Source organism: Mauremys reevesii, linkage group 2 (assembly GCF_016161935.1).
Source record: "Mauremys reevesii isolate NIE-2019 linkage group 2, ASM1616193v1, whole genome shotgun sequence".
Lineage (NCBI taxonomy): Eukaryota > Metazoa > Chordata > Testudines > Geoemydidae > Mauremys > Mauremys reevesii.
Window position 1 is genome coordinate 6,693,129 of NC_052624.1, and position 67,599 is coordinate 6,760,727.

Genomic DNA, 67,599 nt, shown 5'->3' on the forward strand with positions numbered 1-67,599 from the left:
AGTTTTCAAGCACATAAAAGGTTGTTACAAAGAGGAGGGAGAAAAATTGTTCTCCTTAACCTCTAGGTATAGGACAAGAAGCAATGGGCTTAAATTGCAGCCAGGGCAATTTAGGTTGGACATTAGGAAAATCTTCCTAACTGTGAGGGTGGTTAAGCACTGGAATAAATTGCCTAAGGACATTATGGAATTTCCATCATTGGAGATTTTTAAGAGCCGGTTAGACGAACACCTGGCAGGGATGGTCTAGATAATACTTAGTCCTGCCATGAGTGCAGGGGACCGGACTAGATGACCTCTTGATGTCCCTTCCAGTCCTACTATTCTATGATTAGCAATAATCCCCATGACTCTAATTTTGACCTTGCTGTATTCATTATGCATCCCATGTATTTTGATATATTCACAGTAACTTGGCTTGATATGAGCTGGAAGATACCACTGAACCAGAATGTTGCAATTATCCTTGTGGTTTCAAACTGGTTGTTTTAATGTTGCAACTGAAGGCATAGTGTGGAATCCATTGAAAAGCCTATAATAATGTTGGCGCTAACCTGATGAGAGTGTCATTTATTTTTAGGAATTAAAAAACAGGTTTAAATATCGGGGACCCAGTTCTGCGTGGAGTAAGCAGAGGCCAGCCTCCTGGAGGTCACTAGTCCAAATTCAGCAGTGCTGTAAATTATACCTTGGGTGTAAGTTGATCAGAAGGTGGGTGCAAGTGGGCCAGTAGCCAAGTAGTGTAACATGCTCTGATTTGGCATTTTGTGGGTATGCAAAACCAGTGTGACTTACACAGAAAGGGGTTTGGCAGTGGGACTGGACAAAGGAAAGCAACAATCACATGGGTATAAAATGAAGTAGGCTACCCCTTTACTTTAAGTTACACACACTTCATGCCTCGTGTCTCCAGGAGTCCCCTGCAGCTCACCCCTCACAGCAGCTGTGGCTCCCAGGCACTACATGCTGCAGGTAGTAATGCTGAGGATTCGATAGGGGGTTCCGATCTCTCCCTGCTGGGTTGGTACTTTGTTTTTTCTCCCAGGCCATCCCTTACACCAGGGAAGAGTGCCCTGTAAAAATCCACCAGGTCTCTGCATTATCTTCCATCAAATCTCTCCTTGAAACTCACCGCTCCCACGATGCCCACAAAATACCTAACACTTTTTAAGCAGCTGATTCGCCTTGCTTATCACACGGATTAAAACCGTTTCACTGTCGCCTTGCACTCCCCCAATCCGCCTGTATCTCTCTGTTGTCTTTCATCTTATACTTAGATCATAAGCCCCTTGGGGCGGGAACTGCCTTTTTGTTATATGCATGTACAGCACCTAGCGTAGTGGTGCCCTGAGCCCTGATTGGGGGCCCCCAGGTGTTACCATGATGAGACCCCAGCTCCACCTTCAATGTGTAGGATCCATTGCTAGTATGCAGTGGGCTCTGAAAGCTGGAAGGATACTGTGGCTTTGCAGCATGCTCTGAAGCTGTTCCCTATCTATTGGTAGGGCTCAACGTGGCAGTGTCTTAATCCTACCTGTGCACAGGAACGATGGACTAGACCCCATCTTGAGCTCTCTTCTAGTCATACAATTCTATAATAATTAACAACGTAATAGCTCTTTTCCATCTCACCCATCTAATGCTAAATGTTCTAACGCATTCTGGGATATCCCTAAGGAATTCAGTGGGAGGTTTCTCTAAGCCAAACCTACAGACAAAGACCAATTGGAAGCTCCCCATAGCTGCAGCAAGACAATATGTTGTGGTGCCCGTCAAACTGATTTGCTGCAGTGCAATAGAACGCACAGTGCGACAGGGACCTTTGCACACCAGCTCTGATTCATGTTTACGGCTAAACAGGAGCCGGCTTCATACAGGGAGATGTCAGCAAACCAGTAAAGTGCCTGGAGCCACTATTGCTTATTGCTAAAAGCAGCCAAGTCAGCAGGCCGTAAAGTGGCCATGCAGCAAGCTCAGCTTAACCAAGGCAGGAGGGGGGGGAGGGGGCCTTGGGTGCCACAGAAAGGGCAGCTTGACCCTGCATCCTTCCTGATAAGAATTGTGTTGAAGTTGCTGATACAGGCATTTTAAAGGAGCAGGATGTGCCCTCAGGAATGTGTCTAACAGGGTCTCAAGGCTGCAAACTCTGGAAAAACCCACACCTGGTTAATCAATAATCAGAAGGAACCTCTTGCTTGACATTGAAACTACTTGCTTAACAAGTTTTCTTTAAGGGACATGGCATTCAATTACTAATGTATAAATAAGGGGGGAAAGTTTGAGGTAGGGGGACTCTTCGGGACTAGATGACCTCCTGAGGTCCCTTCCAACCCTGATATTCTATGACTCTCCCCCTGGATGCATCTTGTGTTCGCCACCAGCAGATGGGCTGCCGCTGTGCCACTCGAGAGCCACACTCAGCTTCAGTAATTAACAGCTCTACTTCCCTAAATACCATCAGAGTGACTGTCTTAGGGTATGTCTACACTACCGGCCGGATCGGCGGGCAGCAATCGATCCAGCGGGGGTTGATTTATCGCGTCTACTCTAGACGCGATAAATCAATCCCCCGAGTGCTCTCTTGTTGACTGCTGTACTCCAGTGTTACGAGAGGCGCAGGCGGAGTTGATGGGGGAACGGCCGCAGTCGACTCACCGCAGTGAAGCCACCATGGGAAGTCAATCTAAGTATCTCGACTTCAGCTACATTATTCACGTAGCTGAAGTTGCGTAACTTAGATCGATCCCCCCACCCTAGTGTAGACCAGGCCTTAGAGCAGTGGCGTAGGGGGGAGCAGCTGCTCCCCCACCAAGCACAAGTGGCACCTTTTTAATTTTACTCACCCGGGAGCGGAAAAAAGTCAGCGCTTTTACTGATGGGGCGGTGCTCCGCGTCTTTGGCGGCACTTCGGCAGCGGGACCCTCACTCATATGTCTTCGGTGACACTGAAGCTTCATCGCCACCGAAGACCTGCGGAGCAAGTGAAGGTCCCGCCACCGAAGATTCAGAGCGCTGCCCCGTCAGTAAAAGTGCCGCAGCGGGTGGCGCCTTTTTTTCCCCTGCTCCTCCTCTTCCCTCCACCTGGCTACGCCACTGCCTTAGAGCTGTGTAGGGAAGAAGATGCAGCAAGGGTGGAAGGATAGGTTGCCACCGGAGTGAACCAAGAAGGAGCAATGTGAGAAACAGGGGAGTGAATAGGCATCAAGCCCGTCAAGGCTAGCTGGTTCAAATACAGGTCAGGTCAGCCATGGCCACAAGCCTTCCCCATGGGTCTCACTTCAGGGCAGACAGTTCAATAATGGTGAACTTAACCCAGTGCCCGCTGTGGATCCTTAGACACACCAGCTAACTGCTCTGCTAATTAGCCCCATAGGTCGGTCCTCTTTAGATCTCTCTTTTTCCCAATAAGGCAATGCTCAGTCCGATCCTGTATTAAATGTATGTAGGCTTTGTTAATTAAATGAAAATGAAATGAGATATTTGCACAATGCTAAGGATACTATTGAGAAGTTTCCTCTGGACATGTGCTTCTTGCATCTGAAGAAGTGGGTATTCACCCACGAAAGCTCATGCTGCAGAACGTCTGTTAGTCTATAAGGTGCCACAGGATTCTTTGTTGCTTTTAAGGATACTAAAGACACAGATGGACAAAGACAAACTTAGGTTATTATCTTATACAACTTTTGTTTAACATAATCAAGTCTTATAGGTTCAGCTTCTGAGGCTTATCCCAGCTGCGGCAGCTAGGAGGTCCTTTACCAGGTGGACAAAGTCCTTGCTTCAGGCACAAGTCTGTTAAAAGAACCCTGTTTCCTTCCACCAGACAGGTTTTATCTGAAAACGCTGCCATGTAACTCTTCTGACACCAAGTCTCACAGATGCAAAAGGGGGAGTGATCCATGAGGTAAGTCTTCGGTGAAGTCATCTTGTGCGACTCATCCCTGGGTGGGAGTTTCCATTTCTCCATTGTCCAGCAAACTGGTTTGTTCCTGCTCTATTGAGAAGTTTCCTCTGGACATGTGCTTTTTAATGGGTATTATCTGACCTTTCTTTCCCCTGAGATGTGTAACCCTTTTTATGCAGGAATCTCAGCAATGATTAATTAATCACGCAGGATAGGTCCATCAGTGGCAATTACACCATCAGATGCAACTGGGTGTCCCTAAAACTCTGATTGCCAGAAGCTGGGAGTGGGATCACTTAATAATTGCCTTGTTCTGTTCATTCCTTCTGAAGCATCTGGCATTGGCTACTGTTGGCTGACAGCACACTGAGCTAGATGGACCATTGGTTTGACCCAGTATGGCCGTACTTTTGTGTCTTGTTATCATGGGATCTGACCCAGCCAAGTGAGAGTTAAGTAACACAAATGTAGAGATATTACTCTTAACAGGAGAAATGCAGAGATCAGCACATGAGTATTAGTCATCTGTTTACCAGCATTTAGGAAAGTCCAAACATGACATATTTAAATTTTATTACTTACACAATATTAATTTTAACAGATTATTAACAACATTCTACCAGCATGAAGCCTGCCAGACTCTTCTTTGATACATAGGTCTAGAATTTTACCCAAGTCCCCAGCACCACATCCAGCTCATAGGTACCATCACTGTGACTAATGCATTTATTTCTGATGTGGCCCTCCCATCACTAACATCTGAGTACAATACAAACATTAGAATCATAGGACTGGAAGGGACCTCAATAGGTAATCTAGTCCAGTCCCCTGCATTCATGGCAGTAACTATTATCTAGATCGGGGTGGGCAGACTATGGTCCGGCTCATCAGACCTTTTCATCTGACCCTTGAGCTCCAGCCAGGGAGCGGAGTCGAGGGCTTTCTCTGCTCTGCACATTCCGTGTGGCTCCATGCGGCTCCTGGAAGCAGCAGTATGTCCCGTCTCCGGCTCCTATGCATAGGGGCAGCCAGGGGGCTCTGCACACTGCCCCAAGCGCCAACTCTGCAGCTCCCAATGGCCAGAAACTGTGGCCAATGGGAGCTGCAGGGGTGGCACCTGTGGACAGGACAGTGTGTAGAGGTGTGTGTCCGTGCTGCCACATAGGAGCTGGAAGGGGGACATTCTGCTACTACCGGGAGCTGCTTGAGGTAACCGCCACCCAGAATCTGCACCCCTGAACTCCTCCCATGCCCCCAGCCTCCCCCAGCCCATATCTCCCTCCTGCCCTCCAAACCCCTTGGTCCCAGCCCAGAGCACCCTCCTGCACCCCAACCCCCTCATCCCCAGCTCCACCCAGAGCCCTCACCCCCTCCCGCACCCCCATCCCCTGCTTTGTGAGCGTTCATGGCCTGCCATACAAATTTCCAGACCCAGATGTGGCCCTCAGGCCAAAAAGTTTGCCCACCCCTGATCTAGATCATCCCTGACAGGTGGCTGTCTAACCGGTTCTTAAAAGCCTCCAGCGACAGATTCCACAACCTTGATAATTTGTTCCAGTGCTTAACTACTCATACAGTTAGGAAGTTTTTCCTAATGTCTAACCTAAATCTCTCTTGCTGCAATTTAAACCCATTGCTTCTTGTCCTGTCCTCAGTGGATAAGGAGAACGATTTATCACCCTCCTGTTTAGAACAAATTCTTACATACTTGAAGACTGTTATGTCCCTCCCTCAGTCTTCTGTTCTCCAATTTTTCAATATTTTCTCATAGTTCATGTTTTTCAGACCTTTAATCACTTTTGTTGTCCTCTGGACTTTCTCCAATTTGTCCACATCTTTTCCCAAGTATGGTGCCCAGAACTGGACACAATACCCAACTGAGCCCTTATCAGTGCTGAGTAGAGTGAAAGAATTACTTCTTGTGTCTTGCTTACAACACTCCTGCTAATACATCCCAGAATGATGTGCACTTTTTTTTTTTTTGCATCCGTACAGATAGGCACTATATTTGTCCTCTGGGATCTCTGCTGTCCTCCCCGAGTTCTCAAATTGCATCGCTAATGGCTCAGAGATCTCTTCAGCCAGTTCTTTAAATATTCTAGGATGTGTTTTGTGCAGCCCTGCCAACTTGAAGACATCTAACTTGTCCAAGTAATTCTTGATTTGCTATTTAAATATTTTAGCCTCAGCTGCTACCCCATTTACACAGATGTTCACTATGTTAGTCATCTGATCACTGCTAACCTTTTTGATGAAAACTGAAACAAAAAAAGGCATTTAACATTTCAGCCACTGCTGCGTTTTCTGTTATCGGCTTTCCCTCCTCAGAGAGAGGTGGGCCCACCCTGGCCTTGGGCTTCCTCTCGCTTCTAATGCGTTTGTAAAATGTTGTCTCGTTACCTTTCTGTTCCTAGCTGGCTTAATCTTGTTTTGTGCCTTGGCCCTTCTAATTTTGCCCCTACATTCATGGCTTTATCCTCCCAACACTCCTGTGGAGCAGAGAAGCATTGGACAGATGAGGCATAAAAGGACTTGGCCAATATTCTGTAGTAAAGCTGGAGATAGAAACTGTATCTCCAGAGTTCCAGTCGTACGCTTAAGTACAAGATCACCCTTTCCCCATCACCATGGGAGAGGCCAAGGATAGACTGAGCCATGGAGACTGTATTATCCTCCCATTTCTAGAGTTGGACCCTCTAGGTCATGGCACATATGTGGTGTTTTGGAGTGGGGGGGGGATCTAGTGAAATCCACTGGTCAGGGAGTGTTATGGGTCCCTCTCTGCATGGGATTCGCAGAGGAGAGGAGTCTGTGCTAGCCACACAACAGGGCTCTTTAGCTTCAAGCTGTAAAGACTCATCCTTCTCGCTCTGGATGTCCCCTGTGTAAGCCAAGGTGGCGGGCATCACACATGCCTTGATGCACTCTTTGCTGATACTTGTCTCTGGCTGATTCGAGGACTTAATTCACTTACTCCTAGCACCTTTCAGCAGTGGGGAGAGAGAGGCACAACTATCAGTAAGTAAATATATGGAATTCAACTGAAAATTAAAAGCATGAAAGAAAAAGTCTTTCCTGTGTTGATTCTTGGATATTTGAAGCGGCCTTAAAAAAAAAACATATGTAGGCTGATTGTGTGCTTAACGTGAGGACAGCAGTTGATGGTCTGGACTTTTATTTGTGTCTTTTCCATAGACTTCTTGGCTAACACTGGGAGTAGGACTGGACTCTAAACTCCACTGGGCTCGTTTCCTCATCCTCAAAAATGGGGATAATACTACTTCCCTACCTCAGTGGGTTCTTGCAACTCAATCCATTAACATCTGGAAATCACTTTGAAATGTATGCTGGAAAATGCTATCATTTTAGATATGATATGGTTATGTTATTCAACCACTAGGTATATTATTCAGCCTGTCTGTGGTATGTAGAGTTGAAGAAAGGGTGTGACTCCTGGTAAACGAGAGAGACAAAGCTGGAGCTTAAGCACAGTGGAAACCTGATTGCTTGGGTCTGTAGTTGTAGCTGTTCTCTTTAATAAGTGCCTCCTGTTTAAGAACATCTTTGATTCCATATATCATAGAATCATAGGACTGGAAGAGACCTTGAGAGGTCATCTAGTCCAGTCCCCTGCACTCGTGGCGGGACTAAGTATTATCTAGACCATTCCTGACAGGTGTTTGTCTAACCTATCATGACAGCACAGGGTGAAACAGCCTTTGCTAGTGTTTTCATGTTGATGGCTTCTATAAATTTAAATAAAGTCAGAGTTGGTTGGTTGATAAGTATATTTCATGAAAACACTGAAAGAAATGGAAGTTTTTCATTTCATTCCATTCTTCATTTTCCATGAACTCTTGTTTTTTCAATGGAAAAAATCTCATAGTTTAAAAAATTTTTAAATTAACTTTTTTAGTTTTTTTTTATATTAGTTTTTTTTTTTCTTCAGTTTTCAGAGTTTTTTTGAAGACAAGTGTTTTTTTTTGAAAAAAATTTTTTTTTTTGAAAAAGTAAAAAAAAAAAAAAAAAAAAAAATTTAAAATAAAAAAAAAAAAAAAAAAAATATAAAAAAAATAAAAAAATAAAAATAAAAATAATTTACTCTTTTCCTTTACTTATTGAAAAATGATTGATTAAATCACCTCAATTGATGATGATGATATTAAAATGATCCATTTCATTTGAATAATAATGAATTCGTCAGCTGAATCTTTTTTCTTCATTATTCATCCAATAATATGAAGTTCTTTAATGAAAAAAGGAGGACTTGATAATCCAGTGTGTCTAATAATGCATGCTTATATGAATTGCTTATTTTCTTTTACATATTATTTTTTTTTTTTTTATTTTATATACTAGAGAGAAAAAAAAGTTTAGAGAGAAAAAGAAAAAAAGAGACAAATGAGATCTCTACTGCCTCCTAGTGCTGAGATGGATAAAAGCTGTAGGATAAAGATGGCTAACATGGATACATAAAGTAACTACTCATGAAGCAAAATATGGGATGAAAAAATGAATAAAGCAAATGAAAAAATAAAAAAAAAGTCAAAAAGTGATTTGATCAATCTAGTCCCATTTTCATCAATCAAATAAATCTAGTCAATAATATTCATATATATAAATCATAGATATGATCTCTCTCTCTCTCTCTCTACTAGCTCTCTTCTCTTCTCTGATTTTTATTTAATCTCTCGATTCTCATCTCTCTCCTCTCCATGCCCCATGCCATGCTGGCACCTGGGTGCCCATGGGGGGGGGTCTTGGGCTGGGGTTGGTCCCACGGCTGGGATGACCACCCATTGGCTTGGGGCCCATTGGGGGGTGGCCTAGTGGCAGTGTGCTAGTCTCTCTCTCCAGTGGCTCTGGCAGTGGTGTGGCAGGCAGTCCAGTGGCAGTGACAGTGCCTCAGTGAGGGGGACCTGACTATGACCCAAGTCAATATGGCTACCTGGTCCAGCTGGGGTGGTCAGTGGTCAGGTCAGGTGCAGTGTGCAGGCAGAGCAGTAATTTTTGTGCAGGGGGGGAACCACCCCAGTGTCCCACCCTCCACACCCTCCTCATAAGCCACCATATATATAAAAAAAAAAAATAAAAAAATGTGGGGTGGGCTGGGTGATGATGATGGGGGTGGTGAGGGGGGGGGGGGGGGCAGTGCAGGGACAGAGGGGACACACAGACAGAGAGAACAGACAGAAAAAAAAGAAAAAAAAAAAGTGAGAGTAGGAGACATCATCCTCTCTCTACACTACACCACCAGCACTGCAGAGCTCTCTTCCCCTTCCCACTCCTCCCTCCACCTCTGTTCTGTGGGGGTGTTTGTTTTTAATTTACTAGCTGGCACATGGGTTACAGCCCAGGCTGGCACTCCCGCTTTGGCAGTGAGGACACAGGCTAAATCATTCGAGAGCTGATAGTCTTCCAAAGCCTTCCCATCAACATGCCCTGAAAGGACATTCCTCTCTCCGCGCACTGGGGAAGGATCACGGGTGCAACAACACACACAAAGAACTATGGGTACCCCCCCAACAACAACACTGGGAGAGCAGAGCAGCATCAGTGAGTACTCGGGAACTTGGATAGGGCCATGCAGTGTGGCTAACGTGTGTTTAATTGGCTGGGCTGACTCTTCAGTGAACGCATACCCCGATGTGATAGTAAGCCTGTGCTCCACTCACATAAGAACATAAAAATGGCCATACTGGGTCAGACCAAAGGTCCATCCCGCCCAGTATCCTGTCTTCCAACAGTGGCCAATGCCAGGTGTCCCAGAGGGAGTGAACCTAACAGGTAATCAAGTGATCTCTCTCCTGCCGTCCATCTCCACCCTCTGACAAACAGAGGCTAGGGACACCATTCCTTACCCATCCTGGCTAATAGCCATTAATGGACTTAATCTCCATGAATTTATCCAGTTCTCTTTTAAACCCTTTTATAGTCCTGGCCTTCATAACCTCCTCAGGCAAGGAGTTCCACAGGTTGACTGTGTGCTGTGTGAAGAACTTCCTTTTATTTGTTTTAAACCTGTTGCCCATTAATTTCATTTGGTGGCCCCTAGATCTTATATTATGGGAACAAGTAAATAACTTTTCCTTATTCACTTTCTCCACACCACTCATGATTTTATAGACCTCTATCATATCCCCCCTTAGTCTCCTCTTTTCCAAGCTGAAGAGTCCTAGCCTCTTTAATCTCTCCTCCTATGGGACCCGTTCCAAACCCCTAATCACTTTAGTTGCCCTTCTCTGAACCTTTTCTAGTGCCAGGATATCTTTGTTGAGATGAGGAGACCACATCTGTATGCAGTATTCAAGATGTGGGCGTACCATGGATTCATAAAAAGGCAATAAGATATTCTCCGTCTGTTTCCACTTGTGCTATTTATCTTTTCTGGGCTCTGCATTAGCACTTGGCAAATATAGTCCAATCTGCAATTTACCTCAGTATGCAGCTCAGAGACCTTTGGGTCCCTTGCGTGGGTGCTGCGGGTGCTGCCACACCCCCTGGCTTGAAGTGGTTTCCATCATCTGCAGGGTTTACAGTTTGGTTCAATGGCTGTCAGTCCCCGCACTGTACAAACTGCTCCAGGACCCTTGGTCCCTTGCTGTCCTCCCTCCAGGAATTTCACTGCTGGATATGGGTAATTTAGTGACTCGTGTCAGGATTCACTGGGCCTAAGCCAGTACTTTTACAGTGGGAATTGCAGGTATTCTACAGCTCTTAGGGTTTTAGGGTTTAGCTCTGTCTCTAGGGGCAACTGCAACTCTAAGAATTCAGCTCAGCACAGTCAGGGCTCTGACAAGGAGGACACAGTAAGTAGCAAGCGGCACTAATACGTTGCAGACCCCTGCTTGCCTCTTTCACACCCCGGCTGTGGAACATTGCAACTGCCTGGCTCGCTGGTTCTTTATTTTAAGCAGATACACTGCCTGGCTCGCTGGTTCTTTATTTTAAGCAGATACAGTCATGCCCGGGCTCTGGCAAGCCATCCACTCACGGATGCAGGTATGATTTAGGAGGTGGCAGCCCCTCGAAAATCAGGCAGAGCGCTCTTTTTATGAGGTGATAATCGGGCAAGCCGCTCTGCGGTGTAGTTGGACCAGGAGCAGTGTGGTGTGCGCCCAGGGTAACAACTTCCTGGCAGCACCACATTAAAGTGTGAAATGAGAAGGGTGATTACCTTGGTTTAGTGTTTATGGACTGAGAGTCTCGACTGCACCGGCGTATATTTGGAATAACCCAGCTGATGTCAATGGAGGAACACTGGGTAAAGCAGATAGTGGAGGGTCAGGCATTGCAATCAAGGTGTGACTCAGCTCAGGTCTACACTACAGACCTGTGTCAGCATAACTGTGTTGCTCAGGGGTGTGAAAAAGCCACACTCCTAAGTGACGTAGTTCTACTGACCTTAACTCCCCCATGTAGACAGCGCTATCGATGGGACAGCTTCTGTGAACATCGCTACCGCCTCTCGGGGAGGTGGATTAACTATGAATCATGGAATCATAGAATATCAGGGTTGGAAGGGACCTCAGGAGGTCATCTAGTCCAACCCCCTGCTCAAAGCAGGGCCAATCCCCAACTAAATCATCCCATGCCGACAGGAGAGCTCTCTCCCACTGGCGTAGGAGCATCTTCGCTTCAGCGCTGCAGTGGCACAGCGTCATTGGTGCAGCATTTTAAGTGTAGACCTGCCCCCAGCACTTGTAGACATACCCAAGCTGGCTTTGATATCGCTATCTCGTATAACAATAGCAGTGAAACCACAGGACAGGCTACACAAGCCTGCGCAGAACTCTGGGTATGTACTCAAAGTAGGTCTACACTGCAGTTAAAAACCTGTAGCTGGCCCGTGCCAGCTGACTCAGGCGACAGGGCTGTTTAATTGCAGTGTAGATGTTTGGGGTTGGGCTGGTGCCCGGGATCTACAACCCTGCAAGGTGTCAGCCTCCACCTCAAACCCTGCTTTGCAGCCAGCATTTATAATGGGGTTAAATATATAAAAAAGTGTTTTTAATTTATGAGGGGGTCGCACTCAGAGGCTTGCTGTGGGAAAGGGGTCACCAGGACAAAAGTTTGAGAACTACTGGCCTAGATTGTCAAAAACAGGGTTTCTCAAACAGGGGTCGCTGCTTCTGTAGGCAAAGCCCCTGGCGGGCCGGGCCGGTGTGTTTACCTGCCCCGTCCGCAGGTCCGGCCGATCGCAGCTCCCACTGGCCGCGGATCGCTGCTGCGGGCCAATGGGAGCTGCTGGAAGCGGCGCGGGCCGAGGGATGTACTGGCCACTGCTTCCAGCAGCTCCCATTGGCCCGGAGCAGCGATCTGCGGCCAGTGGGAGCTGCGATCGGCTGGACCTGTGGACAGGGCAGGTAAACACACCGGCCCAGCCCGCCAGGGGCTTTCCCTACACAGGCGACGACCCCTGTTTGAGAAACCCTGGTCAAAAAGCAAATAAATGAGAGTTAGATGCCTAAATACTTCTAAGGATCTGGCCTAACTCTCTTTTGCCTGATTAAAGATCGTCTTTAAAAAGGTAATAGGAGTACATTTGGAGTCCATTCTTGTTCCCATTGAAGTCAATAGGACTTTTGCTCTTGGGTTTACTGGGAGCAAAACGTGGGTCTGTCCCCCCACACCCCCAAATCACATCACCGAGCACAGCACATGGTCAGTTTCCAGACAGCAAAAAAAAAGCCAATCCAACATACAGGATCCATTTCAGAAAAGTCCCTAGACCAAAACCATCCCAGGCATATAACTCCATTAATCTCAAACTCTATGTTCCATATATTGGCCTAATAAAGAATGACACGCAATTTGGAGAAACAACTTGGGGAGGGCCCATTTGATTATAAACACCCATTAATATTTGTACTCATTTTTCTTCTATTGATATTTCTTCTTTTTTTTTCCCTGTGACCCTCAACGTGTGACAGGAAAAGTAATAGATTCTGGAGCATAAATGCAGAAGTTGTTAAGAGTTCCATGCACATGACAGCAGAGAGGAAGCTATTTGTGGTGCACAATACGTTTCATTGATCCTACACCACCCAGAAACTCTGCTCCATCTTCTTGAGCACTATCTACTGGCAACTTATCTATTAGCTACTTGTTTCCATAAATATAGACATCTCATTGTAACAGAAGCCAGCCAGAAGAAAGAAGGCTTCAATGCTCTGTTCAATGGTTTTCGATGAGTGCAGATATTCAGTTCACCCGAAGGCTTTCTCACCACTACTAAGCTGCTGATGCACTCCATGCTAGTTTCAATAGGTGTAATGATGTCTCTCCTTTGAAGACTTGTTAGTTCCTTCTTTGGTAGCGGCATGACTCCAGGGCTAATGAAACTCTGTGTTTTGGTATCTTGTGGGCTGCACATGCGAGGGTCTGATTTTAACTTGCCCTCTAGATGTCCATCTCCTTGAAATAGGTCCTTCTATTCTGTTAGAATGCTGGACAGGTCTCCGGGTGACTGTTCTCCATCCTCTCTCATGCTGAGAATATTGTGGTGTGTCACTGCGATCAGATCCATGGCTTGCACAGCCCTGCTGTCCAGCAGTGGCTGATACTTCTGTGTGTCAACTACTGTAAACTCCAGGCAATAACGTCTCTTGTTCCATGTGTTTTTTATCAACAGCCTGCATGTGCCCACTGGCCTCAGAAAGGTTGTATTGTATATCACCATCTCTTGACCACATTTACTCAGTCTACTATTACTGCTTCTCAATGTTGCTGGGACTACCTTGCAACTTACACCACAATCCAGCGGGAATCAAATTGGTCATTGATCTAACAGCATAATTGCAAATCTGGCAGCTGAATGTCTGGCAACCGTCTTCTGCATTGTGTGGGCATTGAACGTCTTTCGATCCGCTAAAGTCACCCTCCAGATACTTCCCTCTTCATTGGAAGTTCTATGTCCTCAACCATCGCATGCATGGGTGCTTTTTCCTCCTTTGGGGGAGCTGCAGCATTGGAACATAAAACGATTCTGTTTTCCTGCACTGCCCAGAGGCGGAGTATTTTTCATTCTGTCTTTCGTGTTGCTTTCCATCGTATGTACTTTGGCCCGTGATGCATCCATTCTCAGTTGGCCTCTTTCTGTCTTGTTCCTGGGTTGCTTTAGCTTGAGCTGGTGCACTTGCCATTGTTTTGATCTTTTCCCTGGGCAGTTCAGCTACCCTTGCTATTTGGAGGCGTTTCTCCGGGGCTAGAGCTGTTTCTTTCAAGAATCTCTCCCATAAGCTGCAATCATGCGTCCCACAAACAATCCTGTCTTTAATTAGAAAATCTGTGATGTCTCTGAAATTACATGAGGGTGCCAGAGTTCTCAGCTCTGTCAGATAACCATTTCCTCCGCTGTTTCTCAGTTTTGGGTAACAAGCAGTCTCTCTCTACAGTCTCATTTTGTCTGGGCCAAGATGACTCAAACACTTTTATCAGCACTTCCAGTGTTTTGGGCACCTGGCAACAGTGTTTCACTCACTACTCATCCTTCTTACCCCATTGAGACAGAAAAGAAAAGCTTTACCTTCATATTCTCATCTTTATCCCCATAGTCAGTTCTATATACAGACTCAGTTCTTGCTTCCATGCTTGTGCAAGGTGTTTTGACTGGAAATCCAGGTTTCCCGAGTCTGAGTCCCTCCATGCTTTCCCGAGTCTGAGTCCCTACATGCTCTGTTTCTAGCTGCTGCTTTGTTTTTCTGTTCATCACAGTCTTTTCCTTACGGTGGGACTCACTAGGCTGACCTCTGCTACCTTGTTTCCATGTACAGGGTGCTGGGTAATAACATGAGGGGACTCCATGTTTCCAAAATGTCTCGTTAGTAAGAGGACTTTTTACAGAGATGCTTCAGCTACAGCCAGTATTCATGTGCCCACAGGCTGACTTCTGATGTCTTCTCCAAACTCTTTCCTTCTGCAACCTGTGCTCCTGTCTCCAGATTCTATGCAGGTGGCTACAGTAGCTACCATCCCCCGCTCCAGTGGAGTTGCTCTCTGTATACCATGTCTTTCTACAAAATCTCCCACAATGCCTCTGTAACTAACTCACCCTCACCTTTATAGCTATGCATCCAGTCCACTTTCAAACAATCACACCATTTTGCTGTTCTGGCATGAGCTGCAGTAAAGGAGGAGCAGCAGCATGCTGCTGATTATCAAAGTCTGTAAATTCTTTCAGAGTAGGTTAAATCCAGTGGCTGCTGTAAGGGAAGCCCTGAAATTTATGTGAGGCCAATGTTGGCTCATCCTGCTGTAATATCTTGTGGGCAAAGTGAAGCAAACCCTTCAGATCACTGTCACTTTGTAGGTAAGAAAGGCCATTAAATCCCACGCTAGGTGCTCCATGTGCCATTGCACCCTTGATGCTGCCACAGCAGCTGCCGACCGGTTCCCCTGCCCTGTACCAGCATGGGAGAGGACTGCCCCACACCTCTCATGGGGATTCTCAGTGCACAGCCTGGTTACTTTCTAAATTGTTTTGTTATTTACACAATGCATGTTTAACCTGTGGAACTCACTGCCACAAGATATTGCCAAGACTAAGAGTGTAGTTGAACTTTTTAAAGGATTAACTATTTATGTGGATGATAGGAGCATCCTATCTTATACATTTTTATATAGTCTAAAATGTATAAGAGATAGACACCATCATGCTTCAGAGTGTAAACCAACTACTAACTGACTGGGGTTGGGAAGAAACTCTCTCTCTGTATGGACATTTTACTGTATAATTAATCTCCCAGGCAGTTTCTTGCACTTTTTTCTAAAGAATCTCATACTGGCAGCTCTAGGAGACAGATGGACCTTTGTTCTGATCTGGCATGCCTGTTCCTATGCCCCATCTTACTTGTGCTCTGCCCTGGAGCTGGACTTTGGTTCTTAAGCCTGAGCTGGATCCAAATCCAAATGCACCAAAGTGCTGCTTGGAGCCAAAGATTTTGACCCAGGTCCATGTTTCTTACTATTACTAAAGCAAAGGTGAACGTGTTTCCTTGTGGCACCCCCATCACATTGATAGTAGAGATGGTTGTGAATAATGTAAGGAATGTCCCCATGTCATAGTGGTCTCTATTGGATCCCACTGCTCTATTCCCCATAGCCCCACTTGTTGAATCATTTTATGTTTCTTGACCCTTAGCTGTCATTCCACTGAACTGCAAGCAGGAAAGGATAAAGAGGGTCACCATGGGATTTTGGCAGAGCTCAGGAAAAACAAAAAAACTCTCCTAGTTTTAAGAGTCCTTTGCATGAGTCAGAATTTCAGCTTAAAGAACATAATTGCTTCATTGCTCAATTGTGGCTTGAGGTCCCATTTGCAGGGGGAAAAAATGTGCTTTTTCACGAGTCAGCTCTCTTCTGGCCTGTGGCAGCCGTGCCAGCTTCACGGGGATCCATCTGCAAAGCAGAACATTCATTCTGCGGTGCCTGTTTGCTATTAACACCCTGCTCTGATTATATTCGACGCTGGACGCAGTAAAGCAGCGCTTGTTTTTCTTTGGTGGCGGGAAAGCAGAGTGTAAGACATGTTTGCAAAAAACCACGAGAGAGCAAGAGCAAGTGATCAGAACTCTTTGCCAAAAAAGAGGTTTTTTCAGCAGCTCCTCTGATATCAGAAGGAGCACTCTTACCAATGAATGGCATTCTGTCTCATTGCGCTAGGCACTACCATGTGCCCATATAGACAAACCCTGCCTCAAAGAACTTGGGATCTAAACAGATCCTGGGGAATTATGAACTCCATTTTACAGATGGGGAACTGAAGACTAAGCTCTTTTTGTTCTGCGTTTGTACAGTGCCTAGCACAATGGGATCCTGGTCTGTGGCTAGGGCATCTAGGCGCTAAGGTAACACAAACAATAAATGAAATTACTTGCCCAGCATCACACAAGAAATCTGTGGCAGAGCCAGCAGCTGAATGCAGATCTCCAGAGTCCCAGTCTTGTGCCTTACCCACAAGACCATCCATCCTCTTCCAGAGGATGTTGTGAAGGCCAAGACTATAACAGCGTTCAAAAAAAGAACTAGATAAGTTCATGGAGGATAGGTCCATCAATGGCTATTAGCCAAGATGGACAAGGATGGTGTCCCTAGGCTTTGTTTGCCGGAAGCAGGGAATGGGCGACAAGGGATGGATCATTTGATGATGACCTGTTCTGTTCATTCCCTCTGGGGCACCTGGCATTGGCCACTGTCAGAAGACAGGACACTGGGCTAGATGGACCTTTGGTCTGACCCAGTATGGCTGTTCTTATGTTCTCATCCAACTAATTGTGACAATAGGCTTAACTCCAGAGTTGCACCACTGTGTATTTAGAAATCTGAGCCAGTCACATATTTATATGAGCGAAAAAGCTTTCTGAAGTAAGCACAGTCAGGATGAGCTCTACCCTGACATCTGGTGGTGAATTGTGGTGAGTTGTGCAAAAGAACTTCAGGGGCTGATCTTGTTTGCATAGGCACACCCACCCTGCCTATCATGAGCCCACAGCAGCTCAAATGGTCACTTTGGCTGCTGTGGGATCCCCAGTTTCTCTGTTATTGGGGCAGAAAGAATAAAGTGTTGTTACCCTGATTATGTGAATCAAGGCCAGTGGAACTGTTTTATGACAGAGGGACTTGCCATCAACTAAGTAGCACTCGCTAGACAAGGGACATGAGTTCTAAAACCCAATGAAGGGGGGGGAGTGTGCACAAGTGTGCCTGAAATATCAATTACACTGCTTCCTGTCTCCACTGTTGAATATCAGACCTCATTTTGATTCTATTAGGAATCTAGTTACAGGCTCCTGAGCTGAATTCATTTTGGGCCAATGGTGCACCAGCACTGGGGTTCCCCTACTATGAGCTGAAATCACTAAAGAGCTAAAATTACTAAAAGCTGAAATCACTGAGTGCTGTGTGGGGTGGTGCCTGAAGATCTATTGCTAAGCAGCTAGCAGAGTGGAGCAGTTTGTGGGATGGCTGGTGGAGCGGAGCTGAGCAGTTTGTGGGACAGCTGGAGCAGCTCACAGGACGGCTGGTGGAGTGGAGCAGCTTGCGGTGAAGGCTGCAGCAGAACCCCATGGAGAGGTGAGGCAGTTGGCCTCGGACCACGTAAGGTGCCCCTTAACACCCTGTGCATGACCCCCCCATTTCCACCCAGGCTGGGCGGGGGGTTAAAATCCTGCAGATAGACTTTTTAACTCTAGGGTTGCACTTACCAGGGACAGAGACTTTTGGGGTGTTGGACTTTGGGTGATTTTTGGGTTGCTGGACTCAAGAATCAAAGGGAAAGGACACGGCCCAATTTGCTGGGGTGGGTCTTTGCTCATAGTTTGGTCTATGAACTCTAGTTGTGGTGTTTTCCCAATTTAATGCCAATGTCGTTTACCTCATGTTATTAAAAATTTTCTGCTACACTGAGACTCCGTGTTTGTGACAGGGGAAGTATTGCCTCTTTGAGGCGCCCAGGGGTGTGTGTGAGATTTTCCCAGGTCACTGGGTGGAGGCTCGAGCTGGTTTTGCATTACATCATTGGGAGGGGACCTATTGTGGGTGGGAATCAGGGCTGGGGTCCCAGCGGTGTGCTGCGCGTGCTTGAGACAATCCGGGGTCCCTTGCGGGTCAGCGGGGAGAGGCGGCGTCCCGGGTAGAGGGCAGGGCTAGCGTCGCGCCCCCGGCGTTGCGTTCTTCCCTTGCGGCGTTGTCTTCGTGCCATGCCTGTTAGGGAGCCTTTGAGCGGTATATGTGTGCGGGCTTCCCGTTGGGTGAATTGAGGGTAGACTAGGCGGCCACCCGGGGCAGCCGTGAGGATGAAGGGATAGGTGCGTGTGACTTATTCCTTTCAAGGGCTGGGCACGGGCAAGCCTATAATTAGCAGTTAGTGCCAGTGGCACTTCTGCCTGACACCTTGAGTCACTCTGGGCCCTTTGTTCCTGTCTTCCTTCGATAGCTCAGTTGGTAGAGCAGAGGACTGTAGGCTTAATTAATTCTCCTGGGAATCCTTAGGTTGCTGGTTCAACTCCAGTTTGAAGGAGCTGGCTTTTGTTTCCTTCGTGACACGCTCTTCTTTGGAGCTCCCACTCTGGCCATTGCCGTGTTTTACTCCATTCGTGCGAGACTGGCCGTTGGAAATCTGCTGCATTTAAAGCACCACTTGCCGCTACTTTCATCTACCACACCTGCTTCCAAGGACCTAGGCCACAGTTTACGCCTTTAGAGGCAGAGCTCCTTTTTCTTCGCCCTCCCGCGCTCACAGCGTAGACATCTAGCTATGGATGTCCTGCTTCAGAAGTGCCATTTATCCCCCTGGTAGCCCGGGGCGCCTTTGTCATAAAATAGCCTGTCCGTAGCTATGTCCCCAAGCTGTCTTCGGTGTTTTTTGCATGGGGCAGAGGTGCCGGGGGGACTGAGTTTCTGGTGGCAGAGGGGAGGGGAACGTAAGGGGAAACGAAAAGGCCCTTTAGTGGCTGAGAGTTCCTTGTCCTTCGGGCTCAACCGATTGTGCGCGCTGCTGACGGCGGGCTGTTATGCTCATCGTTGTAGCAATGTGTGCGTTTCAACGGTTTGCTCTCTCTTTGTCCATCTTTCCTCCGCGTCATAGAGCTCAGTTTATGGAGTAGTGTGAGGGCGCGGCTCCATTTCTTTCCTTTCCATCACATTTGTAGAGCTGGGATTTCTTCTTGGGCAACCGCGATCGCACAGAGTGTGTAAGAGGCTTCTGGCGGAGAATTGCTACAAACCCGATCTCGCGGGATTTCTGTCAAGGAGCTGCCGGGCTATCCGTACATAATCTGAAGCTTTGCTGTCCTTGGCCTGTGCACCGAAGAGGCGCCGTGAGGCAAGGAGGCGAGTGGACCCCTTTATTTTGCTGGGTTTGCTCTTCTTGTTGTCATGAACGGAGGCGTTAGGTACGTGTGGGTGTGCAAGGCATGGGCGTGTGTGAGTTTCTCTGCTGGTCTCTGGAAAGGTGTATTTTGTTGAAAGGCAAGAAAGGGGAGCAGCGTTGTTTGCTATGTCCCGTGTCCTTGTTGAGTGGAGGTCCTTTTACGCTTGCCCAGCACCTTGGAAAGGTAGTTTGTTTTGCGGTGTGAAGAGATCTCTGGAATGGGTTTGCGCTGAGTTGACAGTGGGTGGTGGAGGGGGTGAGGTAGCTTGTGGGTCTCTGGGGAATTAGCTCAAGTGGTAGAGCGCTCGCTTAGCATGTGAGAAGTAGCGGATCGATGCCCGCATTCTCCAAGCTGCTGCTCTTTCTCTCTCTTTCCATCCCCACCCACATACACCCTTGATGTCTGCACAGAAAGGAGTGTTCTGTTCCACGCTCGGCTTTGCGGCAAGCCTTTGTCCTCAGGCAGCCAAAGGGGCTGCTTCTCTTCAGAAGCCTGTGTGTCTGAGTTCTTTTCTTTGCGAGTCTCTTTCTTAGTGTTTGTTTTTCCTGAGGTAGGCGCGGAGGCCGAGTCGGGTGTGAAAGGGTGGGAGTGGGAACGTGTCCTATTGGCCAAGGGGAAGGGAAATGGGCTGAGAAGACGTTGTGTTTGCAAAGGCCCCTTTGGAGCCAGGCAGGAGGCTTCGGCGTCGGCCGGGTTTTCCGTTGCACCACCGTCCCTATTGTGGGTGGGAATCAGGGCTGGGGTCCCAGCGGTGTGCTGCGCGTGCTTGAGACAATCCGGGGTCCCTGGTGGGTCAGCGGGAGGCGGCGCCCGGTAGAGGGCAGGGCTAGCGCCGCGCCCGGCGTTGCTCTTCCCTTGCGGCGTTGTCTTCGTGCCATGCCTGTTAGGAGCCTTTGAGCGGTATATGTGTGCGGGCTTCGCTGGGTGAATTGAGGGTAGACTAGGCGCCACCCGGGCAGCCGTGAGGATGAAGGGATAGGTGCGTGTGACTTATTCCTTTCAAGGGCTGGGCACGGGCAAGCCTATAATTAGCAGTTAGTGCCAGTGGCACTTCTGCCTGACACCTTGAGTCACTCTGGGCCCTTTGTTCCTGTCTTCCTTCGATAGCTCAGTTGGTAGAGCGGAGGACTGTAGGCTTAATTAATTCTCCTGGGAATCCTTAGGTCGCTGGTTCAACTCCGCTCAAAGGAACTGGCTTTTGTTTCCTTCGTGACACGCTCTTCTTTGGAGCTCCCACTCTGGCCATTGCCGTGTTTTACTCCATTCGTGCGAGACTGGCCGTTGGAAATCTGCTGCATTTAAAGCACCACTTGCCGCTACTTTCATCTACCACACCTGCTTCCAAGGACCTAGGCCACAGTTTACGCCTTTAGAGGCAGAGCTCCTTTTTCTTCGCCTCCCGCGCCACAGCGTAGACATCTAGCTATGGATGTCAGGCTTCAGAAGTGCCATTTATCCCCTGGGAGCCCGGGGCGCCTTTGTCATAAAATAGCCTGTCCGTAGCTATGTCCCCAAGCTGTCTTCGGTGTTTTTTGCATGGGGCAGAGGTGCCGGGGGGACTGAGTTTCTGGTGGCAGAGGGGAGGGGAACGTAAGGGGAAACGAAAAGGCCCTTTAGTGGCTGAGAGTTCCTTGTCCTTCGGGCTCAACCGATTGTGCGCTGCTGACGGCGGGCTGTTATGCTCATCGTTGTAGCAATGTGTGCGTTCAACGGTTTGCTCTCTCTTTGTCCATCTTTCCTCCGGCCATAGAGCTCAGTTTATGGAGTAGTGTGAGGGCGCGGCTCCATTTCTTTCCTTTCCATCACATTGGTAGAGCTGGGATTTCTTCTTGGGCAACCGCGATCGCACAGAGTGTGTACGAGGCTTCTGGCGGCGAATTGCTACACAGCCGATCTCGCGGATTTCTGTCAAGGAGCTGCCGGGCTATCCGTACATAATCTGAAGCTTTGCTGTCCTTGGCCTGTGCACCAAGAGGCGCCGTGAGGCAAGGAGGCGAGTGGACCCCTTTATTTTGCTGGGTTTGCTCTTCTTGTTGTCATGAACGGAGGCGTTAGGTACGTGTGGGTGTGCAAGGCATGGGCGTGTGTGAGTTTCTCTGCTGGTCTCTGGAAAGGTGTATTTTGTTGAAAGGCAAGAAAGGGGAGCAGCGTTGTTTGCTATGTCCCGTGTCCTTGTTGAGTGGAGGTCCTTTTACGCTTGCCCAGCACCTTGGAAAGGTAGTTTGTTTTGCGGTGTGAAGAGATCTCTGGAATGGGTTTGCGCTGAGTTGACAGTGGGTGGTGGAGGGGGTGAGGTAGCTTGTGGGTCTCTGGGGAATTAGCTCAAGTGGTAGAGCGCTCGCTTAGCATGTGAGAGGTAGCGGGATCGATGCCCGCATTCTCCAAGCTGCTGCTCTTTCTCTCTCTTTCCCATCCCCACCCACATACACCCTTGATGTCTGCACAGAAAGGAGTGTTCTGGTCCACTCTCGGCTTTGCAGCAAGCCTTTTGTCCTCAGGCAGCCAAAGGGGCTGCTTCTCTTTCAGAAGCCTGTGTGTCTGAGTTCTTTTCTTTTGCGAGTCTCTTTCTTAGTGTTTGTTTTTCCTGAGGTAGGCGCGGGAGGCCGAGTCGGGTGTGAAAGGGTGGGAGTGGGAACGTGTCCTATTGGCCAAGGGGAAGGGAAATGGGCTGAGAAGACGTTGTGTTTGCAAAGGCCCCTTTGGAGCCAGGCAGGAGGCTTCGGCGTCGGCCGGGTTTTCCGTTGCACCACCGTCCCTATTGTGGGTGGGAATCAGGGCTGGGGTCCCAGCGGTGTGCTGCGCGTGCTTGAGACAATCCGGGGTCCCTTGTGGGTCAGCGGGAGAGGCGGCCCGGGTAGAGGGCAGGGCTAGCGCGCGCCCGGCGTTGCGCTCTTCCCTTGCGGCGTTGTCTTCGTGCCATGCCTGTTAGGAGCCTTTGAGCGGTATATGTGTGCGGGCTTCCGTTGGGTGAATTGAGGGTAGACTAGGCAGCCACCCGGGCAGCCGTGAGGATGAAGGGATAGGTGCGTGACTTATTCCTTTCAAGGGCTGGGCACGGGCAAGCCTATAATTAGCAGTTAGTGCCAGTGGCACTTCTGCCTGACACCTTGAGTCACTCTGGGCCCTTTGTTCCTGTCTTCCTTCGATAGCTCAGTTGGTAGAGCGGAGGACTGTAGGTTTAATTAATTCTCCTGGGAATCCTTAGGTCGCTGGTTCAACTCCGGCTCGAAGGAACTGGCTTTTGTTTCCTTCGTGACACGCTCTTCTTTGGAGCTCCCACTCTGGCCATTGCCGTGTTTTACTCCATTCGTGCGAGACTGGCCGTTGGAAATCTGCTGCATTTAAAGCACCACTTGCCGCTACTTTCATCTACCACACCTGCTTCCAAGGACCTAGGCCACAGTTTACGCCTTTAGAGGCAGAGCTCCTTTTTCTTCGCCCTCCCGCGCTCACAGCGTAGACATCTAGCTATGGATGTCAGGCTTCAGAAGTGCCATTTATCCCCCTGGTAGCCCGGGGCGCCTTTGTCATAAAATAGCCTGTCCGTAGCTATGTCCCCAAGCTGTCTTCGGTGTTTTTTGCATGGGGCAGAGGTGCCGGGGGGACTGAGTTTCTGGTGGCAGAGGGGAGGGGAACGTAAGGGGAAACGAAAAGGCCCTTTAGTGGCTGAGAGTTCCTTGTCCTTCGGGCTCAACCGATTGTGCGCGCTGCTGACGGCGGGCTGTTATGCTCATCGTTGTAGCAATGTGTGCGTTTCAACGGTTTGCTCTCTCTTTGTCCATCTTTCCTCCGCGTCATAGAGCTCAGTTTATGGAGTAGTGTGAGGGCGCGGCTCCATTTCTTTCCTTTCCATCACATTTGTAGAGCTGGGATTTCTTCTTGGGCAACCGCGATCGCACAGAGTGTGTAAGAGGCTTCTGGCGGAGAATTGCTACAAACCCGATCTCGCGGGATTTCTGTCAAGGAGCTGCCGGGCTATCCGTACATAATCTGAAGCTTTGCTGTCCTTGGCCTGTGCACCGAAGAGGCGCCGTGAGGCAAGGAGGCGAGTGGACCCCTTTATTTTGCTGGGTTTGCTCTTCTTGTTGTCATGAACGGAGGCGTTAGGTACGTGTGGGTGTGCAAGGCATGGGCGTGTGTGAGTTTCTCTGCTGGTCTCTGGAAAGGTGTATTTTGTTGAAAGGCAAGAAAGGGGAGCAGCGTTGTTTGCTATGTCCCGTGTCCTTGTTGAGTGGAGGTCCTTTTACGCTTGCCCAGCACCTTGGAAAGGTAGTTTGTTTTGCGGTGTGAAGAGATCTCTGGAATGGGTTTGCGCTGAGTTGACAGTGGGTGGTGGAGGGGGTGAGGTAGCTTGTGGGTCTCTGGGGAATTAGCTCAAGTGGTAGAGCGCTCGCTTAGCATGTGAGAGGTAGCGGGATCGATGCCCGCATTCTCCAAGCTGCTGCTCTTTCTCTCTCTTTCCCATCCCCACCCACATACACCCTTGATGTCTGCACAGAAAGGAGTGTTCTGGTCCACTCTCGGCTTTGCGGCAAGCCTTTTGTCCTCAGGCAGCCAAAGGGGCTGCTTCTCTTTCAGAAGCCTGTGTGTCTGAGTTCTTTTCTTTTGCAAGTCTCTTTCTTAGTGTTTGTTTTTCCTGAGGTAGGCGCGGGAGGCCGAGTCGGGTGTGAAAGGGTGGGAGTGGGAACGTGTCCTATTGGCCAAGGGGAAGGGAAATGGGCTGAGAAGACGTTGTGTTTGCAAAGGCCCCTTTGGAGCCAGGCAGGAGGCTTCGGCGTCGGCCGGGTTTTCCGTTGCACCACCGTCCCTATTGTGGGTGGGAATCAGGGCTGGGGTCCCAGCGGTGTGCTGCGCGTGCTTGAGACAATCCGGGGTCCCTTGTGGGTCAGCGGGGAGAGGCGGCGTCCCGGGTAGAGGGCAGGGCTAGCGTCGCGCCCCCGGCGTTGCGTTCTTCCCTTGCGGCGTTGTCTTCGTGCCATGCCTGTTAGGGAGCCTTTGAGCGGTATATGTGTGCGGGCTTCCCGTTGGGTGAATTGAGGGTAGACTAGGCGGCCACCCGGGGCAGCCGTGAGGATGAAGGGATAGGTGCGTGTGACTTATTCCTTTCAAGGGCTGGGCACGGGCAAGCCTATAATTAGCAGTTAGTGCCAGTGGCACTTCTGCCTGACACCTTGAGTCACTCTGGGCCCTTTGTTCCTGTCTTCCTTCGATAGCTCAGTTGGTAGAGCGGAGGACTGTAGGTTTAATTAATTCTCCTGGGAATCCTTAGGTCGCTGGTTCAACTCCGGCTCGAAGGAACTGGCTTTTGTTTCCTTCGTGACACGCTCTTCTTTGGAGCTCCCACTCTGGCCATTGCCGTGTTTTACTCCATTGGTGCGAGACTGGCCGTTGGAAATCTGCTGCATTTAAAGCACCACTTGCCGCTACTTTCATCTACCACACCTGCTTCCAAGGACCTAGGCCACAGTTTACGCCTTTAGAGGCAGAGCTCCTTTTCTTCGCCTCCCGCTCACAGCGTAGACATCTAGCTATGGATGTCAGGCTTCAGAAGTGCCATTTATCCCCCTGGTAGCCCGGGGCGCCTTTGTCATAAAATAGCCTGTCCGTAGCTATGTCCCCAAGCTGTCTTCGGTGTTTTTTGCATGGGGCAGAGGTGCCGGGGGGACTGAGTTTCTGGTGGCAGAGGGGAGGGGAACGTAAGGGGAAACGAAAAGGCCCTTTAGTGGCTGAGAGTTCCTCGTCCTTCGGGCTCAACCGATTGTGTGCGCTGCTGACGGCGGGCTGTTATGCTCATCGTTGTAGCAATGTGTGCGTGTCAACGGTTTGCTCTCTCTTTGTCCATCTTTCCTCCGCGTCATAGAGCTCAGTTTATGGAGTAGTGTGAGGGCGCGGCTCCATTTCTTTCCTTTCCATCACATTTGTAGAGCTGGGATTTCTTCTTGGGCAACCGCGATCGCACAGAGTGTGTAAGAGGCTTCTGGCGGAGAATTGCTACAAACCCGATCTCGCGGGATTTCTGTCAAGTTGCTGCCGGGCTATCCGTACATAATCTGAAGCTTTGCTGTCCTTGGCCTGTGCACCGAAGAGGCGCCGTGAGGCAAGGAGGCGAGTGGACCCCTTTATTTTGCTGGGTTTGCTCTTCTTGTTGTCATGAACGGAGGCGTTAGGTACGTGTGGGTGTGCAAGGCATGGGCGTGTGTGAGTTTCTCTGCTGGTCTCTGGAAAGGTGTATTTTGTTGAAAGGCAAGAAAGGGGAGCAGCGTTGTTTGCTATGTCCCGTGTCCTTGTTGAGTGGAGGTCCTTTTACGCTTGCCCAGCACCTTGGAAAGGTAGTTTGTTTTGCGGTGTGAAGAGATCTCTGGAATGGGTTTGCGCTGAGTTGACAGTGGGTGGTGGAGGGGGTGAGGTAGCTTGTGGGTCTCTGGGGAATTAGCTCAAGTGGTAGAGCGCTCGCTTAGTATGTGAGAAGTTGCGGAATCGATGCCCGCATTCTCCAAGCTGCTGCTCTTTCTCTCTCTCTTTCCCATCTACACCCTTGATGTCTGCGCAGAAAGGAGTGTTCTGGTCCACTCTCGGCTTTGCGGCAAGCCTTTTGTCCTCAGGCAGCCAAAGGGGCTGCTTCTCTTTCAGAAGCCTGTGTGTCTGAGTTCTTTTCTTTTGCAAGTCTCTTTCTTAGTGTTTGTTTTTCCTGAGGTAGGCGCGGGAGGCCGAGTCGGGTGTGAAAGGGTGGGAGTGGGAACGTGTCCTATTGGCCAAGGGGAAGGGAAATGGGCTGAGAAGACGTTGTGTTTGCAAAGGCCCCTTTGGAGCCAGGCAGGAGGCTTCGGCGTCGGCCGGGTTTTCCGTTGCACCACCGTCCCTATTGTGGGTGGGAATCAGGGCTGGGGTCCCAGCGGTGTGCTGCGCGTGCTTGAGACAATCCGGGGTCCCTTGTGGGTCAGCGGGGAGAGGCGGCGTCCCGGGTAGAGGGCAGGGCTAGCGTCGCGCCCGGCGTTATGCTCTTCCCTTGCGGCGTTGTCTTCGTGCCATGCCTGTTAGGGAGCCTTTGAGCGGTATATGTGTGCGGGCTTCCCGTTGGGTGAATTGAGGGTAGACTAGGCAGCCACCCGGGGCAGCCGTGAGGATGAAGGGATAGGTGCATGTGACTTATTCCTTTCAAGGGCTGGGCACGGGCAAGCCTATAATTAGCAGTTAGTGCCAGTGGCACTTCTGCCTGACACCTTGAGTCACTCTGGGCCCTTTGTTCCTGTCTTCCTTCGATAGCTCAGTTGGTAGAGCGGAGGACTGTAGGCGTAATTAATTCTCCTGGGAATCCTTAGGTCGCTGGTTCAACTCCGGCTCGAAGGAAGTGGCTTTTGTTTCCTTCGTGACACGCTCTTCTTTGGAGCTCCCACTCTGGCCATTGCCGTGTTTTACTCCATTGGTGCGAGACTGGCCGTTGGAAATCTGCTGCATTTAAAGCACCACTTGCCGCTACTTTCATCTACCACACCTGCTTCCAAGGACCTAGGCCACAGTTTACGCCTTTAGAGGCAGAGCTCCTTTTTCTTCGCCCTCCCGCGCCACAGCGTAGACATCTAGCTATGGATGTCAGGCTTCAGAAGTGCCATTTATCCCCTGGTAGCCCGGGCGCTTTGTCATAAAATAGCCTGTCCGTAGCTATGTCCCCAAGCTGTCTTCGGTGTTTTTTGCATGGGGCAGAGGTGCCGGGGGGACTGAGTTTCTGGTGGCAGAGGGGAGGGGAACGTAAGGGGAAACGAAAAGGCCCTTTAGTGGCTGAGAGTTCCTTGTCCTTCGGGCTCAACCGATTGTGCGCGCTGCTGACGGCGGGCTGTTATGCTCATCGTTGTAGCAATGTGTGCGTTTCAACGGTTTGCTCTCTCTTTGTCCATCTTTCCTCCGCGTCATAGAGCTCAGTTTCTGGAGTAGTGTGAGGCCCCGCCTCCATTTCATTCCTTTCCATCACATTAGAAGACCAGGGATTTCTTCTAGGGCAACCGCGATCGCACAGAGTGTGTAAGAGGCTTCTGGCGGAGAATTGCTACAAACCCGATCTCGGGATTTCTGTCAAGTTGCTGCCGGGCTATCCGTACATAATCTGAAGCTTTGCTGTCCTTGGCCTGTGCAATCAAGAGGCGCCGTGAGGCAAGGAGGCGAGTGGACCCCTTTATTTTGCTGGGTTTGCTCTTCTTGTTGTCATGAACGGAGGCGTTAGGTACGTGTGGGTGTGCAAGGCATGGGCGTGTGTGAGTTTCTCTGCTGGTCTCTGGAAAGGTGTATTTTGTTGAAAGGCAAGAAAGGGGAGCAGCGTTGTTTGCTATGTCCCGTGTCCTTGTTGAGTGGAGGTCCTTTTACGCTTGCCCAGCACCTTGGAAAGGTAGTTTGTTTTGCGGTGTGAAGAGATCTCTGGAATGGGTTTGCGCTGAGTTGACAGTGGGTGGTGGAGGGGGTGAGGTAGCTTGTGGGTCTCTGGGGAATTAGCTCAAGTGGTAGAGCGCTCGCTTAGCATGTGAGAGGTAGCGGGATCGATGCCCGCATTCTCCAAGCTGCTGCTCTTTCTCTCTTTTTCCCACCCACATACACCCTTGATGTCTGCACAGAAAGGAGTGTTCTGGTCCACTCGGCTTTGCGGCAAGCCTTTTGTCCTCAGGCAGCCAAAGGGGCTGCTTCTCTTTCAGAAGCCTGTGTGTCTGAGTTCTTTTCTTTTGCGAGTCTCTTTCTTAGTGTTTGTTTTTCCTGAGGTAGGCGCGGGAGGCCGAGTCGGGTGTGAAAGGGTGGGAGTGGGAACGTGTCCTATTGGCCAAGGGGAAGGGAAATGGGCTGAGAAGACGTTGTGTTTGCAAAGGCCCCTTTGGAGCCAGGCAGGAGGCTTCGGCGTCGGCCGGGTTTTCCGTTGCACCACCGTCCCTATTGTGGGTGGGAATCAGGGCTGGGGTCCCAGCGGTGTGCTGCGCGTGCTTGAGACAATCCGGGGTCCCTTGTGGGTCAGCGGGGAGAGGCGGCGTCCCGGGTAGAGGGCAGGGCTAGCGCCGCGCCCGGCGTTGCGCTCTTCCCTGCGGCGTTGTCTTCGTGCCATGCCTGTTAGGAGCCTTTGAGCGGTATATGTGTGCGGGCTTCCGTTGGGTGAATTGAGGGTAGACTAGGCAGCCACCCGGGGCAGCCGTGAGGATGAAGGGATAGGTGCGTGTGACTTATTCCTTTCAAGGGCTGGGCACGGGCAAGCCTATAATTAGCAGTTAGTGCCAGTGGCACTTCTGCCTGACACCTTGAGTCACTCTGGGCCCTTTGTTCCTGTCTTCCTTCGATAGCTCAGTTGGTAGAGCGGAGGACTGTAGGCGTAATTAATTCTCCTGGGAATCCTTAGGTCGCTGGTTCAACTCCGGCTCGAAGGAAGTGGCTTTTGTTTCCTTCGTGACACGCTCTTCTTTGGAGCTCCCACTCTGGCCATTGCCGTGTTTTACTCCATTCGTGCGAGACTGGCCGTTGGAAATCTGCTGCATTTAAAGCACCACTTGCCGCTACTTTCATCTACCACACCTGCTTCCAAGGACCTAGGCCACAGTTTACGCCTTTAGAGGCAGAGCTCCTTTTTCTTCGCCCTCCCGCGCTCACAGCGTAGACATCTAGCTATGGATGTCAGGCTTCAGAAGTGCCATTTATCCCCCTGGTAGCCCGGGGCGCCTTTGTCATAAAATAGCCTGTCCGTAGCTATGTCCCCAAGCTGTCTTCGGTGTTTTTTGCATGGGGCAGAGGTGCCGGGGGGACTGAGTTTCTGGTGGCAGAGGGGAGGGGAACGTAAGGGAAACGAAAAGGCCCTTTAGTGGCTGAGAGTTCCTTGTCCTTCGGGCTCAACCGATTGTGCGCGCTGCTGACGGCGGGCTGTTATGCTCATCGTTGTAGCAATGTGTGCGTTTCAACGGTTTGCTCTCTCTTTGTCCATCTTTCCTCCGCCATAGAGCTCAGTTTATGGAGTAGTGTGAGGGCGCGGCTCCATTTCTTTCCTTTCCATCACATTTGTAGAGCTGGGATTTCTTCTTGGGCAACCGCGATCGCACAGAGTGTGTAAGAGGCTTCTGGCGGAGAATTGCTACAAACCCGATCTCGCGGGATTTCTGTCAAGTTGCTGCCGGGCTATCCGTACATAATCTGAAGCTTTGCTGTCCTTGGCCTGTGCAATCAAGAGGCGCCGTGAGGCAAGGAGGCGAGTGGACCCCTTTATTTTGCTGGGTTTTGCTCTTCTTGTTGTCATGAACGGAGGCGTTAGGTACGTGTGGGTGTGCAAGGCATGGGCGTGTGTGAGTTTCTCTGCTGGTCTCTGGAAAGGTGTATTTTGTTGAAAGGCAAGAAAGGGGAGCAGCGTTGTTTGCTATGTCCCGTGTCCTTGTTGAGTGGAGGTCCTTTTACGCTTGCCCAGCACCTTGGAAAGGTAGTTTGTTTTATGTGTGAAGAGATCTCTGGAATGGGTTTGCGCTGAGTTGACAGTGGGTGGTGGAGGGGTGAGGTACTTGTGGTCTCTGGGGAATTAGCTCAAGTGGTAGAGCGCCGCTTAGCATGTGAGAGGTAGCGGATCGATGCCCGCATTCTCCAAGCTGCTGCTCTTTCTCTCTCTTTCCCATCCCCACCCACATACACCCTTGATGTCTGCACAGAAAGGAGTGGTCTGTTCCACGCTTGGCTTTGCGGCAAGCCTTTTGTCCTGGGGCAGCTTCTCTTTCAGAAGCCTGTGTGTCTGAGTTCTTTCTTTTGCGAGTCTCTTTCTTAGTGTTTGTTTTTCCTGAGGTAGGCGCGGAGGCCGAGTCGGGTGTGAAAGGGTGGGAGTGGGAACGTGTCCATTATTGGCCAAGGGGAAGGGAAATGGGCTGAGAAGACGTTGTGTTTGCAAAGGCCTTTGGAGCCAGGCAGGAGGCTTCGGCGCCGGACGGGTTTTCCGTTGCACCACCGTCCCTATTGTGGGTGGGAATCAGGCTGGGGTCCCAGCGGTGTGCTGCGCGTGCTTGAGACAATCCGGGGTCCCTTGTGGGTCAGCGGGGAGGCGGCGCCCCGGTAGAGGGCAGGGCTAGCGCCGCGCCCGGCGTTGCGTTCTTCCTTGCGGCGTTGTCTTCGTGCCATGCCTGTTAGGGAGCCTTTGAGCGGTATATGTGTGCGGGCTTCCGTTGGGTGAATTGAGGGTAGACTAGGCTGCCACCCGGGGCAGCCGTGAGGATGAAGGGATAGGTGCGTGTGACTTATTCCTTTCAAGGGCTGGGCACGGGCAAGCCTATAATTAGCAGTTAGTGCCAGTGGCACTTCTGCCTGACACCTTGAGTCACTCTGGGCCCTTTGTTCCTGTCTTCCTTCGATAGCTCAGTTGGTAGAGCGGAGGACTGTAGGCGTAATTAATTCTCCTGGGAATCCTTAGGTCGCTGGTTCAACTCCGGCTCGAAGGAAGTGGCTTTTGTTTCCTTCGTGACACGCTCTTCTTTGGAGCTCCCACTCTGGCCATTGCCGTGTTTTACTCCATTCGTGCGAGACTGGCCGTTGGAAATCTGCTGCATTTAAAGCACCACTTGCCGCTACTTTCATCTACCACACCTGCTTCCAAGGACCTAGGCCACAGTTTACGCCTTTAGAGGCAGAGCTCCTTTTTCTTCGCCCTCCGCGCTCACAGCGTAGACATCTAGCTATGGATGTCAGGCTTCAGAAGTGCCATTTATCCCCCTGGTAGCCCGGGGCGCCTTTGTCATAAAATAGCCTGTCCGTAGCTATGTCCCCAAGCTGTCTTCGGTGTTTTTTGCATGGGGCAGAGGTGCCGGGGGGACTGAGTTTCTGGTGGCAGAGGAGGGGAACGTAAGGGGAAACGAAAGGCCCTTTAGTGGCTGAGAGTTCCTTGTCCTTCGGGCTCAACCGATTGTGTGCGCTGCTGACGGCGGGCTGTTATGCTCATCGTTGTAGCAATGTGTGCGTTTCAACGGTTTGCTCTCTCTTGTCCATCTTTCCTCCGCGTCATAGAGCTCAGTTTATGGAGTAGTGAGGGCGCGCTCCATTTCTTTCCTTTCCATCACATTTGTAGAGCTGGGATTTCTTCTTGGGCAACCGCGATCGCACAGAGTGTGTAAGAGGCTTCTGGCGGAGAATTGCTACAAACCCGATCTCGCGGGATTTCTGTCAAGTTGCTGCCGGGCTATCCGTACATAATCTGAAGCTTTGCTGTCCTTGGCCTGTGCAATCAAGAGGCGCCGTGAGGCAAGGAGGCGAGTGGACCCCTTTATTTTGCTGGTTTTGCTCTTCTTGTTGTCATGAACGGAGGCGTTAGGTACGTGTGGGTGTGCAAGGCATGGGCGTGTGTGAGTTTCTCTGCTGGTCTCTGGAAAGGTGTATTTTGTTGAAAGGCAAGAAAGGGGAGCAGCGTTGTTTGCTATGTCCCGTGTCCTTGTTGAGTGGAGGTCCTTTACGCTTGCCCAGCACCTTGGAAAGGTAGTTTGTTTTATGGTGTGAAGAGATCTCTGGAATGGGTTTGCGCTGAGTTGACAGTGGGTGGTGGAGGGGTGAGGTACATTGTGGGTCTCTGGGGAATTAGCTCAAGTGGTAGAGCGCCGCTTAGCATGTGAGAGGTAGCGGATCGATGCCCGCATTCTCCAAGCTGCTGCTCTTTCTCTCTCTCCCATCCCCACCCACATACACCCTTGATGTCTGCACAGAAAGGAGTGGTCTGTTCCACGCTTGGCTTTGCAGCAAGCCTTTGTCCTCAGGCAGCCAAAGGGCTGCTTCTCTTCAGAAGCCTGTGTGTCTGAGTTCTTTTCTTTTGCGAGTCTCTTTCTTAGTGTTTGTTTTTCCTGAGGTAGGCGCGGAGGCCGAGTCGGGTGAAAGGGTGGGAGTGGGAACGTGTCCATTATTGGCCAAGGGGAAGGGAAATGGGCTGAGAAGACGTTGTGTTTGCAAAGGCCCCTTTGGAGCCAGGCAGGAGGCTTCGGCGCCGGACGGGTTTTCCGTTGCACCACCGTCCCTATTGTGGGTGGGAATCAGGGCTGGGGTCCCAGCGGTGTGCTGCGCGTGCTTGAGACAATCCGGGGTCCCTTGTGGGTCAGCGGGGAGGCGGCGCCCGGGTAGAGGGCAGGGCTAGCGCGCGCCCCGGCGCTATGCTCTTCCCTTGCGGCGTTGTCTTCGTGCCATGCCTGTTAGGAGCCTTTGAGCGGTATATGTGTGCGGGCTTCCCGCTGGGTGAATTGAGGGTAGACTAGGCAGCCACCCGGGCAGCCGTGAGGATGAAGGGATAGGTGCGTGACTTATTCCTTTCAAGGGCTGGGCACGGGCAAGCCTATAATTAGCAGTTAGTGCCAGTGGCACTTCTGCCTGACACCTTGAGTCACTCTGGGCCCTTTGTTCCTGTCTTCCTTCGATAGCTCAGTTGGTAGAGCGGAGGACTGTAGGTTTAATTAATTCTCCTGGGAATCCTTAGGTTGCTGGTTCAACTCCGCTCGAAGGAAGTGGCTTTTGTTTCCTTCGTGACACGCTCTTCTTTGGAGCTCCCACTCTGGCCATTGCCGTGTTTTACTCCATTCTTGCGAGACTGGCCGTTGGAAATCTGCTGCATTTAAAGCACCACTTGCCGCTACTTTCATCTACCACACCTGCTTCCAAGGACCTAGGCCACAGTTTACGCCTTTAGAGGCAGAGCTCCTTTTTCTTCGCCCTCCCGCGCTCACAGCGTAGACATCTAGCTATGGATGTCAGGCTTCAGAAGTGCCATTTATCCCCCTGGTAGCCCGGGGCGCCTTTGTCATAAAATAGCCTGTCCGTAGCTATGTCCCCAAGCTGTCTTCGGTGTTTTTTGCATGGGGCAGAGGTGCCGGGGGGACTGAGTTTCTGGTGGCAGAGGGAGGGGAACGTAAGGGAAACGAAAAGGCCCTTTAGTGGCTGAGAGTTCCTTGTCCTTCGGGCTCAACCGATTGTGTGCGCTGCTGACGGGCGGGCTGTTATGCTCATCGTTGTAGCAATGTGTGCGTTTCAACGGTTTGCTCTCTCTTTGTCCATCTTTCCTCCGGCCATAGAGCTCAGTTTATGGAGTAGTGTGAGGGCGCGGCTCCATTTCTTTCCTTTCCATCACATTTGTAGAGCTGGGATTTCTTCTTGGGCAACCGCGATCGCACAGAGTGTGTAAGAGGCTTCTGGCGGAGAATTGCTACAAACCCGATCTCGCGGGATTTCTGTCAAGTTGCTGCCGGGCTATCCGTACATAATCTGAAGCTTTGCTGTCCTTGGCCTGTGCAATCAAGAGGCGCCGTGAGGCAAGGAGGCGAGTGGACCCTTTATTTTGCTGGTTTTGCTCTTCTTGTTGTCATGAACGGAGGCGTTAGGTACGTGTGGGTGTGCAAGGCATGGGCGTGTGTGAGTTTCTCTGCTGGTCTCTGGAAAGGTGTATTTTGTTGAAAGGCAAGAAAGGGGAGCAGCGTTGTTTGCTATGTCCCGTGTCCTTGTTGAGTGGAGGTCCTTTACGCTTGCCCAGCACCTTGGAAAGGTAGTTTGTTTTATGTGTGAAGAGATCTCTGGAATGGGTTTGCGCTGAGTTGACAGTGGGTGGAGGGGGTGAGGTACATTGTGGTCTCTGGGGAATTAGCTCAAGTGGTAGAGCGCCGCTAGCATGTGAGAGGTAGCGGATCGATGCCCGCATTCTCCAAGCTGCTGCTCTTTCTCTCTCTTTCCCATCCCCACCCACATACACCCTTGATGTCTGCACAGAAAGGAGTGTTCTGTTCCACTCGGCTTTATGCAAGCCTTTTGTCCTCAGGCAGCCAAAGGGGCAGCTTCTCTTCAGAAGCCTGTGTGTCTGAGTTCTTTTCTTTTGCAAGTCTCTTTCTTAGTGTTTGTTTTTCCTGAGGTAGGCGCGGGAGGCCGAGTCGGGTGTGAAAGGGTGGGAGTGGGAACGTGTCCTATTGGCCAAGGGGAAGGGAAATGGGCTGAGAAGATGTTGTGTTTGCAAAGGCCTCTTTGGAGCCAGGCAGGAGGCTTCGGCGCCGGACGGGTTTTCCGCTGCACCACCGTCCCTATTGTGGGTGGGAATCAGGCTGGGGTCCCAGCGGTGTGCTGCGCGTGCTTGAGACAATCCGGGTCCCTTGTGGGTCAGCGGGGAGAGGCGGCGCCCCGGGTAGAGGGCAGGGCTAGCGCCGCGCCCGGCGCTATGCTCTTCCTGCGGCGTTGTCTTCGTGCCATGCCTGTTAGGAGCCTTGAGCGGTATATGTGTGCGGGCTTCCGCTGGGTGAATTGAGGGTAGACTAGGCAGCCACCCGGGGCAGCCGTGAGGATGAAGGGATAGGTGCGTGTGACTTATTCCTTTCAAGGGCTGGGCACGGGCAAGCCTATAATTAGCAGTTAGTGCCAGTGGCACTTCTGCCTGACACCTTGAGTCACTCTGGGCCCTTTGTTCCTGTCTTCCTTCGATAGCTCAGTTGGTAGAGCGGAGGACTGTAGGCGTAATTAATTCTCCTGGGAATCCTTAGGTCGCTGGTTCAACTCCGGCTCGAAGGAACTGGCTTTTGCTCTTCGTGACACGCTCTTCTTTGGAGCTCCCACTCTGGCCATTGCCGTGTTTTACTCCATTCGTGCGAGACTGGCCGTTGGAAATCTGCTGCATTTAAAGCACCACTTGCCGCTACTTTCATCTACCACACCTGCTTCCAAGGACCTAGGCCACAGTTTACGCCTTTAGAGGCAGAGCTCCTTTTTCTTCGCCCTCCCGCGCTCACAGCGTAGACATCTAGCTATGGATGTCAGGCTTCAGAAGTGCCATTTATCCCCCTGGTAGCCCGGGGCGCCTTTGTCATAAAATAGCCTGTCCGTAGCTATGTCCCCAAGCTGTCTTCGGTGTTTTTTGCATGGGGCAGAGGTGCCGGGGGGACTGAGTTTCTGGTGGCAGAGGGGAGGGGAACGTAAGGGGAAACGAAAAGGCCCTTTAGTGGCTGAGAGTTCCTCGTCCTTCGGGCTCAACCGCTTGTGTGCGCTGCTGACGGCGGGCTGTTATGCTCATCGTTGTAGCAATGTGTGCGTTTCAACGGTTTGCTCTCTCTTTGTCCATCTTTCCTCCGCCCATAGAGCTCAGTTTATGGAGTAGTGTGAGGGCGGCTCCATTTCTTTCCTTTCCATCACATTTGTAGAGCTGGGATTTCTTCTTGGGCAACCGCGATCGCACAGAGTGTGTAAGAGGCTTCTGGCGGAGAATTGCTACAAACCCGATCTCGCGGGATTTCTGTCAAGTTGCTGCCGGGCTATCCGTACATAATCTGAAGCTTTGCTGTCCTTGGCCTGTGCAATCAAGAGGCGCCGTGAGGCAAGGAGGCGAGTGGACCCCTTTATTTTGCTGGTTTTGCTCTTCTTGTTGTCATGAACGGAGGCGTTAGGTACGTGTGGGTGTGCAAGGCATGGGCGTGTGTGAGTTTCTCTGCTGGTCTCTGGAAAGGTGTATTTTGTTGAAAGGCAAGAAAGGGGAGCAGCGTTGTTTGCTATGTCCCATGTCCTTGTTGAGTGGAGGTCCTTTTACGCTTGCCCAGCACCTTGGAAAGGTAGTTTGTTTTATGTGTGAAGAGATCTCTGGAATGGGTTTGCGCTGAGTTGACAGTGGGTGGTGGAGGGGGAGGTAGCTTGTGGTCTCTGGGGAATTAGCTCAAGTGGTAGAGCGCTCGCTTAGCATGTGAGAGGTAGCGGGATCGATGCCCGCATTCTCCAAGCTGCTGCTCTTTCTCTCTCTTTCCCATCCCCACCCACATACACCCTTGATGTCTGCACAGAAAGGAGTGTTCTGGTCCACTCTCGGCTTTGCGGCAAGCCTTTTGTCCTCAGGCAGCCAAAGGGGCTGCTTCTCTTTCAGAAGCCTGTGTGTCTGAGTTCTTTTCTTTTGCAAGTCTCTTTCTTAGTGTTTGTTTTTCCTGAGGTAGGCGCGGGAGGCCGAGTCGGGTGTGAAAGGGTGGGAGTGGGAACGTGTCCTATTGGCCAAGGGGAAGGGAAATGGGCTGAGAAGACGTTGTGTTTGCAAAGGCCTCTTTGGAGCCAGGCAGGAGGCTTCGCGCCGGACGGGTTTTCCATTGCACCACCGTCCCTATTGTGGGTGGGAATCAGGGCTGGGGTCCCAGCGGTGTGCTGCGCGTGCTTGAGACAATCCGGGTCCCTTGTGGGTCAGCGGGGAGGCGGCGCCCCGGGTAGAGGGCAGGGCTAGCGCCGCGCCCGGCGCTATGCTCTTCCCTTGCGGCGTTGTCTTCGTGCCATGCCTGTTAGGAGCCTTTGAGCGGTATATGTGTGCGGGCTTCCGTTGGGTGAATTGAGGGTAGACTAGGCAGCCACCCGGGGCAGCCGTGAGGATGAAGGGATAGGTGCGTGTGACTTATTCCTTTCAAGGGCTGGGCACGGGCAAGCCTATAATTAGCAGTTAGTGCCAGTGGCACTTCTGCCTGACACCTTGAGTCACTCTGGGCCCTTTGTTCCTGTCTTCCTTCGATAGCTCAGTTGGTAGAGCGGAGGACTGTAGGTTTAATTAATTCTCCTGGGAATCCTTAGGTCGCTGGTTCAACTCCGGCTCGAAGGAAGTGGCTTTTGTTTCCTTCGTGACACGCTCTTCTTTGGAGCTCCCACTCTGGCCATTGCCGTGTTTTACTCCATTGGTGCGAGACTGGCCGTTGGAAATCTGCTGCATTTAAAGCACCACTTGCCGCTACTTTCATCTACCACACCTGCTTCCAAGGACCTAGGCCACAGTTTACGCCTTTAGAGGCAGAGCTCCTTTTTCTTCGCCCTCCCGCGCCACAGCGTAGACATCTAGCTATGGATGTCAGGCTTCAGAAGTGCCATTTATCCCCTGGTAGCCCGGGCGCTTTGTCATAAAATAGCCTCTCCGTAGCTATGTCCCCAAGCTGTCTTCGGTGTTTTTTGCATGGGGCAGAGGTGCCGGGGGGACTGAGTTTCTGGTGGCAGAGGGGAGGGGAACGTAAGGGGAAACGAAAAGGCCCTTTAGTGGCTGAGAGTTCCTTGTCCTTCGGGCTCAACCGATTGTGCGCGCTGCTGACGGCGGGCTGTTATGCTCATCGTTGTAGCAATGTGTGCGTTTCAACGGTTTGCTCTCTCTTTGTCCATCTTTCCTCCGCGTCATAGAGCTCAGTTTATGGAGTAGTGTGAGGGCGCGGCTCCATTTCTTTCCTTTCCATCACATTTGTAGAGCTGGGATTTCTTCTTGGGCAACCGCGATCGCACAGAGTGTGTAAGAGGCTTCTGGCGGAGAATTGCTACAAAGCCGATCTCGCGGGATTTCTGTCAAGGAGCTGCCGGGCTATCCGTACATAATCTGAAGCTTTGCTGTCCTTGGCCTGTGCACCGAAGAGGCGCCGTGAGGCAAGGAGGCGAGTGGACCCCTTTATTTTGCTGGGTTTGCTCTTCTTGTTGTCATGAACGGAGGCGTTAGGTACGTGTGGTGTGCAAGGCATGGGCGTGTGTGAGTTTCTCTGCTGGTCTCTGGAAAGGTGTATTTTGTTGAAAGGCAAGAAAGGGGAGCAGCGTTGTTTGCTATGTCCCGTGTCCTTGTTGAGTGGAGGTCCTTTTACGCTTGCCCAGCACCTTGGAAAGGTAGTTTGTTTTGCGGTGTGACGAGATCTCTGGAATGGGTTTGTGCTGAGTTGACAGTGGGTGGTGGAGGGGGTGAGGTAGCTTGTGGGTCTCTGGGGAATTAGCTCAAGTGGTAGAGCGCTCGCTTAGCATGTGAGAGGTAGCGGGATCGATGCCCGCATTCTCCAAGCTGCTGCTCTTTCTCTCTCTTTCCCATCCCCACCCACATACACCCTTGATGTCTGCACAGAAAGGAGTGTTCTGTTCCACTCGGCTTTGCGGCAAGCCTTTTGTCCTCAGGCAGCCAAAGGGGCTGCTTCTCTTCAGAAGCCTGTGTGTCTGAGTTCTTTTCTTTTGCAAGTCTCTTTCTTAGTGTTTGTTTTTCCTGAGGTAGGCGCGGAGGCCGAGTCGGGTGTGAAAGGGTGGGAGTGGGAACGTGTCCATTATTGGCCAAGGGAAGGGAAATGGGCTGAGAAGACGTTGTGTTTGCAAAGGCCCTTTGGAGCCAGGCAGGAGGCTTCGCGCCGGACGGGTTTTCCGCTGCACCACCGTCCCTATTGTGGGTGGGAATCAGGGCTGGGGTCCCAGCGTGTGCTGCGCGTGCTTGAGACAATCCGGGGTCCCTTGTGGGTCAGCGGGAGAGGCGGCGCCCCGGTAGAGGGCAGGGCTAGCGCCGCGCCCGGGCGCTATGCTCTTCCCTGCGGCGTTGTCTTCGTGCCATGCCTGTTAGGGAGCCTTTGAGCGGTATATGTGTGCGGGCTTCCCGTTGGGTGAATTGAGGGTAGACTAGGCAGCCACCCGGGGCAGCCGTGAGGATGAAGGGATAGGTGCGTGTGACTTATTCCTTTCAAGGGCTGGGCACGGGCAAGCCTATAATTAGCAGTTAGTGCCAGTGGCACTTCTGCCTGACACCTTGAGTCACTCTGGGCCCTTTGTTCCTGTCTTCCTTCGATAGCTCAGTTGGTAGAGCGGAGGACTGTAGGCTTAATTAATTCTCCTGGGAATCCTTAGGTCGCTGGTTCAACTCCGGCTCGAAGGAACTGGCTTTTGTTTCCTTCGTGACACGCTCTTCTTTGGAGCTCCCACTCTGGCCATTGCCGTGTTTTACTCCATTGGTGCGAGACTGGCCGTTGGAAATCTGCTGCATTTAAAGCACCACTTGCCGCTACTTTCATCTACCACACCTGCTTCCAAGGACCTAGGCCACAGTTTACGCCTTTAGAGGCAGAGCTCCTTTTTCTACGCCTCCCGCGCCACAGCGTAGACATCTAGCTATGGATGTCAGGCTTCAGAAGTGCCATTTATCCCCCTGGTAGCCCGGGGCGCCTTTGTCATAAAATAGCCTGTCCGTAGCTATGTCCCCAAGCTGTCTTCGGTGTTTTTTGCATGGGGCAGAGGTGCCGGGGGGACTGAGTTTCTGGTGGCAGAGGGGAGGGGAACGTAAGGGGAAACGAAAAGGCCCTTTAGTGGCTGAGAGTTCCTTGTCCTTCGGCTCAACTGATTGTGCGCTGCTGACGGCGGGCTGTTATGCTCATCGTTGTAGCAATGTGTGCGTTTCAACGGTTTGCTCTCTCTTTGTCCATCTTTCCTCCGCGCCATAGAGCTCAGTTTATGGAGTAGTGTGAGGGCGGCTCCATTTCTTTCCTTTCCATCACATTTGTAGAGCTGGGATTTCTTCTTGGGCAACCGCGATCGCACAGAGTGTGTAAGAGGCTTCTGGCGGAGAATTGCTACAAACCCGATCTCGCGGATTTCTGTCAAGGAGCTGCCGGGCTATCCGTACATAATCTGAAGCTTTGCTGTCCTTGGCCTGTGCACCGAAGAGGCGCCGTGAGGCAAGGAGGCGAGTGGACCCCTTTCTTTTGCTGGGTTTGCTCTTCTTGTTGTCATGAACGGAGGCGTTAGGTACGTGGGTGTGCAAGGCATGGGCGTGTGTGAGTTTCTCTGCTGGTCTCTGGAAAGGTGTATTTTGTTGAAAGGCAAGAAAGGGGAGCAGCGTTGTTTGCTATGTCCCGTGTCCTTGTTGAGTGGAGGTCCTTTACGCTTGCCCAGCACCTTGGAAAGGTAGTTTGTTTTATGTGTGAAGAGATCTCTGGAATGGGTTTGCGCTGAGTTGACAGTGGGTGGTGGAGGGGGTGAGGTAGCTTGTGGGTCTCTGGGGAATTAGCTCAAGTGGTAGAGCGCTCGCTTAGCATGTGAGAGGTAGTGGGATCGATGCCCGCATTCTCCAAGCTGCTGCTCTTTCTCTCTCCCATCCCCACCCACATACACCCTTGATGTCTGCACAGAAAGGAGTGTTCTGTTCCACGCTTGGCTTTGCGGCAAGCCTTTTGTCCTCAGGCAGCCAAAGGGGCTGCTTCTCTTTCAGAAGCCTGTGTGTCTGAGTTCTTTTCTTTGCGAGTCTCTTTCTTAGTGTTTGTTTTTCCTGAGGTAGGCGCGGGAGGCCGAGTCGGGTGTGAAAGGGTGGGAGGGAACGTGTCCATTATTGGCCAAGGGGAAGGGAAATGGGCTGAGAAGACGTTGTGTTTGCAAAGGCCCCTTTGGAGCCAGGCAGGAGGCTTCGCGCCGGACGGGTTTTCCGCTGCACCACCGTCCCTATTGTGGGTGGGAATCAGGGCTGGGGTCCCAGCGGTGTGCTGCGCGTGCTTGAGACAATCCGGGGTCCCTTGTGGGTCAGCGGGGAGGCGGCGCCCGGGTAGAGGGCAGGGCTAGCGTCGCGCCCCCGGCGTTGCGTTCTTCCCTTGCGGCGTTGTCTTCGTGCCATGCCTGTTAGGGAGCCTTTGAGCGGTATATGTGTGCGGGCTTCCCGTTGGGTGAATTGAGGGTAGACTAGGCAGCCACCCGGGGCAGCCGTGAGGATGAAGGGATAGGTGCGTGTGACTTATTCCTTTCAAGGGCTGGGCACGGGCAAGCCTATAATTAGCAGTTAGTGCCAGTGGCACTTCTGCCTGACACCTTGAGTCACTCTGGGCCCTTTGTTCCTGTCTTCCTTCGATAGCTCAGTTGGTAGAGCGGAGGACTGTAGGCTTAATTAATTCTCCTGGGAATCCTTAGGTCGCTGGTTCAACTCCGGCTCGAAGGAACTGGCTTTTGTTTCCTTCGTGACACGCTCTTCTTTGGAGCTCCCACTCTGGCCATTGCCGTGTTTTACTCCATTCGTGCGAGACTGGCCGTTGGAAATCTGCTGCATTTAAAGCACCACTTGCCGCTACTTTCATCTACCACACCTGCTTCCAAGGACCTAGGCCACAGTTTACGCCTTTAGAGGCAGAGCTCCTTTTCTTCGCCTCCCGTGCTCACAGCGTAGACATCTAGCTATGGATGTCAGGCTTCAGAAGTGCCATTTATCCCCCTGGTAGCCCGGGGCGCCTTTGTCATAAAATAGCCTGTCCGTAGCTATGTCCCCAAGCTGTCTTCGGTGTTTTTTGCATGGGGCAGAGGTGCCGGGGGGACTGAGTTTCTGGTGGCAGAGGGGAGGGGAACGTAAGGGGAAACGAAAAGGCCCTTTAGTGGCTGAGAGTTCCTTGTCCTTCGGGCTCAACCGATTGTGCGCGCTGCTGACGGCGGGCTGTTATGCTCATCGTTGTAGCAATGTGTGCGTTTCAACGGTTTGCTCTCTCTTTGTCCATCTTTCCTCCACGTCATAGAGCTCAGTTTATGGAGTAGTGTGAGGGCGCGGCTCCATTTCTTTCCTTTCCATCACATTTGTAGAGCTGGGATTTCTTCTTGGGCAACCGCGATCGCACAGAGTGTGTAAGAGGCTTCTGGCGGAGAATTGCTACAAACCCGATCTCGCGGGATTTCTGTCAAGGAGCTGCCGGGCTATCCGTACATAATCTGAAGTTTTGCTGTCCTTGGCCTGTGCACCGAAGAGGCGCCATGAGGCAAGGAGGCGAGTGGACCCCTTTATTTTGCTGGGTTTGCTCTTCTTGTTGTCATGAACGGAGGCGTTAGGTACGTGTGGGTGTGCAAGGCATGGGCGTGTGTGAGTTTCTCTGCTGGTCTCTGGAAAGGTGTATTTTGTTGAAAGGCAAGAAAGGGGAGCAGCGTTGTTTGCTATGTCCCGTGTCCTTGTTGAGTGGAGGTCCTTTTACGCTTGCCCAGCACCTTGGAAAGGTAGTTTGTTTTGCGGTGTGAAGAGATCTCTGGAATGGGTTTGCGCTGAGTTGACAGTGGGTGGTGGAGGGGGTGAGGTAGCTTGTGGGTCTCTGGGGAATTAGCTCAAGTGGTAGAGCGCTCGCTTAGCATGTGAGAGGTAGCGGGATCGATGCCCGCATTCTCCAAGCTGCTGCTCTTTCTCTCTTTTTCCCACCCACATACACCCTTGATGTCTGCACAGAAAGGAGTGTTCTGGTCCACTCTCGGCTTTGCGGCAAGCCTTTTGTCCTCAGGCAGCCAAAGGGGCTGCTTCTCTTTCAGAAGCCTGTGTGTCTGAGTTCTTTTCTTTTGCGAGTCTCTTTCTTAGTGTTTGTTTTTCCTGAGGTAGGCGCGGGAGGCCGAGTCGGGTGTGAAAGGGTGGGAGTGGGAACGTGTCCTATTGGCCAAGGGGAAGGGAAATGGGCTGAGAAGACGTTGTGTTTGCAAAGGCCCCTTTGGAGCCAGGCAGGAGGCTTCGGCGTCGGCCGGGTTTTCCGTTGCACCACCGTCCCTATTGTGGGTGGGAATCAGGGCTGGGGTCCCAGCGGTGTGCTGCGCGTGCTTGAGACAATCCGGGGTCCCTTGTGGGTCAGCGGGGAGAGGCGGCGTCCCGGGTAGAGGGCAGGGCTAGCGTCGCGCCCCCGGCGTTGCGTTCTTCCCTTGCGGCGTTGTCTTCGTGCCATGCCTGTTAGGGAGCCTTTGAGCGGTATATGTGTGCGGGCTTCCCGTTGGGTGAATTGAGGGTAGACTAGGCAGCCACCCGGGGCAGCCGTGAGGATGAAGGGATAGGTGCGTGTGACTTATTCCTTTCAAGGGCTGGGCACGGGCAAGCCTATAATTAGCAGTTAGTGCCAGTGGCACTTCTGCCTGACACCTTGAGTCACTCTGGGCCCTTTGTTCCTGTCTTCCTTCGATAGCTCAGTTGGTAGAGCGGAGGACTGTAGGTTTAATTAATTCTCCTGGGAATCCTTAGGTCGCTGGTTCAACTCCGGCTCGAAGGAACTGGCTTTTGTTTCCTTCGTGACACGCTCTTCTTTGGAGCTCCCACTCTGGCCATTGCCGTGTTTTACTCCATTGGTGCGAGACTGGCCGTTGGAAATCTGCTGCATTTAAAGCACCACTTGCCGCTACTTTCATCTACCACACCTGCTTCCAAGGACCTAGGCCACAGTTTATGCCTTTAGAGGCAGAGCTCTTTTTCTTCGCCTCCCGCTCACAGCGTAGACATCTAGCTATGGATGTCAGGCTTCAGAAGTGCCATTTATCCCCTGGTAGCCCGGGCGCTTTGTCATAAAATAGCCTGTCCGTAGCTATGTCCCCAAGCTGTCTTCGGTGTTTTTTGCATGGGGCAGAGGTGCCGGGGGGACTGAGTTTCTGGTGGCAGAGGGGAGGGGAACGTAAGGGGAAACGAAAAGGCCCTTTAGTGGCTGAGAGTTCCTTGTCCTTCGGGCTCAACCGATTGTGCGCGCTGCTGACGGCGGGCTGTTATGCTCATCGTTGTAGCAATGTGTGCGTTTCAACGGTTTGCTCTCTCTTTGTCCATCTTTCCTCCGCGTCATAGAGCTCAGTTTATGGAGTAGTGTGAGGGCGCGGCTCCATTTCTTTCCTTTCCATCACATTTGTAGAGCTGGGATTTCTTCTTGGGCAACCGCGATCGCACAGAGTGTGTAAGAGGCTTCTGGCGGAGAATTGCTACAAACCCGATCTCGCGGGATTTCTGTCAAGGAGCTGCCGGGCTATCCGTACATAATCTGAAGCTTTGCTGTCCTTGGCCTGTGCACCGAAGAGGCGCCGTGAGGCAAGGAGGCGAGTGGACCCTTTATTTTGCTGGGTTTGCTCTTCTTGTTGTCATGAACGGAGGCGTTAGGTACGTGTGGGTGTGCAAGGCATGGGCGTGTGTGAGTTTCTCTGCTGGTCTCTGGAAAGGTGTATTTTGTTGAAAGGCAAGAAAGGGGAGCAGCGTTGTTTGCTATGTCCCGTGTCCTTGTTGAGTGGAGGTCCTTTTACGCTTGCCCAGCACCTTGGAAAGGTAGTTTGTTTTGCGGTGTGAAGAGATCTCTGGAATGGGTTTGCGCTGAGTTGACAGTGGGTGGTGGAGGGGGTGAGGTAGCTTGTGGGTCTCTGGGGAATTAGCTCAAGTGGTAGAGCGCTCGCTTAGCATGTGAGAGGTAGTGGGATCGATGCCCGCATTCTCCAAGCTGCTGCTCTTTCTCTCTCTTTCCCATCCCCACCCACATACACCCTTGATGTCTGCACAGAAAGGAGTGTTCTGGTCCACTCTCGGCTTTGCGGCAAGCCTTTTGTCCTCAGGCAGCCAAAGGGGCTGCTTCTCTTTCAGAAGCCTGTGTGTCTGAGTTCTTTTCTTTTGCGAGTCTCTTTCTTAGTGTTTGTTTTTCCTGAGGTAGGCGCGGGAGGCTGAGTCGGGTGTGAGTGGGAACGTGTCCCATTGGCCAAGGGGAAGGGAAATGGGCTGAGAAGACGTTGTGTTTGCAAAGGCCCCTTTGGAGCCAGGCAGGAGGCTTCGGCGTCGGCCGGGTTTTCCGTTGCACCACCGTCCCTATTGTGGGTGGGAATCAGGGCTGGGGTCCCAGCGGTGTGCTGCGCGTGCTTGAGACAATCCGGGGTCCCTTGTGGGTCAGCGGGGAGAGGCGGCGTCCCGGGTAGAGGGCAGGGCTAGCGTCGCGCCCCGGCGCTATGCTCTTCCCTGCGGCGTTGTCTTCGTGCCATGCCTGTTAGGGAGCCTTTGAGCGGTATATGTGTGCGGGCTTCCCGTTGGGTGAATTGAGGGTAGACTAGGCAGCCACCCGGGGCAGCCGTGAGGATGAAGGGATAGGTGCGTGTGACTTATTCCTTTCAAGGGCTGGGCACGGGCAAGCCTATAATTAGCAGTTAGTGCCAGTGGCACTTCTGCCTGACACCTTGAGTCACTCTGGGCCCTTTGTTCCTGTCTTCCTTCGATAGCTCAGTTGGTAGAGCGGAGGACTGTAGGCTTAATTAATTCTCCTGGGAATCCTTAGGTCGCTGGTTCAACTGGCTCGAAGGAACTGGCTTTGTTTCCTTCGTGACACGCTCTTCTTTGGAGCTCCCACTCTGGCCATTGCCGTGTTTTACTCCATTGGTGCGAGACTGGCCGTTGGAAATCTGCTGCATTTAAAGCACCACTTGCCGCTACTTTCATCTACCACACCTGCTTCCAAGGACCTAGGCCACAGTTTACGCCTTTAGAGGCAGAGCTCCTTTTCTTCGCCCTCCCGCTCACAGCGTAGACATCTAGCTATGGATGTCAGGCTTCAGAAGTGCCATTTATCCCCCTGGTAGCCCGGGGCGCCTTTGTCATAAAATAGCCTGTCCGTAGCTATGTCCCCAAGCTGTCTTCGGTGTTTTTTGCATGGGGCAGAGGTGCCGGGGGGACTGAGTTTCTGGTGGCAGAGGGGAGGGGAACGTAAGGGGAAACGAAAAGGCCCTTTAGTGGCTGAGAGTTCCTTGTCCTTCGGCTCAACCGATTGTGCGCTGCTGACGGCGGGCTGTTATGCTCATCGTTGTAGCAATGTGTGCGTTTCAACGGTTTGCTCTCTCTTTGTCCATCTTTCCTCCGCGTCATAGAGCTCAGTTTATGGAGTAGTGTGAGGGCGCGGCTCCATTTCTTTCCTTTCCATCACATTTGTAGAGCTGGGATTTCTTCTTGGGCAACCGCGATCGCACAGAGTGTGTAAGAGGCTTCTGGCGGAGAATTGCTACAAACCCGATCTCGCGGGATTTCTGTCAAGGAGCTGCCGGGCTATCCGTACATAATCTGAAGCTTTGCTGTCCTTGGCCTGTGCACCGAAGAGGCGCCGTGAGGCAAGGAGGCGAGTGGACCCCTTTATTTTGCTGGGTTTGCTCTTCTTGTTGTCATGAACGGAGGCGTTAGGTACGTGTGGGTGTGCAAGGCATGGGCGTGTGTGAGTTTCTCTGCTGGTCTCTGGAAAGGTGTATTTTGTTGAAAGGCAAGAAAGGGGAGCAGCGTTGTTTGCTATGTCCCGTGTCCTTGTTGAGTGGAGGTCCTTTTACGCTTGCCCAGCACCTTGGAAAGGTAGTTTGTTTTGCGGTGTGAAGAGATCTCTGGAATGGGTTTGCGCTGAGTTGACAGTGGGTGGTGGAGGGGGTGAGGTAGCTTGTGGGTCTCTGGGGAATTAGCTCAAGTGGTAGAGCGCTCGCTTAGCATGTGAGAGGTAGCGGGATCGATGCCCGCATTCTCCAAGCTGCTGCTCTTTCTCTCTCTTTTCCATCCCCACCCACATACACCCTTGATGTCTGCACAGAAAGGAGTGTTCTGGTCCACTCTCGGCTTTGCGGCAAGCCTTTTGTCCTCAGGCAGCCAAAGGGGCTGCTTCTCTTTCAGAAGCCTGTGTGTCTGAGTTCTTTTCTTTTGCGAGTCTCTTTCTTAGTGTTTGTTTTTCCTGAGGTAGGCGCGGGAGGCCGAGTCGGGTGTGAAAGGGTGGGAGTGGGAACGTGTCCTATTGGCCAAGGGGAAGGGAAATGGGCTGAGAAGACGTTGTGTTTGCAAAGGCCCCTTTGGAGCCAGGCAGGAGGCTTCGGCCGGGCCGGGTTTTCCGTTGCACCACCGTCCCTATTGTGGGTGGGAATCAGGGCTGGGGTCCCAGCGGTGTGCTGCGCGTGCTTGAGACAATCCGGGGTCCCTTGTGGGTCAGCGGGAGAGGCGGCGCCCGGTAGAGGGCAGGGCTAGCGCCGCGCCCCGGCGCTATGCTTCTTCCCTTGCGGCGTTGTCTTCGTGCCATGCCTGTTAGGAGCCTTTGAGCGTATATGTGTGCGGGCTTCCCGCTGGGTGAATTGAGGGTAGACTAGGCAGCCACCGGGCAGCCGTGAGGATGAAGGGATAGGTGCGTGTGACTTATTCCTTTCAAGGGCTGGGCACGGGCAAGCCTATAATTAGCAGTTAGTGCCAGTGGCACTTCTGCCTGACACCTTGAGTCACTCTGGGCCCTTTGTTCCTGTCTTCCTTCGATAGCTCAGTTGGTAGAGCGGAGGACTGTAGGTTTAATTAATTCTCCTGGGAATCCTTAGGTCGCTGGTTCAACTCCGCTCGAAGGAACTGGCTTTGTTTCCTTCGTGACACGCTCTTCTTGAGCTCCCACTCTGGCCATTGCCGTGTTTTACTCCATTCGTGCGAGACTGGCCGTTGGAAATCTGCTGCATTTAAAGCACCACTTGCCGCTACTTTCATCTACCACACCTGCTTCCAAGGACCTAGGCCACAGTTTACGCCTTTAGAGGCAGAGCTCCTTTTTCTTCGCCTCTCCGGCCACAGCGTAGACATCTAGCTATGGATGTCAGGCTTCAGAAGTGCCATTTATCCCCCTGGTAGCCCGGGGCGCCTTTGTCATAAAATAGCCTGTCCGTAGCTATGTCCCCAAGCTGTCTTCGGTGTTTTTTGCATGGGGCAGAGGTGCCGGGGGGACTGAGTTTCTGGTGGCAGAGGGGAGGGGAACGTAAGGGGAAACGAAAAGGCCCTTTAGTGGCTGAGAGTTCCTCGTCCTTCGGGCTCAACCGACAGCGTGCTGCTGACGGGCGGGCTGTTATGCTCATCGTTGTAGCAATGTGTGCGTTTCAACGGTTTGCTCTCTCTTTGTCCATCTTTCCTCCGGCCATAGAGCTCAGTTTATGGAGTAGTGTGAGGGCGCGGCTCCATTTCTTTCCTTTCCATCACATTTGTAGAGCTGGGATTTCTTCTTGGGCAACCGCGATCGCACAGAGTGTGTAAGAGGCTTCTGGCGGAGAATTGCTACAAACCCGATCTCGCGGGATTTCTGTCAAGGAGCTGCCGGGCTATCCGTACATAATCTGAAGCTTTGCTGTCCTTGGCCTGTGCACCGAAGAGGCGCCGTGAGGCAAGGAGGCGAGTGGACCCCTTTATTTTGCTGGGTTTGCTCTTCTTGTTGTCATGAACGGAGGCGTTAGGTACGTGTGGGTGTGCAAGGCATGGGCGTGTGTGAGTTTCTCTGCTGGTCTCTGGAAAGGTGTATTTTGTTGAAAGGCAAGAAAGGGGAGCAGCGTTGTTTGCTATGTCCCGTGTCCTTGTTGAGTGGAGGTCCTTTTACGCTTGCCCAGCACCTTGGAAAGGTAGTTTGTTTTGCGGTGTGAGGAGATCTCTGGAATGGGTTTGCGCTGAGTTGACAGTGGGTGGTGGAGGGGGTGAGGTAGCTTGTGGGTCTCTGGGGAATTAGCTCAAGTGGTAGAGCGCTCGCTTAGCATGTGAGAGGTAGCGGGATCGATGCCCGCATTCTCCAAGCTGCTTCTCTTTCCCATCCCCACCCACATACACCCTTGATGTCTGCGCAGAAAGGAGTGTTCTGGTCCACTCTCGGCTTTGCAGCAAGCCTTTTGTCCTCAGGCAGCCAAAGGGGCTGCTTCTCTTTCAGAAGCCTGTGTGTCTGAGTTCTTTTCTTTTGCGAGTCTCTTTCTTAGTGTTTGTTTTTCCTGAGGTAGGCGCGGGAGGCCGAGTCGGGTGTGAAAGGGTGGGAGTGGGAACGTGTCCTATTGGCCAAGGGGAAGGGAAATGGGCTGAGAAGACGTTGTGTTTGCAAAGGCCCCTTTGGAGCCAGGCAGGAGGCTTCGGCGGCAGCCGGGTTTTCCGTTGCACCACCGTCCCTATTGTGGGTGGGAATCAGGGCTGGGGTCCCAGCGGTGTGCTGCGCGTGCTTGAGACAATCCGGGGTCCCTTGTGGGTCAGCGGGAGGCGGGCCCCGGGTAGAGGGCAGGGCTAGCGCCGCGCCCGGCGCTATGCTCTTCCCTTGCGGCGTTGTCTTCGTGCCATGCCTGTTAGGGAGCCTTTGAGCGGTATATGTGTGCGGGCTTCCCGTTGGGTGAATTGAGGGTAGACTAGGCGGCCACCCGGGGCAGCCGTGAGGATGAAGGGATAGGTGCGTGTGACTTATTCCTTTCAAGGGCTGGGCACGGGCAAGCCTATAATTAGCAGTTAGTGCCAGTGGCACTTCTGCCTGACACCATGAGTCCCTCTGCGGCCTTTGTTCCTGTCTTCCATTCATAGCTCAGTTGGTAGAGCGGAGGACTGTGGGCTTAATTAATTCTCCTGGGAATCCTTAGGTCGCTGGTTCAACTCCAGCTCGAAGGAGCTGGCTTCTGTTTCCTTCGTGACACGCTCTTCTTTGGAGCTCCCACTCTGGCCATTGCCGTGTTTTACTCCATTCGTGCGAGACTGGCCGTTGGAAATCTGCTGCATTTAAAGCACCACTTGCCGCTACTTTCATCTACCACACCTGCTTCCAAGGACCTAGGCCACAGTTTACGCCTTTAGAGGCAGAGCTCCTTTTCTTCGCCTCCCGGCCACAGCGTAGACATCTAGCTATGGATGTCAGGCTTCAGAAGTGCCATTTATCCCCTGGTAGCCCGGGGCGCCTTTGTCATAAAATAGCCTGTCCGTAGCTATGTCCCCAAGCTGTCTTCGGTGTTTTTTGCATGGGGCAGAGGTGCCGGGGGGACTGAGTTTCTGGTGGCAGAGGGGAGGGGAACGTAAGGGGAAACGAAAAGGCCCTTTAGTGGCTGAGAGTTCCTTGTCCTTCGGGCTCAACCGATTGTGCGCGCTGCTGACGGCGGGCTGTTATGCTCATCGTTGTAGCAATGTGTGCGTTTCAACGGTTTGCTCTCTCTTTGTCCATCTTTCCTCCGCGTCATAGAGCTCAGTTTATGGAGTAGTGTGAGGGCGCGGCTCCATTTCTTTCCTTTCCATCACATTTGTAGAGCTGGGATTTCTTCTTGGGCAACCGCGATCGCACAGAGTGTGTAAGAGGCTTCTGGCGGAGAATTGCTACAAAGCCGATCTCGCGGGATTTCTGTCAAGGAGCTGCCGGGCTATCCGTACATAATCTGAAGCTTTGCTGTCCTTGGCCTGTGCACCGAAGAGGCGCCGTGAGGCAAGGAGGCGAGTGGACCCCTTTATTTTGCTGGGTTTGCTCTTCTTGTTGTCATGAACGGAGGCGTTAGGTACGTGTGGGTGTGCAAGGCATGGGCGTGTGTGAGTTTCTCTGCTGGTCTCTGGAAAGGTGTATTTTGTTGAAAGGCAAGAAAGGGGAGCAGCGTTGTTTGCTATGTCCCGTGTCCTTGTTGAGTGGAGGTCCTTTTACGCTTGCCCAGCACCTTGGAAAGGTAGTTTGTTTTGCGGTGTGAAGAGATCTCTGGAATGGGTTTGCGCTGAGTTGACAGTGGGTGGTGGAGGGGGTGAGGTAGCTTGTGGGTCTCTGGGGAATTAGCTCAAGTGGTAGAGCGCTCGCTTAGTATGTGAGAGGTAGCGGGATTGATGCCCGCATTCTCCAAGCTACTGCTCTTTCTCTCTCTCATTCCCACCCACATACACCCTTGCTGCTATCAGCTCAGCGTCGCAGAAGGGTTACGCTAGTAATTCCTGCAACTCAAGGCTGCGTTCTAGGGGTGAATATTTTGTCCTGCAATGAAAGAGTTAACATGGCTTTACTTATTCTGCCTTTCTTAATAGGGGCCTTATTATTCTGCAACATACTATATTAATTAGAGTGATCAATTTAAGGAAGAATAGATGGCAGCTCTCCCCCTCTATACAAACAGCTCCTTTTCCAGATGGGTCGGGATGCCGAGTTCACTCTCCCAAATGGCTGGACTTGCCAAATTTGCGGTGCCTGGGCTTTCTAACCCAGAAGGGCCTGATTTTCAAATAGGGATGGACACACTGATCTAGCGGATAGAGAAGCCCCCACAGGCTGTCACGCCCAGCTTGGCCCCAGCACGAACAGAATGTTTCCTGAGGTGTAAAAGTGACTTGGTAACTTTCCCACCAATTCATTCCCATCTCTAGGAGCTCCTGGCTCCAGCCTACACTAACAGGGGCGTCACCCCTGTGCAGAAGGGTCAATGTTGGGGCTGTGGGCAACGTAAGTCCTCCCAAGATATATATTTTTAAAACATAGTGATAATTACCAACAGCCTTGGTCTTTTCCAGCTACTAAGCACCAGCAACTTCTACTGGGAATAACAGGCGCACAGAGGATCAGGACCCACCTTTATATGAACCCAAACCTGACATCCTTACTTAGGGGCAGATTCTGTAACCCATACTCGTGCTGAGTAGCATTTTCTCCCTTACTTTTTGACTTTTCTTCAGTGGGACTACTCGCAGAGTAAGGTACTACTCAGCATGAGTAAGGGTGGTAGAATGTAGCCCCCGGTTTTCGCTCAGTCCTAACTCATAGAAACTCCTCTTGACTTCTGTTGAGCGGGGACTGGTTGTTAAAGACCAGGCCATGGGTGGCCTTGCCTAGTGGTCAGGGCAGGAAGCTGGCCTAGTGGCTGGAACAGGCGTGACCAGGTCTAGTGGCCAGAACCCAAATCAGGAGCCGAGTAACCAAGTCCAGGGAGTGAGCTGAGGTTGAGAGCCAGGAAGAAGGAGCCAAGGATCAGAGCCAGGGTCAGGAACCGAATACCGAGTCCAGGCAGCGAGATGGAGCTGAGAGGCTGGAGCCAGAAATCAGAACTAGGGTATCAGCCAAAGAAGGGGCAGGAGCCAGGAGCAGGGACCAAGAATTGGGAGCAAGGAGTAGGAGACCAGGTGTGGGAACCAGGAACAAGAAGCCAGAGGCAGGAGGGAGCTGACAGCAGAAGCAGGAAACAGGAAGCAAGACCAGAAATGCAGCTGTGGTGTGCCCTGGGGATGAGGACATGGGCCAGGAGCTGCTCTTGGGTAGCCCGGCCCCCTGCCCAGAAGGGCGGATGGAGGGTCCAGGGCTCCCCACAGCAGCGCAGGCTTCCTAGGTGGCTCTTACCATGGCCCGGCTCCGGCTTCCAGCCTGGCCAAGGGGGAAGAGGAGGAACAGGGGCGGAGTCTTGGGGGAAGAGGAGGGGCAGGGGGCAGGGCCACAGAGGGGCCGGGGCTCCTGCATGTGTCCTTTTGAAAAGGGGGGTCACCCTAGCAAGGACCCAGGCCTGCTGCCGAGTTTAAGGCTGTGCCTGCTGGAGTCTTCAGCTGCACAGGAAGCCAGGTTCACTAGCTGAATCAGCGAGGAGCAATGAGCTGGGTGCAGCTGTGGGGCATTGACGCTGGCTTTTGCTGCGTGCTTGTACAATATTTAGCATCACGGGCCTATCTTGGGTCCTGATTTCAGAACTTCAGCTCCAAGTGCCTTTTTTCCCCTGAAGAATTCGTAAAACCTTCACAGAGGCATCCCTTCCTCTCCCCCCGCCCCCCCACAAAATGCTGTCCCCTCTGGGGTGCTGCTATACCCTATTGTACTTAGGAGGGGCAATGAAGTAGGTTGAAATTTTGAGTAGGGAAAGTTATCGGGGTGGTGTAAACAACTCAGCGTGGGTCATTAGCAGGGTTTGAACCCAGGATCTTCAGCACCAGAACTATATGCCCCTACCACGTGAGCAACAGTAGTAACTATGGGTATTTCTACACTGCCATACAAGACCCACAGTGCTGCGTCTCAGAGCCCACATCAAAGGGCCTAAAATAGTAGTGTAGACATCATAAGAACATAAGAACGGCCACACTGGGTCAGACCAAAGGTCCATCCAGCCCAGTATCCTGTCTACCAATAGTGGCCAATGCCAGGTGCCCCAGAGGGAGTGAACCTAACAGATAATGATCAAGTGATCCATCCCCTGCCATCCGTCTCCATCCTCTGACAAACAGAGGCTAGGGACACCATTCCTTACCCATCCTGGCTAATAGCCATTAATGGACTTAACCTTCATGAATTTATCCAGTTCTCTTTTAAACCCTGTTATAGTCCTGGCCTTCACAACCTCCTCAGGCAAGGAGTTCCACAGGTTGACTGTGCGCTGTGCTCTGGCTCGGGCTGGAGCCTGGGCTCTGAAACCCGGCGAAGATGAGAGGGCCTCAGATCCTGGGCTCCAGCCAAAGCTGGAATGTCTACACTGCTATCCTTACCCCTGCAGCCCGAGCCCCGTGAACCTGAGTCAGCTTATCTAAGCTCTGAGACTCGGTGCTGTGGGTTTTCCTGTGCACTGTAGACATACCCTGGCATAGCAAGGAGTTGTAAACTCTTACCCTCTTCTGTAGACTATTCAGCCACTAGCAAGTGTGAAAAGGCGCCTTGCATTAGCATGGATAACAGAGGTGCACCCAGAAACTATAAGCTTACACTTGAACCAAAGCTCGTACTGTAGGATGTTGTGGAGTTCTGTGGCTCCCTGCGACATGTGTGGGAGGGTGTTTGACTCCTTTCCTTATCTCTCTGGCCTCACACTTTCCTTTATCGCTCGCACCTGTTTGTTTTTCCTAGGTGTGCTCGGCTAGCTCTCAGGGCCCCCCCCCGGTTTGTCATTGTTCCCACTTGACTGGACAGGCGTGGATGGAAAGTACAAGCACTCTGCTGAATTCAGAGGCAAAGAGGAAGCAGTGGAGGGAGCTTATCTAGATTTCACAAATGCTTTTCGGCTCTGCTCATTACACACAAGTGACCTGACAGAGCCCTCGTCCTGCCCGTGTGGGCGATTTCCCATTCAGTTCCACAGAGACAGGTTCAGACCCGACCTCCAGGATCAGACACTGCACTGACAGAACAGAATCTAGCATGGATTTAAACATTTTGCTCAAGACCAAAATGCAGGAGAGGTGACAATTCAGGGTGGTCGGTGGAAGCAGTGGGGACAGCATCAGGATCAGGGTTATTTGAAGAGCAGGTCTTCACTGGAAAAATTGCGCTGATTTAAAAATCAATGTAGTTACTTCTGCTGTACACCCCTGCTGTAGACACACTTAAATTGGATTAAATGGCTTTTGCTTATTTACAGATGTAAGCTAAACCAATTTAAGAAGGGCTGAACCAGTTAAGATTTATCTACATTAGAGGTTCACTTCAATGTAACTAGATTGTTTTGAAATTGAGTTAAATCAGCACAACTTTTCTAACGTAGACAAAACGTCCACTGACGTGGTGATGTGCCTTGAACCCAAATGACTCAAAGGAGGACAGAACGTCCAAAGTGGCCATAGGGAGCTCATGAGAATGTTTTTCTTTCTGTATTTTGGGGTTTTTTTGCATCTTCCTCTCTGCAGATAGCTGGAAATAAGGTTTGAGAATCTCAACAGAATGTGACTTTCAAATGGTGAGACTGCAAAAGGCAGTGGGTCAGATTGGATGTGCCAAGTGTTCTGTGTTTGGCTTGAATCTTATCCAGTGAGGCCAAAAAGAATACTAGTGGTCGGGTCTGCCATCCCTACATGGAATACATATGTCAAAATACAGATGGCAGTGCTCATTTTTCAGAGTACAAGTCGGGGTAGACTACAGAAAAACAAATCCGGGCTCTTGGAAGTGCATACAGAAAGCGAACACTACTAGAAGGGAATGATCATCTGGTTTTTAAGGGTCAGATGATAAGGTGACAAGTTATGCTGTTTCCTGAGAGCTGCGCTCTGATTACCTCTCCTCTGTACAATTCAAAGCTACTTCCACTTCGCTGCATCTCATGTGGGGCTTTCGTGACCAATGATGAAAAAAACAAGAGTATCTATGTGCCGGCGTTAACTTCCTTTCACACACACTGGCTGGGGTTAAGTGCAGAGTCCTGGGTCTGCAATTATTTGTTCTGCTCTCTTTCATGGATTAACCTTTCCACTCGACGTGTGAGTGCTTCCTCCTTGATCTCAAATAGCCTTCCATCTCCATATCGCTGGCTGTCAGAAAGCCAACCCTGTGCACACCGGGTGCTGGTCCAGATGGAGCTGCAGCCAGCATGTGCTTAAGTAAACAGAGCTTTCCATCAGGTGTTCTTCAGGGGAATTAGCAGAAGTGGCAACTAAGAAAGGTGCTTGCTTGGAAATGAATGCTGCCTTGTTTGTGCAAACTGCTATCAAGCATCTAGGGGACATGCTCATCATTATCTTCACTCGTTATGTGCTTTTAATAATGTAGCCAATCCTGAGATCTGGATTGAGGCAAATTCCCGTTGACTCCAATTGGAAGTTTGCCTGAGTGAGGCAGAACTTCAGAACTGAGCCCGATAATAATTCTTAACCCCCTACAACCACTCAGATGCTTCGGTTACTGGTATGCTACAAGAACCAGAACAGCTCTAGATCCAGGCCCAGTTTTCTATGATCCTTAGCCTACTGGGGGAAGCTGGGGAGAGTGCAAAGGAGCTAGCTGCTGGCATTTTGGTCCTAGGATCAGTTTTCCCATCAACCTGGTCCCCAGCATAGTTCAGAGCAGTCTCGAGGCTGCTCTAAACTATGGCAGCCGACTATGGGGTGTGGCTGATGCACAAGCTCTCTCTTTAGCCTCCCTGTGCCTCACCCTGCTCTCTAACCTGCCATACCACTCTCAGGGGCAGATTCTCCGTTGTCCCAGCCCTTGTGGCATTACGTGCCGTGTGGGTACAATACGCTGCCAGATCAGCAAGGTAATGATTTGCACTCACTGGCTGCACAAGGCAGGGCAAGGAGCATCACACCCTTGCCTCCCGCCCTTCTGCTCCCAGTACAGGATCCATCTCCTCCTAGGACTCCATCTAGAGACTCACTAGTTAACTCTGATACACACACACTTGCCAAGGAACATGTTGTTAATTTCAGAGATGAAGACCAGCTGGGACCGTCAGATCACCTAGTCTGTATATCACAGGCCATGTAATGTCCAGTTAGCCTGATATTGAGCCCAAAGACTTTAGTTAAAATAAAGTCTGAGAGTCCCCAGGAGACTGAAGTGTTGTTCTACAGGCAAAGGACAGGAGAGACTGAGGTGCATCAATGCCCGAGACCTCTGCAATTGCAGGGAAGCGATTAGGTGATCTACACTCCGGGCTGTAGGGGAAGGCAAAATACCGCAAGGTCCCAGCTAGACTGACCTGGGGGTGGGGGAATTCCTTTCTGACCCCAAATCTGGCAAACCCTGAGCATGGGAGCAAGACGCAGCAGCCAGGCCCTGGGAAAGAGGGCTCTCTGAACCACCTCAGAGCACTGGTCCATCCCATCCGGTGTCCTGCTTCCAGCTGTGGCCAGTCATGGATGCTTCAGAGGAAGATGAAAAAACACTTCCTCCCCCACGCCCCCCAAATACATCTGGCCAATTGTACATCAGGAAACACAATTCCTTCCTGACCCCGGACATTGGATTATAGTCATTACATTATTATCATGTCTTATGCCATATTATACTGCAAGACCATTTGTCTGTAGCCCGGCAGGCTGCTTTACAGCTGAGAGAGAGAAAGAGAGATTGTGTTACGCACCGGGGTGAGTGACAGGGTTGGGGCAACATTATGAAGGCAATGAGTGGATGATGCAAGCAAGAGAAAGTACCATAACCAGGAGGGATGGTGAGAGGTAACAGTGAGGAATAAGGGGGAATGAGTGTTATAGAGAGGCTGGAGAGGGGTTGGTAGGAGACAAGAAAGGGGGTGGGGAAGGAGGCTGTGCTGGGCAAAGGACAGTGTGATACCCCGAGTAAGGTGGATGATTAGCAACAGAGGAGGGAGAAGTGAGTGAGGATGGGGGTTGCAGTGAGGCACCGTGGTGGGCTGGGGTTTATTTCCAGGCTCCACCCAACATATTTCTTCCCCTAATTATCACCATCCATAGCTAGGCTTGAAACCAGGAGCAGATACCCAGACCCTCTCTCCACCCACCGGGATGAGCAGCATTTGACTAAAATTCAGGAATCTGACCTCCTGCCACTTACATACGGCGGTCACTTATGAGCGGTATGTTCCCTAGAGGAGCCAACTGAGCATTCACACAGGGGTTTAATGCAGTTTAACTAATCCACTTCAAATTCACACCTTTAGTTAATTCAGATTAACTTTCCTGGATGTCCCTATGTAGACAAGCTAAAAGGAGTTTATGATCTTCATTTGGCAACTGAGGAATTGAGGCACAAAAAGATCATGTGATTTGCCCACACGTGCACCGGGGATCTGTAACAGAGCCAGGAACTGACCCCAGCTCTTCGGAGTGCTAAGCCAGTGCTGTAACAGTGACCGCCAGCTCCACGTGTTCAACAATCATGCCCCAAAAATAACGAGATTTTTTTTAAATCATGATTTTTAAGCCAAGCCACAAGTTTGGGGTTCTTTGATTTGCCTCCTGGTGTCTGAGCCGCTATGGGTGACACGGTGGGGTTTTTTTCCTCCATAACCCTGAGCTAGAAATGCCCTTTTCCCCCACATCATCACTTGATACTGGGTTTTAAGAAAAACACTAGACTCGTCAGGAAATCACACGAGTTGCCAACACTGCAACCACAAGCCCATGCTTGAGCTAGTGAGCTAAGCCACACGCTTAGCTCACTACAGAACAGGTGTAAGGGACCAGGGCATGGGCAGTCTGGCCTAGTAGTCACAGCTAGGCTGATGTCCACAAGTCAAAGACAGCCACGGGGCAGTAGCCATCGAGCAGAAATTGGAGTAATTGGTGCAGCTGGGATCAACAGGCACGAGTCAGGGTCAGAGACTGGAGAGTTACCAGGCTGGCGGAAGCAAGGTGAGGGCTGGAGTCACAACGAGCCAGGAGTCTGCACCATTGCTGAGACAACATCCTAGTCCACCATCCTGGGTAAAACAGGGAGCAGTGGCCAATCAGAAGGCCACAGGGTGCTGTTGCATTGGCCCCATTGGTGGTGCCTGATGGTCACAGTGCTCCTTGGAGGTGGCCTCGCAGGGTCTCCTGGTGGTGATGTGGGAACTACAGGTGTCCCTTGCTCCACCAGGCTGCGTCCTAGCCCCCTGCGCCCTTACGACAGGGGTGTCCCAAGGCTGTGCTTACAAAGACCCTACATTCTCTTAGAGGCAATTTTACTGACGCAACTTCAACCAACCAACCGAGCCCAGTTCACCCTGGGCTCCAATCCCTAGGGGACTTTTCACCTTTACCTCTCCAGCTCTCCTCCCAAGAGACTCTGGCAGTCCTGCTTCCTGCAGCTTCCCAGCTCTGACTCACCGGGCGTCTCTCTTCGCCAGGTCCAGGTGTCCTCTTTTAAAGCCTAATCTGGGTCAGATGATGTGGGCTGGCCTTGCTCCATCTTCACGGGGCCAGTGTCCGGCTGTGGCGGCGGGGGAGATGACAGAGGATGGTCAGCATCTTCTTCTAAAGCCAGACCTGCTCTGCATTGTCATAAGCATGAGCTGAGAAACCCACACTCATGCTGGCATGGATTCAAATAAAGAGCAGGAGGTGAAATCAGCCAGTTTCCAGCTTCTCCGGTGCCAGGCGCATCTGGCAGTAAGCAGCTTCTTTCCGAGCGGTGCCTGGCAGCATCAGGCCTTATTTTCAACAAGCCCCATTAAAGGATTATAAAAGCCTAGTTAAAATAAAGCCCTTCAAGCCATGACTGGAAGGAAAACAAGAGTAAACAAAAAGGGCTCTATCATTCACATTGTTATTACCTGCAGTGCCGTGAAACCAAAAATCACTGAACTGGCAAATATAAGAGAAATCTATAAACACACACACACACAAACATGGCTATGAATATAAAGTGTATTTTTGTTTCATTTGTGGTTTAGGGAACACACAAAAAAAGCCTTCCCATTTTGACCAATTACTCTTGATATTTTGCCATGGTATTTAATATTTTACCTCCAAGAAATAATAAATTTTCTACCCCAAAAATATTTCAAAGGGAGTAGCTATACCCATGTTCTGAATAGAAACCCATTTATTAAACCTGCATTGTAAAGTCAGGAAATTTCACAGGAGCTGGAGTATAAACAAAATAAATAAATAAAGTGTAAATATTGTTTGCCAGGAGCCGTCACGATTTCCAAATAAAATGGCTTTGTGACTGGACGGCTCAGTCGAGAGGTAATGGGGGCAGAAAACCTTTCACCTCTGCCCTGCAAAGATTGGCACAACAATGAACAGAGAAGGGTCCCAGTGATGGAGTCCAGATCTGCTCATCTAGAGAGCTCAAAGCGCTTTACAAAGGAAGATAAGTCTCGTTAACCCCATTTCACAGATGGGGAAACTGAGGCAGAAGGCGACGCTCACCAGAGAGCACACGTCAGCAGCAGAACACAGCTCTCCTTAACTCCAAGTTCAGTGCCCTGGACTATGATGGTGCCCATCAAAACTTCTGTCTTGGCCCATTGCTGAAATATACCGAAGTCCCCACATTCCTACCTGGATTCGAAGTTCGGTGGGGTTTTCAGCTCTGGTGCCCGGCTTTCGAATCAGCTCTTGCAGTGAATGGACATTTTTGCCATCCCCAGATCAGTCAGTGGCCTATGGGAAAAGAGCTGCCCGCTGAGCCCAGGTGTCTGCATCACCAACAACTGGCATTTGTTAGAACCCTTGTCAGCAGGCCAAGGATGAAATGGAGAGGCACAGACTCTCAGCCACTGGGGCGTGTCCACAGATGTTAAATAACAGGAAAGCAGATTGTCTTGCAGAAATTTCTCCCTTCTGGAGACTGTAAATCTCTTGAGTCGGCACTTTTGCCACACGGATCCCAGTGAGGCAGGCCCAGCATAGCATCTGTCCTGTTGCCTGGCCGAGAAGGCATTGAATTTTAAGGAATGCACAGTGCAAGGTTCGTGCTCTCTGAAGCTCTCCCATTCCCTCTTCTGACCTGATCCGATTTCTCCCCACCATCCAGCTCTCCATATCCCAGCCTGTGTAAACTGCTGCCGCCCATCTCATATGTAGCACAGAACTTGGGGGGCCAAGGCAGAATGGGACCCAACTTACAGACACCCTTAGATTGGGTGGCAACCCCCTAAATGCCATAGCAAAGCTCACTTCTTTGGTCACTTCATTCCCCTTCCCCCATCCCAACGCAAACACACGCTGCTTTGGCGCTTCAGTCGGAAACACTCACTGATGAGAGGGTTTTGATGAGGCGTTTTGATGTTCTCCGAGCGACGCAGCTCCACAGACCTTAGCAGCCAGCTCAGCACCTCCTTCCCCGCCACGCCTGGGCATGGGGGAGCTTGTAGCTGGCGTCAGTGGCTCATCTCCCCAGCACCCCTCCGCTTCTGGCTTCCTCGCTTCCCAGCTGGAAGCTGGATTCCAGCTCTGGTACCCCAGCACCCAGATGCCCAGCTTCCTGGAACAGTGTAAGTAACATGCACTGTCATGAAGTGGGGAAAGCTGCCAAGCAAGAGGCAGCCACAGGCTGGTCCTGGCAGGCAGGGAGACAGAAGACAAAGTGCTGGGGGCCCATCAACAGCAAAATGATGAATTCAGGAGAAGGCCACATTCTGCAAGAGTGGAGTCCATGGAGGCCTTAATTGAGAGGTATGGGGCACTTCGCACCTCTCTGAGCTATTTTTTCAAGCTGTCTGCAGACTCAGGCAAATGCCACTGCACCGGTTTACACTCGGTTCATGTTTGCAAGGTTTCCCGTAGAAGCACAAGGACCACAAACGTCTTTTGTTTGAAAGGAAAGCCGAGATTCCGCAGCAAAATGTGAACTGTGGAATACATAACCCCTTCCCTCATCTTCCGGGCAACTCCAGTGGCTTCATCCTCATTCAGGATCCAGTCGAAAATGGCCCTATTGGTTCTTCAAGCCTTCTGCTTGCTTCAGCCGAACTCACAGAGCTTAGCTGTGGCTCTGTGCATTACGCTCTAGGCATTTCTAAGGCCCCCATAATAATACCTAATTAGTAGATCTCAAAATGCTTGACAAAGCAGGGCAGCATCAGCATCCCCATTTTACAGAAGGGGAAACTGAGGCAGAGAGAGGGGACGTGACTTGCTTAAGCTCCTCCAGCAGGTCAGGGACAGAACTGGGAACAGAACCCAGCTCTCCTGAGTCTCAGCCTAGTACTCTAACCATTAGTCTTACCCATCAGCAGCAACTTCCCTTGCTCCTGCAATACGCTGCTAGCACTAGCCTCTGCTCTGTCCCATCCCACCATCACGGTGTGAGAGCCTTCTCCTCTGCATTTCCCTCCACCACCAAAGTCCTTCCTGGTTCTCTCTGCCTCACCCAGGTTCCAGATCTCAGCTGGGCTTTCTTCCCTTGCCTTAACTTCTTTCAAAACTCACTCGCCCCCTGCTACCTTTTCTTTTTAAATTCCACTATTGTAACTCTGTTACTTAGCTGGGGCGGAAGAGGCTGTATGGAACCAGGGGCTAATCCTGACTGACTTCAGCAGCAGATGGAGTGGGGCTCAGCCACTCCCAGGACTGAACCTCATTCATGCGATACCTGAACTAGGGGGTGACCTCCCTGCCTGTTATAAGCTCCATTTAAAGGAACAGTGACCCAGTTTAATACAAAATGCCACAAGCCCTGCAGTCTACTCCTACTCACATTGCTGAGCCTTAAGAACTAGTCAAAAAAACAAAGAAACCATTTTCCCCTGGTCTCTCACCACATCTGCCAGCAGCTGGGAGCAGACGCTGAGGGCAGCACATGTGTTAAAGTCCTACAGAATGTTACAGAAAATGATAACCCTTTGCACTGGTTTTTGAGCCACCCTATATAATTAAATAGGGAATTATAGCCTTGCATTAGAATTCCATAGGTGGCTTGAAAATAGCCTAGAGAGAGAATTCCAGTCTCTCTTGAATGTGATGGGCCCCATTCTTGAGTTTTCTCTGCTCCACTTGTACTGCTCCTCCAGCTCAAAGGGAGAGGAAGGCCGGCCTCTGTATCTCCCTCGGAGGGGCCTCCACCAGTCTGGGGACTGCAATGTACGTAAAGTTGGCATGATCAGCTCCCCATGCCACCCCCAGAACACAGGGCTTTCTACTTATCCCCTGCTGGTGTACAATCCGCAGAGCACTGGAGTCAGCTGGCATAAATAAGAGCAGCTTTGTGGCTGCTCTAACCAATGCCAATGATGGTGCAGGAATGGTAACATGTCTTGGGACACTAGGGAGCCGTGAAATGGAGAGTGAAACACCCCTCCGGCTTGTTATTGGTGCAATCTCAGGCAGCCTTTCATCTGAGCAAAAAACAGGGGTGAAGCTTACGCATTTTTATTGGGTCAGTAAAAAGATCCCACAACATTAGGGCCCAATTTATGAACTCTCCTGCAGAGCTAACCCGTGAAATGTATCAAAACGATTGAAAATAAAAATGAATACAATCTCACAAAAAGGGGGTGAAATTTGTACAGCATATTTTGGGGGGTAGGAGGAAAAAAATGGAGACTATGTCAAGAGATGTATCAATTTCATTGAGAAAGCTGGTAAAGTGGGTTAGCTGGCTCTGCAATGGGCTAGAAGTCTTTAAGGCAGCCAGACTTCCTTTTTGAGGTTTGATTCTTGGGAGTCCAGGACCTGCTCCAGCAAAAGCACTTTTAAGCATGTGTTTGGTGGCTCCACTGAAATCAGTGGCACCACTCAGGTGCTTAAAATGGAGCATGTGCTCAAGATCTTTGCAGGGTTGGGGCCTAAGTGACAGCAAGAGAACTAAATATAGAGAGCAAGGATGATCCAGTGGTTAGGGCACTAACTTGGGAGACCTGGTTCAATTGCTCACTCCACCACAAGCTTCTTGTGTGACCGTGGGCAAGTCACTTAGTCTCTCTGTGCCTCAGTTTCCCATCTGTAAAATGGGGATAATAGCACTGCCCTGCCTCCCAGGGGTGCTGTGCGGATAAATACGTTAAAGATTGTTAGGTGCTCAGACACCATGGTGATAGCAACCCTGTGAGTGGCATAGAACATGATGGAGGTTGGGTGAAACCTCATTGACGCTGGTGGGCATGATCAGTGCTTCCTATAGAGGAGAGAGAAAGAAGAAACCCAGCCTGAACTGGGAGAGTAGACTTGTGCTCCTGGTGCACTCAGCTACCAATGAGAATTTCCAGGATACATCAGCAATGGACCAATGTATTGACATTCCACCAGGCCTGGACTTGCAGATCAAGATCTGTGAAAGGAGGCCAAAGACATTAAGAGAAGCTGTGGAATTTCCCCTGGAACTTGAAGCTTTCCTTGCAGCATTGCACCGGAAGAGGAAGCAGCCGCTCGTGAGGAAGCTGGAAGTCGAGCCCAGTAAGTGCAGCTCTGTCTCTAATATGTATCATGAAAGAGGGGATTCTAATCTGGTTCAGGATCTTATTGAACAACTAGAAAAGTGATCAATCTAGTTTGTAAAATAAGGGAAACTGGCAAAAATGCAAAAAGCAAGGGAAGCTGTTCAGTTAAATGCTGGTATTGTGCAAAACTGGCCACAGAAAGGATTGTTATAAATATAAGACAGGTCAGAACAGAGAATCATGAGTGTCTGTGTGAACCCCGTCACTCAGTTTGGGAAACAGGGACACCAAAGCTTAGAGATACAAGGATCAGGCCTGGAGGTTTTGTTTAGGTCTGGGCAGTTGGACGACAATCATGGGTGTTTGGCTACTGAGTGTGGAATAGGATCTATGAACTGCACAGGAATAGTGGACATTGGCTCTGACAAGAGAGTTACTAGACCAAACTTGCTAAAAATTCTAGGGACTAGAGGATCTAAAACTGAACTATCTGATTGGTCTCAAATGGAGACAGTGACTGGGGAACATGCCCTATCCAAAAACTGCGTTTGAAAATTGGACATCTGGAATTGGCACAAGTGGTCTGGGTGTCGAAATAGCAGATGAGCTGTTAATTGGCTTGGATTTCATTATGGCTAATAACTGTGTAATCAATGCCAGAAAGGGTGTCCTCAAATTTAATCTGTGGAAATCCCTTCAAAGGTGTGGCCCGGTTGAAGCAAATGGTTTGTAGGCACTTGCTTTACAGTGAGCACGTCCTACCTGCAGGGGCAGAAATCCTATTAGCAGCGACACGCGGTGGCATCTTTCCAGAAAAGGAAAGATGAGGAGTGGTTGGTTGAGACCTGCTTTGAGACCCAGGGGAATCTCAGCTGTCGAAGTTCTTGCGGCTCTGAAGCAGCAATGGATTCCTGTTTGTTCGCTGAATGTTTCTGACAACTAGAAAAATATTAAAAAAGAAAACCCAGCAGCAAAATGTGAACCAGTGGATCTAGGAAATGCTGGTCTAGAAGAAAACTATAAGGGAGAAAGGGGTGAAAGTGAGATCCCAAAGTTTCTGCTGGACTTGTTCCAGTGCAATGCTACACATTTATCAACCAACCCATAGTGGAACTCGTTGCCAGGGGATGTTGTGAAGGCCAGAAGTATAATTGGGCTCAGAAAAGAAATAGTTAAGTTCATGGAGGATGGGTCCATCAATGCTTATTAGCCAAGATGCTCAGGGATGTGACCTCATGCTCTGGTTGTCCCTAAATCTCTAACTGCAAGATGCCGGGACTGGACAACAGGGGATGGATCATTCAGTAATGCCCTGTTCTGTTAATTCCCTCTGATGCACCTGGCATTGGCCATTGCCAGAAGACAGGATACTGGGCTAGATGGACCACTGGTCTGACCAAGTATGGCCGTTCTTATGAGAAGCTGTAGAACAGTCTAAGAGACTTTCTGGTTAGGAATCAGGAGTTGTTCTCCTGTCCCATTAAATGTATAGACTGTAGTGCACAGGTCTAGCGCAAGATGGATACTGGAGGATATCGGCCACTAAGTGGCCACCTCACCATTTAGCAGGAGCAAAGAGGGAAGAGGCTCTAACAGGTCACTGAGGAAATGTCTCAGGAAGGGATAACTGAGCCTTGGGCTGGAAAAGAAAAAAGATGGCAGCACCAGATTCTGTGAGGGCTACCGAAAACGAAATGAAGTCACTTTGAAGGGTTCTTATTCATCACCACAAATGCGGTAGCAGGTTCCGCCTGGTTTTTCCACACAGAATCTTAAAAATGAGTGTTGGCAGAGGGCGGCAAAGGACAGGGGAAAGACTGCCTTCGCTGCACCTGCCTTCACAGCACCTCGAGGCCTGTGGCAATTTGAAGTGGGAGTTTTCAGCTTGTGCGATGCACCAGCCACAGTTGAGAGGCTAACGGAGAGGATATTGCCATGGCATTCCACGTTCAGCCTGTTTGTTATACCCAGGTGACATCCTGAGGCATACCAAAGCCTTTGGACAGGAAATGCTACATTTCAAATGGTCTGTGACACATTTTGAAATTGATCCGTTGCAGCTTTCAAGTTAGTGCATTACAGAGAAATGCCCTTAAGCTGAGTACAGAGCCTTGCTTCACTTGGTCATTAAGAATGGAGTTTTATTGTGTTATTTACCCAGCATGCGGTGCATGAAGCAGCCATTGGAAATTTAAAATTGGGGTTACAAGGCCTGTATGTCTGCCTCACCTCTGCCTGGGCCTTCTGTAGCACCTCTCATAGTAGGCTCCCAAAGTGTCATGCAGGCACTAATTCATTTTCACAACACCCGACATTAGAGGGAAGTGCTTTCAACTCCATTGACAAGTAGGGAAACTGAGGCACGGGGCAGTGAAGTGAGTGGCCCAAAGTGTCACAGCAGATCGATGGAAGAGCCAGGAATAAAACTAACTGGAAGCTTTGATCATGTCCAATGTTGGAGTTAGCGCCTGCTTTAATCAGCCACACTCTATTCCGCGCAATGGAAGAAAACAGAAACAGCTGTGGACAAATGAAAGGGATTTTAGACACCAGAGTCTGGATTCTGGTCTCAGTGATGGTGGTGTAACTCCACTGAATTCAGTGCAGTTACTCCAGGTTAACAGCAGGGTCGCTGAGATCAGACTCTGGCTCCAGAGGCCAATTTCAGCCCTGGCACTGGTGCACGTAACTCCCATTAAGAACATAAGAAAGGCCGTACCGGGTCAGACCAAAGGTCCATCTAGCCCAGTATCTGTCTACCGACAGTGGCCAATGCCAGGTGCCCCAGAGGGAGTGAACCTAACAGGCAATGATCAAGTGATCTCTCTCCTGCCATCCATCTCCATCCTCTGACAAACAGAGGCTAGGGACACCATTCTTACCCATCCTGGCTAATAGCCATTTATGGACTTAGCCACCATGAATTTATCCAGTAAATGAATTTGCCCATTAAAGTCAATGGGCAGTTTGACTTGTTTACCCCGGGTCAGAATTCTGGACGTTGCTCCAGTTCTGGGACCAGGACTCCCCCCTTGATGTCATGGAGGGATTAAAGCCCAGCTCCTATCTGAACCCTCCAGAGTGGCCTTGGCAGCTTTACAGCCCTCAAAAGATACCGGAGGAGTTAGAAGCCACGCACCTCCTCAGGCCTCATTCCCATTCGATGGCTCCCACGTCTCCAGCCCACCAACCCCGCTAATGATCCGGTCTCATTGCCCCGGTATGATCCCAGTCTCCTGGTGAGTCACTCTGTGCATCTGTAATGTGGTATGTGGAAAAAGGCTTCTCTGGCATCTGGTTCTAATAACTATTCTGGTTCCCAGGGTTTTAATATCAAGAACACTGGCCTGGAAAGAGTCACTGGGCATGGGTTGTGCTCTCCTGACAGACACCTACATGCCGTCACCCTCTCTGCTCACGCTCCCTGTCTTACACCTTCGCCAGCTGCTACTGTTGCCCATTGGTCTCTTTGAAGAGCTAGGTGAACGGCACACTGGGATGGCCAGGCTCAGTCTCTCTCTCTTCACTCAGGATCAAATTCTGAAATCCTCTCTCTGGGCTCTGACTTCACTGGGCTTTGGATCAGTCTGAATGGAGGCAACTGTCCATTGAAGTTGATGGAATTTTGGTTGAGGTCAAGAGAACAAGGGGTTGTCCAATGAAGTTTGTAAGCTCTTTGGGGCAGAGACTGTCTTTTTGGACCAGATCCTCATGGCACCTAAATATACTTGAGGACCTGGGCCTTTATTCTTTAAGCTCATAGAATATCAGGGTTAGAAAGGACCTCAGGAGGTCATCTAGTCCAACCCCCTGCTCAAAGCAGGACCAATCCCCAGACAGATTTTTGCCCCAGATCCCTATATGGCTCCCTCAAGGATTGAACTCACAACCCTGGGTTTAGCAGGCCAAAGCTCAAATCACTGAGCTATCCCTCCCCCTGTGTATAAGTGTACAGTTTGCTTACCTTAAAGCACCTTGCATCCACACATAACCTTTTTGTAAAGTGAATTATTTGATGTCTTAAGGTCAACTGACTTGGGCTGGCAGGGCTCATACTACAGCACTTTAACTGTACAGCCCCTCGCACAATGGGGTCTTGATCCATGACATAAATTAAAAGGTGGGAAATTAAAAAACAATAAAAGGAAATCCTTTTTCACACAGTGCGCAATTAGACTG

At 51.0% G+C, this 67,599-nt stretch overlaps 22 non-coding genes across 22 annotated transcripts; all 22 read left to right on the forward strand.

Annotated features, from left to right (window-relative positions):
• The first annotated feature begins 18,829 nt into the window (after positions 1-18,829).
• Positions 18,830-18,923, forward strand: TRNAY-GUA. Its single transcript has 2 exons — positions 18,830-18,866; positions 18,888-18,923. It is a non-coding gene; the product is annotated as a tRNA-Tyr (tRNA).
• A 3,164-nt stretch (positions 18,924-22,087) lies between these two features.
• On the forward strand, positions 22,088-22,160 carry TRNAA-AGC. Its single transcript has one exon. It is a non-coding gene; the product is annotated as a tRNA-Ala (tRNA).
• Positions 22,161-22,915: 755 nt separating this feature from the next.
• Positions 22,916-23,009, forward strand: TRNAY-GUA. The gene is made up of 2 exons: positions 22,916-22,952; positions 22,974-23,009. It is a non-coding gene; the product is annotated as a tRNA-Tyr (tRNA).
• A 1,130-nt stretch (positions 23,010-24,139) lies between these two features.
• On the forward strand, positions 24,140-24,212 carry TRNAA-AGC. Its single transcript has one exon. It is a non-coding gene; the product is annotated as a tRNA-Ala (tRNA).
• Positions 24,213-24,979: 767 nt separating this feature from the next.
• Positions 24,980-25,073, forward strand: TRNAY-GUA. The gene is made up of 2 exons: positions 24,980-25,016; positions 25,038-25,073. It is a non-coding gene; the product is annotated as a tRNA-Tyr (tRNA).
• Positions 25,074-27,029: 1,956 nt separating this feature from the next.
• On the forward strand, positions 27,030-27,123 carry TRNAY-GUA. The gene is made up of 2 exons: positions 27,030-27,066; positions 27,088-27,123. It is a non-coding gene; the product is annotated as a tRNA-Tyr (tRNA).
• Positions 27,124-28,247: 1,124 nt separating this feature from the next.
• TRNAA-AGC lies at positions 28,248-28,320 on the forward strand. The gene has a single exon. It is a non-coding gene; the product is annotated as a tRNA-Ala (tRNA).
• Positions 28,321-29,074: 754 nt separating this feature from the next.
• On the forward strand, positions 29,075-29,168 carry TRNAY-GUA. The gene is made up of 2 exons: positions 29,075-29,111; positions 29,133-29,168. It is a non-coding gene; the product is annotated as a tRNA-Tyr (tRNA).
• A 1,940-nt stretch (positions 29,169-31,108) lies between these two features.
• On the forward strand, positions 31,109-31,202 carry TRNAY-GUA. The gene is made up of 2 exons: positions 31,109-31,145; positions 31,167-31,202. It is a non-coding gene; the product is annotated as a tRNA-Tyr (tRNA).
• Positions 31,203-33,145: 1,943 nt separating this feature from the next.
• Positions 33,146-33,238, forward strand: TRNAY-GUA. The gene is made up of 2 exons: positions 33,146-33,182; positions 33,204-33,238. It is a non-coding gene; the product is annotated as a tRNA-Tyr (tRNA).
• A 1,945-nt stretch (positions 33,239-35,183) lies between these two features.
• Positions 35,184-35,277, forward strand: TRNAY-GUA. Its single transcript has 2 exons — positions 35,184-35,220; positions 35,242-35,277. It is a non-coding gene; the product is annotated as a tRNA-Tyr (tRNA).
• A 1,121-nt stretch (positions 35,278-36,398) lies between these two features.
• On the forward strand, positions 36,399-36,471 carry TRNAA-AGC. Its single transcript has one exon. It is a non-coding gene; the product is annotated as a tRNA-Ala (tRNA).
• A 759-nt stretch (positions 36,472-37,230) lies between these two features.
• On the forward strand, positions 37,231-37,324 carry TRNAY-GUA. Its single transcript has 2 exons — positions 37,231-37,267; positions 37,289-37,324. It is a non-coding gene; the product is annotated as a tRNA-Tyr (tRNA).
• Positions 37,325-38,449: 1,125 nt separating this feature from the next.
• TRNAA-AGC lies at positions 38,450-38,522 on the forward strand. The gene has a single exon. It is a non-coding gene; the product is annotated as a tRNA-Ala (tRNA).
• A 757-nt stretch (positions 38,523-39,279) lies between these two features.
• TRNAY-GUA lies at positions 39,280-39,373 on the forward strand. Its single transcript has 2 exons — positions 39,280-39,316; positions 39,338-39,373. It is a non-coding gene; the product is annotated as a tRNA-Tyr (tRNA).
• Positions 39,374-41,322: 1,949 nt separating this feature from the next.
• On the forward strand, positions 41,323-41,416 carry TRNAY-GUA. The gene is made up of 2 exons: positions 41,323-41,359; positions 41,381-41,416. It is a non-coding gene; the product is annotated as a tRNA-Tyr (tRNA).
• A 1,128-nt stretch (positions 41,417-42,544) lies between these two features.
• Positions 42,545-42,617, forward strand: TRNAA-AGC. The gene has a single exon. It is a non-coding gene; the product is annotated as a tRNA-Ala (tRNA).
• Positions 42,618-43,378: 761 nt separating this feature from the next.
• TRNAY-GUA lies at positions 43,379-43,472 on the forward strand. The gene is made up of 2 exons: positions 43,379-43,415; positions 43,437-43,472. It is a non-coding gene; the product is annotated as a tRNA-Tyr (tRNA).
• A 3,165-nt stretch (positions 43,473-46,637) lies between these two features.
• Positions 46,638-46,710, forward strand: TRNAA-AGC. The gene has a single exon. It is a non-coding gene; the product is annotated as a tRNA-Ala (tRNA).
• Positions 46,711-47,469: 759 nt separating this feature from the next.
• Positions 47,470-47,562, forward strand: TRNAY-GUA. Its single transcript has 2 exons — positions 47,470-47,506; positions 47,528-47,562. It is a non-coding gene; the product is annotated as a tRNA-Tyr (tRNA).
• Positions 47,563-48,685: 1,123 nt separating this feature from the next.
• TRNAA-AGC lies at positions 48,686-48,758 on the forward strand. The gene has a single exon. It is a non-coding gene; the product is annotated as a tRNA-Ala (tRNA).
• Positions 48,759-49,508: 750 nt separating this feature from the next.
• Positions 49,509-49,604, forward strand: TRNAH-GUG. Its single transcript has 2 exons — positions 49,509-49,546; positions 49,568-49,604. It is a non-coding gene; the product is annotated as a tRNA-His (tRNA).
• The last annotated feature ends 17,995 nt before the right edge of the window (positions 49,605-67,599 follow it).